The 72,089-nt window shown below is 34.4% G+C and overlaps 5 protein-coding genes, 1 long non-coding RNA gene and 1 other non-coding gene across 8 annotated transcripts; 3 read left to right on the top strand and 4 right to left on the bottom strand.

Annotated features, from left to right (window-relative positions):
* Positions 1-19,284: 19,284 nt before the first annotated feature.
* TRNAA-CGC lies at positions 19,285-19,357 on the bottom strand. Its single transcript has one exon. It is a non-coding gene; the product is annotated as a tRNA-Ala (tRNA).
* A 1,299-nt stretch (positions 19,358-20,656) lies between these two features.
* Positions 20,657-25,277, top strand: LOC121263461 (putative U-box domain-containing protein 50). The gene is given in 9 exon segments (XM_041166362.1): positions 20,657-21,014; positions 21,104-21,216; positions 21,327-21,454; positions 21,593-22,025; positions 22,492-22,632; positions 22,730-23,269; positions 24,081-24,447; positions 24,450-24,793; positions 25,014-25,277. Coding segments are annotated over 9 exon segments (2,436 nt in total). The 5' UTR covers positions 20,657-20,851; the 3' UTR covers positions 25,221-25,277.
* Positions 25,278-25,500: 223 nt separating this feature from the next.
* On the bottom strand, positions 25,501-32,825 carry LOC121263453 (nucleobase-ascorbate transporter 11-like). Its single transcript, XM_041166353.1, has 10 exons — positions 31,826-32,825; positions 31,426-31,523; positions 31,174-31,344; positions 30,684-30,784; positions 30,225-30,360; positions 29,978-30,028; positions 28,578-28,865; positions 27,986-28,220; positions 27,380-27,660; positions 25,501-26,082 (listed from the first exon to the last, which is right to left on the bottom strand). Exons 1-10 carry the CDS (start codon positions 32,487-32,489, stop codon positions 25,861-25,863), a joined length of 2,247 nt encoding a protein of 748 aa, XP_041022287.1. The 5' UTR covers positions 32,490-32,825; the 3' UTR covers positions 25,501-25,860.
* A 2,201-nt stretch (positions 32,826-35,026) lies between these two features.
* On the top strand, positions 35,027-40,727 carry LOC121263442. The gene is made up of 3 exons (XR_005940260.1): positions 35,027-35,187; positions 39,404-39,414; positions 40,717-40,727. It is a non-coding gene; the product is annotated as an uncharacterized LOC121263442 (long non-coding RNA).
* A 9,713-nt stretch (positions 40,728-50,440) lies between these two features.
* On the top strand, positions 50,441-53,927 carry LOC121262715 (nicotinamidase 1-like). Of its 2 annotated transcripts, XM_041165307.1 has the most exons (6): positions 50,441-50,581; positions 50,700-50,869; positions 51,397-51,580; positions 52,548-52,681; positions 52,836-53,021; positions 53,677-53,927. In XM_041165307.1, exons 2-6 carry the CDS (start codon positions 50,729-50,731, stop codon positions 53,767-53,769), a joined length of 738 nt encoding a protein of 245 aa, XP_041021241.1. In that variant the 5' UTR covers positions 50,441-50,581; positions 50,700-50,728; the 3' UTR covers positions 53,770-53,927. The 2 variants fall into 2 exon arrangements, with proteins under 2 accessions (XP_041021241.1, XP_041021240.1); XM_041165306.1 differs by lacking the exon at positions 50,441-50,581 and having other exon boundaries at positions 50,588-50,869.
* Positions 53,928-55,126: 1,199 nt separating this feature from the next.
* Positions 55,127-60,046, bottom strand: LOC121262714 (kinase-interacting protein 1-like). Its single transcript, XM_041165304.1, has 2 exons — positions 59,638-60,046; positions 55,127-58,553 (listed from the first exon to the last, which is right to left on the bottom strand). The coding sequence occupies exons 1-2, from the start codon at positions 59,729-59,731 to the stop codon at positions 55,333-55,335; spliced, it is 3,315 nt and encodes a 1,104-aa protein (XP_041021238.1). The 5' UTR covers positions 59,732-60,046; the 3' UTR covers positions 55,127-55,332.
* A 2,891-nt stretch (positions 60,047-62,937) lies between these two features.
* Positions 62,938-65,912, bottom strand: LOC121263494. The gene is made up of 2 exons (XM_041166409.1): positions 64,164-65,912; positions 62,938-63,361 (listed from the first exon to the last, which is right to left on the bottom strand). Exons 1-2 carry the CDS (start codon positions 64,615-64,617, stop codon positions 63,321-63,323), a joined length of 495 nt encoding a protein of 164 aa, XP_041022343.1. The 5' UTR covers positions 64,618-65,912; the 3' UTR covers positions 62,938-63,320.
* Positions 65,913-72,089: the final 6,177 nt, after the last annotated feature.

Raw genomic sequence — 72,089 nt, 5'->3', positions numbered from 1 at the left:
ATCACACCGCCATACTACACAGTCATTCCCCTAATACTAACAACACAGTCCACAACCTAGTCCACTAATCAATATCTAACATAATTAAAAGGAATAGAGAGTTATACCATCAACGGGATAACCTGTGCGTTGCTCACTGATCGTCACAGCCGATGACGTCGGAGAGGTCGTACGTGACAGCTAACCCACGTACGTTGACTATTTGGGCGTTTGGATAGCTAAGTGTGGTCTTCGAATGGCTCGTGAAGGCCCTGTGTTGGTGGCTATGAAGGGTGGTACACAGCGTACCTAACCGTGTACAGTGGTAGTCAGTCACATGCAGTGACTGTCCATCACGTGTAGTGATTACCCACCACGTAAAGTGGTGGTTGGACCTAGGGCTTGGCTAAGGGAAATGCGGTAGATCTCGTGGTGGCGTCGAGATGGCGCCACGGTGGCTCACGGCGGCGAATCTGGCCGCACAGTGGAGGAAAGGCCGTGGGAGAGTGAGAGAGAGTGTGCGTGCATGGGTGGCAGATCGGGGCCGTGGAAGGTTGGGTTGCCTTGGTGGTGGCCTGAGGATGCCGAAAAGGGTGGTTACCAGCCGTGGATGGCTGCGCATGGCGGTGGGGGACGCACAACCCTTGCGTTCGTGAGGAGGAGACCCATGCATGGAGGAGAGGCCATGGGCCTCAGGTCCAAGGGAGGAGGAAGGGGGAGGTAAGGGGAGGTCCACGGTGGTGCCTGGTGGTCGTGGGAGCTGCGCACGGTGGCGCACGGTGAGGAAATGGGTTAGAGACCCATTTCGGGTTCTTGCCTTGGAAGGAGAGGGAGGGCTGCGCATCAGGGGCTGGCTTCGATGGAGGATGATGGCCGGCAGGAGGAGAAGTTGCCGTGGGAGTGGTGGCGCCGTTGGGCGGCGCACGGCGGCGCTACGTGCATCAAGCCCATTCAGGCTTTGCACTTCCAGCGGAGAGGAGGAGAGAGCGTGAGAGGGAGGGGTTGCCGTGGATGGACTCGCCAGAGGGAGAAGAGTGCGACGGTGCTGGCTGTGAGAGTGGACGGCTCACGGAGGCGCCGAGCTGGAGGAAGGAAGCTTTGGGCGGAAGGGGAGAAGCCGCGTATCACGTACACTGGGGAGAGGGAAGAGAGAGAGAGAGGGCTGGGGAAAAGTGGGGGAAAAGAGAGAGGGGTCTGGGTATTTAACCTAGTCCGTTCGTCTTGGGGTCCTCAAAACGATCTAACGTTGAGATATTAAAATACTGATTTGAAAATGCGTAAACGTTAACTTAATTAAAAGCACTTAGAGGAATTAAGGTAAATATTATTTTAAACTAATTTTAGTTTATAAAATAATATTTCTTCATCATTAATAAATGATGAAGTCTTATTTAATATATTTAAAAGGATGAACCATTTAATTTAATTATAGTTTTCAACATAATTTAAATCTCATAATATTTTAAGTAACTGGAATCATTTTAATAATTAATATTAAAATGATCTCCGACAATTATAATATTTTGGAGCTCTTCAAAATATTAGAATTGTCTCATTTAAAAACAAGTTTAACTCAACGATACTGGAAATACCTCATATAAATATTTCCAGTACATTTTAAACACTAGACGTACTTTAGAAGTCACCTAATATCTCGAGAGGCACGTCGTCATGGTTCAGCACACATGACGATGCTCGCAGTCGCAAGAAAGAATGGCAGACTGTTGCATAACTCCGTCATCGGAATTTGCTTACGTCAGAAAGGAGGAGCCTTACGTAAGAAAGAGAGAAACTTACGTAAGAAGAAAGGAGCGGGGGTTACACTTTCTTCTTTCTTTTTTAATGCTTTTGTTTTCTGTCTATCTCGTTAAACATGTACGTAACTAATAACTTATCATGTAAAAGCCTCATGCAGCACCACACAAGCAAACCAGTAGTAGTTGTGATACCCTATATGATAATGATAAAGGTAAGTGGTGCATGGGATCCCATATTGCTTAGGAAGGAGAAGTTATTATTCTTTGTAATGTTTCAATGATGCTCCAATTGTATTATTGACTAATACTTTTAGAATATAAGTTATGTAATTTGGGCTTTCCATTGAGACGTTACAGTTGGTATTAGAGTCAAGTTTTATAGGTTTTGTGAACTCTAGGAGCTTATTAAGTTTTTGAATTGGGTAGGAATAGGTAGAGTAAGAGACTAATTGATTTTTGATGATTGTGTTGTAAACTTTGTTTGCTTAGTTAATTTAGTTATGAATGGTTACTTTGATTTATAGGATGGCTTTTCATCATAACTCCTTCAATTTGAACAAGCCAATCAATAGGGATACTTCATCCGGACCAAGTTCCAAGACTTTCGTGGTAATATGAAAAGTAATGCAACAAGTTATGGAAGAAATTGCACGTAACTCTACTATTCAGGATGGACATGTAGCGAGTGAAGGATGCACTACAGAGCATTTTAATCTTTTGCAACCTGCAACTTTTGAGGGAAAGACTAATCCAATTGCTGCTGAAAATTGGATTCAGGACACTGAAGAAATTCTTAGAGTTTTGCGATGCATCGATGAACAAAAAGTTGTGTTCTCAACATCTAAGTTGACTGGAGAAGCAAAATGCTGGTGGATATAAAAAAGGACTCTCTTGGAACAAGGATAGGAGCAAACCCTAACCAAATGGAATCGTTTTAAGGAAATTTTCTATGAGTGTATCTTTCCAAAGTACGTCAAAGAGGCTAAAGTGAGGGAGTTCACCAATTTGAAGCAAGAGTCGATGAACATGGTGAACCGGTAAACCAAACCAAATTGAACCAAACTAGTGAGTTCGGTCCGGTTCTAAATCGGTCTGGTTTGGTACCGGTTCATTTTTTTTAAAATCAGTTGAAATTGATCTGGTTCCAGTTTTCATTTTTTTAACGCGGGACCGGACCGGTTCATATAAATATATATTTTTAATTTTTTATATTATATAAAATATTTTTTATATGATTTGTTATATTATATATAATTTTGATATCTAATATATATAATTATATATAAAATAATCTTGTATTTTATGCTAAATTACTAATTAAAATAACATTAAAATTTAAAATCCTATATAAATACCTATATATTATCATTGTAGTCTATAGTGATAATAGTTATACTAATACGATATCACTATATATTATAATATGTTATAATATATCACTATATTATTTATTATAATATATCACTATAATTTACAATACAATTATAATATACTACAATATATTATTACTATATTAATATATACTATAATATCTATATATATAGCATATTATATATATATATAATACACCGAAAAAATCGGATCGAACTGGACCGAAGTGGGTAAAACCGGAAGTACTAGTTTAGAGATATAACCAATGCGATATCGGTCCTTCAAATCTCAAAACTGGTGTATACCGGTTCAGTTCTAAAATATATCTAAAACATGACTGAACCGGACCGGTTACACCCCAATCAAGACCAATGGAAGAAGAATAAGTTGACTGAGGATACAAAGACGAAGATGCTACATGAGACAATTTTTCCAAGTAGTCAAGATAGAAGGTGTCAGAAGTTGGAAAAGTCATAGTGGTGAGTGCAGAGATGGGACAAGTTTATGTTTCAAATGTGGCAAAAGAGGGCATTTTGCTCGAGAATGTCGCTCAGGTTAAGGAAATACTTCTGTCCCAGTGAGCGATCAAAGGAAGATGGCTCATGCACGGGTGTACACACTCACTGCTGAAGAAGCTAATGTGCAGGAAAAGTGATTAGTAGAAGAGCGCATGAGATTTCATTAGGAACTATTAAAAAAAATTGTCTTGTTGAATATGATCTTGTTGCATTTTGGGGTGATAGAAAATTTTATTTCTTGTTAATTATTTTAGAATGATATATTTTAGTCATACTTTTCTCAATTCAGATGACACATCCACAATTTGAGAAAGAAAATGGAGAATGAGACTCTGAAGCTTATATCAAGTATAGGTTGGTGTGTGCTCGTGCCTTGTGGTATGAGATAATCAAAGAACAACATCTAATGATCGAGATGCGTGTTCCCTCATTCAATAGGTAAAAGTTTGACAATCTGTCTAAACCAAAGACCAAACTCACTACTTGCAAATTGAAGAGAACCCCAAAGATGCTAGCATTTCTGAAAGGATCAGGAAAGAATGCGAAGAGGAGGATAACCAAGGTAAATATTTTTTTGTCTTTTAATTAGTGGCAAGATTTTTTTTTTTTAAAAGTTGAAATTTTGGGTTGAGAACTTCCCCATGGTTGAACTTTCAGAATAAGATTTTATTGAATATGTCAAACCCCATTTGGATGGTCTGTCAAGATAGGAAACGAGGTTCACATCATGGTATGCTCGGAATATAGTTATAATTTCAGACTTTGTTTGGCTAGTTTAAGAATATTTTGGTTGAAGAGGAATTATTAGAGGTGAATCTATTATTTATTGGGTTCTGATAATCAATGTAGTTACAACTAAGGATCTAAGAATTACAAAATGTTATTTGGGATTTAGATCTTTCAGCTATAGGCTTGAATTTGTTTGAAGGGAATAATTTTTGTGCAGGATCAGTTGGATGACTACGAGAGATACCAATCAAGAAAGTGACTTGAATGGAAGTGATTGAATTAGAACACGATAGGGAGGTTCTAACACCTCGCTCCCAGGTTTAAGAATAAAATCATTTTTAAAAATTTTTGAGGAAGTTAGGGTTCTATTATTAAATTTGACTTAAAAATATTTTTTTTATTCTAAAAGAAGCTCCAAGTACAAAAATTCCTTATAATACAATCTTTATTAAATAATTAAAATAAAATAAAAAGAGTCTATGAATCACTTATTTAAAATCATTAAAGTCTCATGTACTTATAAAAATAACTTATTAAATTTAAATCATAAAACTGAGCATGACATAAATTTTCTAGGCCTCTGCCTCACCTCCCTGGGTCAAGTTCTGTATTGCAGTTCTATCCTCATAAAAATCATCACTTACGTTGGTTAAACATAAAAAATACAAAAAGAATCGAATACTCAATAAGCAACACATCATATAATAAACATAATAAACATAAGGTTTCTTAAAAAAATATGCATACTCATAATAAATACATGCGTAAATAACATAAACATAAACTTGTCTTTCACTTGTTATAGGTTGGTACCCACTGTTGACTCCCGTGAGTTAGGGTTAGCGAATCTAAATAGATTCTGATTCCATCCTTGATCATGGGTTGTGGAATCCATACATAAGAAAGACACACTGAGTGCACTATCAGCATGTACAACTTGGTAATGTAATATGCTCATAGCATACGGTACATTCTTTATATCATAACATAAGCCGTTATGTATCTTATAATTCATACTTTATCATAACCATACCTGTATACTTGTCATATCTTGTCATATCATAGATTTCAAGTGAAATCGCGTATTTCATAAAATGTCGTGATACATGTTTTTTTAAATAAAATCATGATTTTTCATAAATCTTTTGATGCATAATTCTTCACGTAAAATCATGGATTTTCATAATTTTATCATGATTTTGGTACTTAAAAAGGTGGCTTCCAAAGGAGGGCGTACATGCAAATATTTTTATAAAAGGCAAGTTGTTTACCTTACATATGTGTAAGGGTATGATCAAGCTACTTACCTCACTACGTTAATTTAATATTTCCGACATAAAATTGATTACGTGAACTAGAAGGAGAGAGAAAGCGTGAGGGACATGGTGGACTAAAGGTGCTCTGCGTGATTTTGGATAAGCAAAAATTACACTGAGGCTTGAAGAGGAATGAGATACACGTAAAGTGCATGGGGCTGAGCATATATATAAAAGGAGTCGGTTTAAGAATTTTAATGTGAAGATGATTTATAGAATTGTAAGAGAGTTCTATTGGGGCATGAATCCTAGTCAAAGGTGGAGACGTGCATGTATTAGAGTCTAAGAAGTTTTTGCAAAAAGTTTTCTCTTTTATTTTGTAAAAAAATATATTTTAACAATATTTTATTCAATTATAAAAAAATTGAGATGAGTTGAGATAAAAGTTAAAAATTGAATAAATATTTTTAGAATATATTTTTTTAATATTATTATTTTTTTAAGATTTGAAAATTTTGAATTGTTTATTTTATTTTATGTGGAAATTTAAAAAAGTTATAATGATTAAATGAGATGAGATGTGTTGTAAAAACAAACGAGACTATATTTTGAACTCGATTTATGTATTTGAAATTTTAGTTCATTTTACTCTTATTAGTGTCTAACTCATTATTTTGACGTCAATAAAATAAGCTCTAATATTTAGAAAAATTAGAGCGTGACGTGATCAGGAGCTAATCACAATATGATATATGCTTGCTTCGACATTTTGTTTTGTTTTTGTTTTTTTGTTTTTTTTTTTAAAAAAACCTCGTTCATTGATAACATGATCAATTACAAGGATTGAAGATAGTTTGGAGTTTCCTCCATGTCAACTGTGCAATCAGTTACATGTAATGCAACATTTCCTAGTTCATGAGCAGCTGAATTACCATTACGATTTACGTGACAGATTTTCCACTCCTCGTATTGAGCAAGTGTTTCTTTTAGATTTGAGATTATCATTCCAAAGTAGCTCCCTTATTGTTTCATCCACTGTACATCTTTAACAACTTTTTGGGAATCTCCGTCCAAAATTATTCTGTACATACCAAGTTCCAATCCAAATTTTGCTACTCTACGTGCTGCTATGGTCTCTGCTAGTAAAGGTTCTAGAATTGAGTCTTGCATCTCTCTCAAGGTAGCGAAAAAACTGGCATGTCATCTCTAATAGTAGCTCCAATTCCTATTTTACAAACATTTTTATCAACTATCACATCCTAATAGATTTTGCAAAAACCTTGTGGTGGACATTCCCACATTATTCTTCTTGAGTTAACAGGTGAAGTTTGAGTAGCTTCTTTTGTCTGTGCTGATGAGATCTCATCTTGCAGGTGTCTAGCTCTTTTGATTACAAAGTTTGGGTCAATGTAAATACTCTTGAACATTAGTTGATTTCTTCTCCACCATAAGGTCCAGAATATTAAAGTTAGCTCCTGCATTTCATCCTTATTCAATTTCTTGAACATATACTGCATCAATTCTTTAAGACTCCTGATTGAGCTCTGACTTTTCTATATTTTCCTAGTATATAAGCTGAGAACATCATTTGTTGAGACACAGTCCCACAGTAAATGTTCTATGCTTTCTGATTCCATTAAACACATAGGACAGGTAGGATCATCCAGTACTTTCCTTTTGCATAGGTTAAGCTTGGTGGGCAGTATGTTCTTACAAGCTCTCTGCAAGAAATTTTTTGTTGCAAGAGATATGTCAATCTTTCAAATTCTGGTCCATACTTCTGTAAGATTAGAATTGTGAGATTGTTGGCCCCTTGTTCACTCCATATGCTCCCCTTGTAAATAGTAGGTACTTCTTATTATAAAATTACTATCTGTTTTGCCTCTCCAAATTATGCTTGCTTGGACATTGTCAAAGACATAAGTTTTTTTGCCCTTTTTTAATCGCGAGAACATAACGTACTGCTCTGAATAATACAGCCGAAAGGGTTATTACTTGTTGATAATACAATATATATAGCCGAAATTAGGCAAATAGGATAACTCTATTATGATACCTACCGACCGATGGACCAGCTTCCATTTCTGACTTTCTTCTACATCCCTTTGAAACGGGATTAATGCTACGTTAAGTACTGTATAATTGTTTTAAAAAAAATTGGAATTTATTATTAAAAAATTAATTTTTTATCTATCGATATATGTTATTAGGTAAATGATAGATTTTATAAAATTTTCTTTCTCTCTGCCTCTCAAAATGGTAGCTAGAATTCGACCAAAAAATAATGCCTTTAACGGCCTCTCAGATAAAGTATTTGTAATTTTCTTAAAATATATAAAAGATTAAACTTCCGTTTGATTATAAAGATAAGATGAGATAAAAAAAATCTATAAATAATAATAAATAATTTTTGAATTGTGGTGAAATAATTTGAGTTAAAATGTTTAATGAGATTTCTAGAAAGAATAAATAAATAATTGAATAAAAATATTATAATTTAAAATATTTTTAGAACATAATTTTTTAATATTATTTTTATTTTGAGATTTGAAAAAATTAAATTATTTTTTATATTTTATTTAGAAATTTAAAAAATTATAATAATTAGATAATTATTAAATAAAAAATAAATATTCAAATATGTAAAATTAAATAATATTTATATTTAAATAATATTTAAATATTAAGATAAGATAAAATAAAGATAACGAGGCGTTATTCCCGCCTAATCATCGTTGATCTTATCCTCCATCGGCTGCTTAATTCCTTTCCTTCTGTTAAAGTCTACATGCATGAGCACTCGACCTTTGACGAAAAGGCACGTGCGTTGCATCTTCTTTAGTTCGAATGCATTTCTTCGAGTATTTCGGCGACGCATTCTCCTGTCCCCCACACTTACTAGCATCATCATTATGTCCTCAAATTTCAAAGGGCGGTGGAGGCTTTAGTTAGAGAGTCCTTTCCGATAAGGATATTTGAGAATTTATTTATTTTTTTATATATATATTTTTTTATATTTTTAAATAACTTGTTTATTTATAAAATTATAATATTATTAAAAAATACTTCTTTAATTACTAAATAAAAAAAATTAGAAAAAATGTCTCGAAACCACCTCTAGCCAATCAAACTTCCTTTTATTTTTTTAATGGTATTAAACACCCTAATTAGGGGTTTTGTTTGACTAAGATTAAGGTGCCGTTTAGATTCATAAAATATTTCATCCCATCTCATCATTATAATTTTTTTAAATTTTCATACAAAATATAATAAACAATTCAATTTTTTCAAATCTCAAAATAATAGTAATATTAAAATATAATATTTTAACAATATTTTTCTTAACTTTCATCTAAAACCATCTTATTTCATCTCTAAATACAATCCAACCCTAAAATTCCATCTCTTTTGAAGTTTCAACATTTGCTTTTATTTCCAATATTATTTTTGTTTTAAACATATTAATAAATTCTTAAATTATTTTTTTTATCAATTTTTATTGTGACATCATATAATTAAGATTTTATTTAATTGTTTTTCAACTAAAAGATAATAAATTATTAACATTTCTCCTTTTATTTTAGACTTTCTTTAGGGAATTTTATCATGTACAGGTTTTCCAATCTAAATTCTCATCAATGCAAACTAATTAAGCAAAAATAAATAATATTTGTAATTTTAGAGTGTATAAGTGTGTGACTCGCATGAAAAACTTGTTTTTAATAGTGGACCTCACTGTTTCTCAAAGAAAATATATAGAACTTACACACTCGAAAATTGTATCTAATATTACTCGTAAACAAATTATATAATATAATTTTATACAGTTTTAACTATCACTTCTTTTATAATATTACCAGTGAACTATCAAAATTTTCATAAACTAATTTTAACTACCATTAAATTCAAATCCATGATTATGTGAGATTCAATTGTTAAAATCTGATGGAATTATTTATTTTTCTTCGTCAAATTAATATATAGTTGGATATGATTAACAAGATGGAAAATAGTTACTAGTGTTTTAAAATGATAAGCAAAATGACAGATCCACATACATACATACATACATACATAATTACATATATATATATATATATATATACATATATATACATTATATATATATATATATGTAGTAGTTTGGGTGCAAAGCATAATTAAAAACCTGACAGTTGAGGAGAAAAACTGTATTCGAACTAGTTTTTTTTTTTTTAAATAGAATAAAACTACTTATATCAAATAAGTTTCTGTTTTTTTGTAAACATAAGAAATTTAAAGTTTCTCTATGTTGACGCACTTTTTTTTGTTGAGTAATACTACTCATTATCTTTTCATTATTTTATGATGTGTCATTTGATAATTTAAGATTATTTATTATATTTTATTTGTGAACATATCATTTAATGTCACATTATAAAATAGTAAAAAAATTAATGATAAATAATTTATTATTATTATTATTATTTATAAACTGTGTTACTATTATTAACAAATGAGTTGAAAAGTATCTTAACGTATCTTAACGTTAACACGTTATAAGGGTAAAGTAGAACTAGGTTGGAAGAGTCCTGTTGTGTACCCGATCTCGTCTTGCCGTTTTACGTCTTTCTTCTCTTTGGATTTTGCTAGGTACAAGCGAGTTCGTGTATCATATCGCGTACCGATAATTTTTTTTAATTTAAAAAAAAATAAAAAGAAGTTTGTTTTGAGAGAAGAAGAAAATTTCCTATATCATAAAAATTATTTTTGTCTTTAATTCACATCGTTTCATTAAACATATGTATTAGATATCAATATTGGTGCACAAACTTGCGTGCAATAAGATTTTTCCTATAAAATAAGAGAATTTTTATAAAATAATATTATTTTATAAAATATTTTACAAAAATAGAATTTATTTTAAAATATTACTGGTGAAAAGTATCATTTTTATGTTATTTCATAACAATAGGGCAGGCCTCTCTTATCTCATTTTTCTTTTTTTCTCGACTTGGTCGTAGGCTTTGCTTTCATTCTTTCATCATTTCATGGGGTTGGATAAGATCTTTATACTCAACACGAACACGACACGAAATTAACGAGTTTGAGCTTGATATAAATTAACTCGAGTCAAAATAGGTTGACCCATTAAGAGACAATTAATAAACAAGGCAACCTGCTTAACTCCAAATTAATCTACAATAACTTGTTTAAATTTTATTTAAAAAGAAAAATTTCAAAATTACAATTTTGTTATTGTTGGATTCTAATATTGGTATTTCTCAATATGCTTATAATTTTTTTATTCTTGGATTGAAACTTTGGGTCTATGCTCGTATTTATTATTGTTGTATTATTGTTGGGTTTGTAATATTAGTTTTATTATAGGTTAAAATATGAAAAAAATTGATATTTTTTGTAGGTTAAAATATTGGTTTAACCAATTTAGATGAAACAAGTTAAAATGAGTTGTATTGTGCTAACTCATTCCTAATTAATTATTAAACATGTTAAAACGGATAATACGACACGACCTATTATTTATGAGTAATGATACATCCAGTCATGGAGTACACAAACGTCCCGCAATCGTTTTGAAAAAGAGTGGGGTCCACTATTAAAAAATTAATTTCTGTCAAGTGAATCCCGTATTTACTCACTTTTTCCAAATGGATTGCACGGCTTGCACACTCTACGATTACAAATATCATTTTTCATTATTTAAATGGGTCGTGTTAGAATTTGAATGTCTAACTCGTTTAGCTTAACAGATAGTGTTTAGATTAACCCATATAATCGAATAGATTCTATGACTTGACACTATACAAATATAAATATCCGCAATCACGAACTACCATCCCTAATCATCCCTAATCATTAGTCTCGTTAGATATCTTTTTACTTCCCAACTATTTTGTTTCTTTTGGTCATGTTTCTTTTGAGGGGTTTCGGCTGGGATAAAGACTAAAGACTAAAGACTGTCAATTGGTATATAGTTGCGAATAAGGCCCCAGGCTCACATTGCAGACGTCAACAATGCATGCACTGCTTGATTGGGTAATGTCTTGCTTGAATGCTTGATTGAAGAAAAGGGCCATATATAGATTTTTGCGATACCTAACCCTAAAATCATTTTCAAAACCGTCACGGGGAAATTATGAACCGTAGTGTAAGACAGTTAATTTGGATTTTAGACCGGGAATCTGGATATATCCAGCCCGAAACCCGGATTTCAAACTCCGGGCCGGGTTAGCCCATATAGACTATTTTTTAAAATAATATTATATCAATACAACAAGATAGAAATGAGATAAAAATATAGTATAGGAACATTGTAATCTAAAACAGGATAGAAGTAGAACGCCCGTTTGGATGTTGAGATGCTCATCTCATCTCAACATCTAAATACCACTCAAACATAAACACTTCTCAATTTTAAATTTTCAACTTTTTTATTTAATTATTACCTTATCATTACAACTTTTCCAAACTTCCAAACAAAACATAAAAATATAATTCAACTTTTTCAAATTCCTAAATAAAAATAATATTAAAAAATCTTATTCTAACAATATTTTAACTTTATATTATTTTTTTTCAACTTTTCCACCATTCTTTTCTAAAACCATATAAAATATCTTAACTCAAACTACTTCACTACTATTTTCAAATTTCTCATCTCATTTCATCTCAACATCCAAAGAAGGTATTAGACCCAATATCCTAATGTTGCATTTGGATGGTTTGACTTTTGAGTGAAGGGTTTGGATTTAGGTCTTTGAAATCTAAATTTTTGTTTGAATCATGATCTATTAAAATTTAGATTTAACTAGCTAGATTTTAAACTTGAATTTAAAATTGCATTAAAAAAAAAAAGAATTGACAAGGATTTGAAGCTTAAATCCAAATTTAAAGTCCAAATCCAAGTTTAAATTAATCCAAATTCTTCTATCAAACACAATCTAAAATGCAATTCTTATCCATAATCTATTGGTGAAACAACTTTTATATAGCTGATGAAAAATTATATTGCAAGCTGACGTGGATAACACATATTCCAAACTACTCATGATATGATATGGCATAATTTGATTTGTAAGAGAAATTTAAAATTTAAATATTGCAAATAAAATCGCATCATGTCAATAGTGTGGATAGTATATTCTCTGCACCGTCTTGCACATAGAATGACTCATGAGTCATAGCTGATGAAAACATTTTGTACCTAGCAATTTTAAATTAATGCATATTGACACCTTAGTCGTGATTGTTTTTCTTTTTACAAATAAATTATTTGGTAGCCAAATTGATATCATGCGATAAAATAATGCTAGTTGGTCCTAAAAGGCTAAATATTTTACTCTACTATTATGAAATATTTAATTTTTATTACTTGATTAATTCATTATTTGATGTAATCTAAACCGCTTGATTTTGCATCGAGTAAAGGTGTCTGTCCATCCATGGCTTAGAGGGGAAGAAAAAGAAGTAAAACGTAGATGTGTGCAGTGTATATATAAATAGATAGCTATTGAAATATGAACAAGAAGATCAGTATCAATCACTATAAACTAAGCTTAACAAATATGTTATCAGGTCAGGTGGGTGGGATTGGGAATATGGGAGAAAGATCTGAATAAACTAAAGATTGCCTCTTCAATCTTTGAAGTGTGTCATGACATCAGCAATCTGTGTGACCACCTGTATCTTCGCTCTTCATATAAAATTTATTTATTTATTTCTCCAACTAGCTCAGATTGCCACGTCTTATTTTTGAAAAATAATCTTTGTAGTTTTAGAGTGTGTATGTCTTATACAATCCTTTTAAAAATTAGCGATAATACTATAAAAAAGTGATTTCTTCGTAGGGTGGCCAAAAGCTCCAACCACTCCGACTCTGTCCGAGCTCCGACATCGCTCCAACTCCTACTGAGTTGGAGTTTTTGGAAATTGGAGTCAGAGCCGGAGTTACTCCAACCCTATTTAAAAAAAAAAAAAAATTAATCTACGTAAAACGACGTCGTTCTATTTAATAGAACGTCGTCATTTTATTCACAATGGGGTCCAAAACGCAGGACCCCCTTCATTTCGTTCTCACCTCTTCTCAGCACAGCAACTCTTTGTCTCTTCTCTGGTTCAGCTTCTCCAAATCTTCTATCCCCGTTGCCTGCATCGCCGCCAGCCACGGTACAACAACTCTCCCCGTTATTTCTTGTAAGACTTATATTTTGTTATAAGGATTTTTGTGTCTGTTAATTGAATGATTTAGGGTTCAAAAATTGTTGAAGTTGTTTGTGAAATTTATTGTTTTTGTGATTTTTGTTGTTGATTTATTGTTTGAATGGGGTGATTTCTATTTTTAGGATTTTGATCATGAGATTTGTGGGATTTTGTTTGGGGAAAAATCGATTTGTGCCCTTCAAGCAATGTCCGCTCGATGTTTGCTCGAGTGTGGCTCGAGCAAACATTACCAGATTGTTTGCTCAAGTCTTCACTCAAGTGTGACTCGAGTGGACATTCCGTTTTTGTATTTTATTTATTTTTAAAACTACAAACACGATTAGTTGTTAAATGACAGTTGTTTGTTAATTGTTTCAGATTATTTTCATAGCAAATTATGGATGCTACACCATCTCACCGCGATTCTCCACAAGAGGATGACGTACAGTCGTTGGCATCATCGACAGGTACTTCGGACCATAGACTCACATCTAGAGCAGTTACCTCTTATATAAGTAATCAAAGTCCCAATAGATATGGAAGATGCTGATACGCTTAATGAGGAGGATGAGTTGATTAATGTTGAGGCCGATCGACCAGTACGACGTAGTGAAAAAATGTCATAGACATGAGAATATTTCACCAAAGTTCCTAGTGATCGTGAGAATCCGCAGGCTCGATACCACTATTGTGGGCAATTATGCGATTGTCACTCGAAGAAGCAAGGCACGTTAGTATTAATAGCATATCTTACGGCCTGCCAAAGGTATAAGATACACAAATGGTTGATGGCAATTGATCAGACAAAACTGAATTACGAGACTTCTACGGTCATTGATGGCAGTGAGGGGATGTTGTAGAAGTGGATTATCACAACCCACTTTATTGACAGTGAATGGACGTTGCAGAAGCAGATTATCGGCTTCAAAAGAATGGTTGATCACAGGGGTTCATCTATTGGCAAGGAGATGAATGATTGTATAATGGATTGGGGGATTAGAAAAATGTTTTGTATCACGGTTGACAATGCTAATGCGAATGACACTGCCACTGATTGATTCAGGCAGAATACGACGGTAAAAGAGGATATCATTCGATTGTGTGCACATATCATCAACTTCATAGTTTTTGAGGGGTTCATGGAGGTTGATGATTACATTATTAAAATCCGGAACCTTGTGATATATGTGAGGGATTCCCCTCAACGGCTCTGCCAGTTTAAAGCAATAGCCGAACAACTTGAGATCCCATCTTCTAGTATGTTGCAACTGGACGTTCCGACTCGATATAACTCTACATACATGATATTGGATGTAGCGCATAAGTACCTAACAACATTCGAGCAGATAGAGGTTGAGGATGGTGGCATGAGGTATGCTTTGCTAGAGTCAGATGGGGGAAAAAAGGGCTCGGTGTGCAAGACACAATTGATTGAGCCAATGTCAGATATTTTGTTCAATTTTTGAAGTTATTTTATGACATAACTATGTGGATATTTGAGACAAGATATCCTACTATGAACATGTACTTTGAGGAGCTCTCACGGTTTTATGACCACTTGCAACAGAGTTGTGCTGACAGTGTCGGTTTGTTGAATGCAATGTATATGAGGATGAAATACAAATATAATAAATATTTGGGGGGATGTGGATAGGGCTGAGAAAAAATCTAAAAATCCGACTCTGCCTTCGACTTACCACCAACTCCGCTCCGACTCTGATAAGTCAGAATTTTTTTAACCAAAAAAGTCGGAGTCGGGTATGGCGATGTACCGACTTTGATATTGTACTTATTTTATATAACTATAACTTATATAGTTAACTGAATTCAATAATATAATAGTATGAGGAAATTATTATTACATAATATGCTTATACTATAATATAAATAGACTAAATTCACTAATAATAGTTTAGTATATGTAAATACCATACTATTAACTATTACTACCATGTAACACTAATGTATAATAACAACTAATGTATAAATACTAATGTATAATAACATGTACTACTAATTATATCATAACTAATGTATAATAACATTTAATACTAATGTATTAGGTATAAACATAAATATATAAATTTATAATATAATAACATGTAATACTAATATATAATAACTAAAGTATGATAACATGTACTGGGAATGTATAATAATCAATGTATAACAACATGTAATACTAATGTATAAACATTAACATATAATAACATGTATAATAATAATAACTTGTACAATGATTTGTTTTTCCAATTTTAGTTATGTTTTAATAAAATTGAAATTGAAAAAATACTTTAAAAAAAAAAAAAACCTGAAATATGGAATCCCAAATCTGATTAGGAAGATCCCAAAATTGTCAAATTGAAATTCTAAATGGGTTCAGAAAAAAAGTCCAAATCCGACTTCTCTCCGACAAGTCGGAGTCAGATCGGAGGCTATGCGAATCGGAGCTAGAGGTAGGGCAGTTCAACATTGTCGGTGCTCAACTCTAGATGTGGAGAAGATAAATAGGTTATTACTTGTGGTTTTAATCCTTGACCCCCGATATAAGTTGGGAATTGTAGAAGATTGAATTAGGGATATCCTCAGTAATGAGGACGCTGATCAGTTTATTAGATCACTTAAATGTGATATTGATGATTTATATAGTCATTACAACAGCAGCCGTCAGTTTTCAACCGGAAGTGGTAGCTCCTCATGCCTGACCAGATCGACATCTTCCTGGAATGACACACATGCACATAGTTCAAATTTATTGTGGCTACGACGGTATTGTCAAAACCATGCATCGAGGAATATTATGCAGTGTAAGTCTGAGCTTGAGTGTTACTTTATGGAAGATGTCGAAGCACCTAGTGAAACATTTTAGATATTAACTTGGTAGAATGTGAATTGTGGCAAGTTTCCAGTCCTTTCTCAAATAGCTAGGGATGTACTAGCTATTCCTATCACTATGGTTGCCTCTGAGTTGTCGTTTAGCACTGGAGGTAATGTCTTGGATGCTTATCGGAGTTCATTATCTCCGACCACCGTTGAGGCCCTCGTTTGCACACAGAACTGGTTAATTCAACACTTATTGTAGTAAATATTGTTGATGTTGAGAGCTATAAGCTTGAATCATGTAACTTTATGATTTTAAATGATTATTTACATAATTTTGATTTATAATTTATATGATTTTGTAAACATAGCTGTGAACTCTAAATTAATTGTGGATGACTGAGACAGAAGCACCATTGGATGGAGAACCCCTGACCTTTTTATTGGTGAGAAACTCAATACCATCATGCAAAACTTGTCAGAGTTAAAGGTGGAGATGAGTTCATAATGTAAATGTGTTCTATTTATATCATGTATCACTTGGCTGATGGTTTAAAAGTCTATATTTTAATGACTAAAGAAAAGATAGTTTATATGATCAGTAAAACTTCATGCAGGAAATTAGTGATCACTATCGAGTCATCGACTCAAATTTATGGATTGGTAGGACTAATGTGGGACTAGGCTATTTAAATCAAATCTAAATTATTATTTACATTTTGGTGCTGCAAATTTGACTTTATTGCAAATTTTTAGTTAAGAATTTAAATTTATCGTTTGCACTTTGCACACATTAAATCACATATTTTTATATTGTACGTGATTTATTCATTGTACACAGTATTTTAGAAATTTTTTATTTTTTACATTATTTTGTCTTTTTTTAAACATGGATTAATTTCAGATTGAGCTTTCGATATTAGACTGTGCGTCCAAACCCAATCTGAGTAAGGCAAAGCCCACACCAACTTCGATCAGAGCTCTGAGCTCCAATCGAAGTCAAAAGATATTTGGACCTCTGACCCCAGTCGGAGGCCAGAGGTGAGCATTCTGACTCCGTCAGAATCAGAACCCACTCCTATTTCTTCGTAACTTTTTCATAATCAAGTTTACTTTTTCTCAAATGTACTGTAGGAGATTTGCACGCCCTAAACATATAGCAATATTCTTGATTTTTTTATTAAACAAGTCTCCCACTTAATTTTTTGCAAAGAAATTATTATTATTTTTTTATTTTTCACCGTTTAAATTCTGAAAACATCGTAAAGAAATTAGATCTTTTCTATGATTTTTGAATTTTTATAAATAATTCTTCAATTTTAATGTTTCTTAATTTTGTTTTTTAAATTAAGTTTTACATTTTTTTAACTTTTTATAATTTTTTTTTTTTTTTATAATCTTTAGATTTCTTAATTTGCTTATCAAGCATGATAGTTATGTCAATTTTCTTATAAAGGGGTAATTGCAAGTTTTTTATAGTACTAGAGATGTGACTCTAGGCTACGTTTAGATGTTGAGCTGAGCTCAGATATTTATGAATAGTAGTGAGTTGAGTAGTACAGAGACTTATGTGGGGCCAATCTAAACTGAGTTTAAAGTGTGTTTGAATGTTAATATGAGTTTAGTACTTTTTATGAGAAGTTGAAAAAAATTGTGGATCACACGTATAAAGATTTGTTAAGTTAAAAAATATTATAGGTCTCACATGTATGGAGATTTTGAGTTGAGATGAGTTTAGTAATTTGAGAGTTGGGTGTTTGAGTGTTAGACTCAGGTTAAAATTCGACTGAGTTTAGCTGAGTTTTGTAACCAAACGTAGCCTAAAACATAATAGTTTAGGTTCAGTGGCAATTTAGAAAATAATTTTAAGAATATTCCGAAGTTTTATATTAAAATAATTTTGGATATAATTTTAGGATATATAAGTCTCGTACACTCTGTTTGAAAAAAGGTGGAGTCCATCATTAAAAAATGACTTTCATGTGAGTTGCATTTTTACTCATTATTTTTAAAGGGAGTGTTCGAAACTTACACACTTCATACTGCGAATATAATTTGTCTTTGGGCAATGCTACTCTGTCGCCCAGCATTTACCACTGGGCGTGCCGTGCCGTGCCGCCCAGTCTGTTTTTTTTTTTTTTTTTCTTTTCACAGTTTTTAATACATTTTTATTTTTTTAAAAAATAAAAAAATACACCAATACACTTAAAATCACTTCCTTAATCACTAAGTAAAAATAAAATTAAAAAAAAATGACCAGCAGTAAAAGAAAGTGGGCAAAGAAGCTTTTCCCTTTGTCTTTATATTAATTGGTTCGATTATCTTAGGCATCGTTTGTTTTCAGAAAACATCTTATCTCATTTCACCTAATCATTACAACTTTCCCAACTTCCAATACAAAATAAAATAAACAATTCAATTTTTTCAAATTCTAAAATAAAAATAATATTAAAATATATATTCTAACAATATTTTATTCAACTTTTTAACTTTAATCTCAACTCATCTTATCTTATCTCTGAAAACAAATGAGTCCTTAATTTTAAATTCGAAATTCTTACTGCTAATAACTCATACATAAGTTACGAGTCTTAGACTCTTATTAAGCTTGAGGTGCAGATTTGTTCGTGCGCTAAAAAAGCCAAAAAGAGTTGGAGGTGCGGGGAATCGAACCCCGTGCCTCTCGCATGCGAAGCGAGCGCTCTACCATATGAGCTACACCCCCACGCCAATGTCTCTTGTGCACTTTTTTTACTCAACCTCTTAAAGTGCGTTATTTTTTATTTTCTGAATAATATAGTAATCCAAAATAGCTAAAAAGGCATAAAAACAACCTGCTCCCGAGTTCCCCGTCATAGACCGTGGATCTTGCATCAATCTAAAATGCTCCCCACATCTTTGACAATCGAATGCTCCTAATTTTAAGACTAAATCAATTCATAATTTATTTTCTCATTATTCCATGATATAACATTAGATGAAAAGTTCACAAGTAAAATATAATAAATAATTTTTACTAATCTAATGTCATATCATGAGATGATGAGTAATATTATTCTAATTTTAATAATGGATTTAATCTTCTCTCGATTCTCTTTCACTTTGCTTTAAGTCTTAAAATATATAAGTCTCGCACAATTTATGTTAAATCTGACTCACTTGAAAAAATTATCTTTCAATAACATATTTCAATTTTTTCCAAAATGAGTAGCGAAATTTACATAATTTAAGATTATAACTAACATTGCTATATATAATGACAAAAGAGAAATGATATTTATAATCATAAAGTACGCAAGTGCCATATACTTCTTTTAAAAAAGTTAAATAAATATAAAATTTATATAAAAAAATTAAATTTTAATAATGAATCGTAACTCTACTCTTTTTAAAAAGATATACGATAGTTACACGATCTATCTAACATTTTCTCATATTATATATATAGTTGCGTAAAAGCAAAATCACATTGATCTGTTGTCAAAATTTGTTAAATATCAATTCAAGTGTGAACAGTAACTCCTTAACAGTCTTAAATAGCTGCTCCAAATATTAAGCTTATCTCCAAATATCAAACTTGTCTCTAAAATATCAAGCTTATCTCTTACAGTTTATTTAATTGTCTGTTTTTATCCTGAAGCTTTTCTTATAAAATGAGATCATTTGTAAATGAAATAGTGTATGAGAAATACATAGAAGATGATCATTTATAGAGATAGAGATAATCTTGTTAGAATTTATATATTTTATACAAATATTTTGAAATCTACTGTTTTTACTACGGTGGATGTACGTAAATTATCGAATCACTTACCTATTATTTTTATCTTGTGTTTGGATGTGATTTTGGGTGGTTTTGGTACAACAAAATTCACGGACAAAGCGCGGAATGCAAAACACATTTCGTATAAAGCAAATACAAGCGACGAGGAACCAACCTCTCTCCATGCCCGCTAAGCCGAAAAGGAAGTCCAAGCCTGGCCGTCCTTGATGGTCTTTGAAATCCTCGAAATCTCCATGGAAAAAGAACGCAGTCCAACGGCAGCCTTCTCTCGGACTTTTTGACGGAATTTTCACACGGAATCTTCCAACACCCTTCGCCTTTCAATTCGCTTACCTGTAAGCGGGACTTGGAGTCCGTTTATGTTGTTGAATTTCCCCGGAATTTATTCGACTCAATGTATAACAGAGTTGATTGAATTCTAGCTTGTGGTAGACGATGGATGCTGAAGCGGAGAAAGTCTATGTTGCAGTCGGAAATGATATCGAAGATGGATTTAGGACCTTGGAGTGGACGCTTAGAAAATGGAATTCTCAACAAATCTCCGTCGTCGTTCTCCATGTAACTGCCAACGTCTACCCAGATTTTGTTTACACACCATGTGAGATTACTCGGGATTTGTTTCAGTTTTCTTTGCGTTTGTGAATTGGTCTGAGATTAACTCTTGTTAGTTTCATGTTTCCGTTTCAGTTGGGAAACTACCTGCAAGTGTTGTATCCGAGGAGAAACTAGAAATTCTTCAGAAATATGAACGAGAAAAGATTGAGAAGTTGCTTTCCAATTATATAAATTTCTGCGGCAAGGTTTCATTCTTTTTTGCTTCTCTGATAGCTTGCTGGGATTTCGGATGTTTTTGCTATAAAAAAAAATTTACAATCTTTAACGGTTTTCAGAATTTTCCTTTCGTTCATAGGTGAAGTGTGAGATATTGAAAGTCGAGAAACATGATGAACCCATACAGAGGCTCATCCTAGATTTGATTTTTCGCCTCCAAATAACCAAATTAGTCATGGGGTTCACATTCATGAAGTCCTCGTCGTGGTATGCATTTCTGATTTCAATTTCATGTTTTTATGTTTTGGATATTGCTTGCTGAATTTGCTTTATTTTTTATATGCCATTTTTGATTGACCAATCTCTGTTTTTTTTTTTTTTTCCTTTCTGGTTTAACTTCAATAGGAAATCGAAGGGCATGATTAGTGGGTCGTTTTTCATTCATCAGCACAAGCCGGATTTTTGCGAGTTTTACATAATTTGTGGAGGAAAGCAGGTGCTCCTTAGAGGACAAAAAGATCAGGAAGAAATCATGGAGGACGAACAAGGAGGTACGGTTGCAAGAATGAGAAATAAGTCTTCTCTCAAAAGTTGGGTAGGGAGATTGATGTTCTCCGATCAAACAAATCCCCCAGAAAGAAATTCTCGCTACTCACCTACTTCATCATCAAATTTGGAACCACCCAGTTCACAAAATCAGTGGGAGATTCATGTCCAAGAAATTGAGAGTTATTTCCAGCAGCTGTTGTCTTCAGATTTGGATGCAGATGATCCTGCCCAGGAGAATGAGAGATTCCAAGCTAGCCCAGCAGAATCTGAGAACACTGATTCCACCATGGTAACTAAAATATCATAGATATTTTTTCTTTCGCAATTTGTGGCTGTATTTAATACTGTTCATTCAGCTGCAAGTACTGTTTTTGTTTCGATTCGGACTAGGGAGTAGGTTTATGAAAATGATGTTTTTGGTCACCAAGTCCATTTTCACTTTCTGGATTTACTATTCATAAATACTATTTACTCTCACATCTATAAATTTTTTACAGTGGATGCTTTTCATAAAATATGGAGATATTTTTCGAAGTGTGGAGTGATAAATAGAATTTCTCCCCTTTTAAACCGACGATTATCCTTATTTTTACTTGGGTTACTCTGCCGGCAGTGTGACAGTGATGGTATACGTGGGTGTGTTTCGAGCGGACCAAGGCCATTTTCCATGTTCTGTCTCTTTCTAGTTGTCAGTTTCGATACCATTTCATAGTTGCATTGATTCTTTACTAAATATATATTGGCATTTTTATCAGAGTCCCGAAGAAAAAATCGAATCTCTAAGGAGTAAAATTAGTCAAGTCCAGCAGGAAGTTGAGTTGAAGAGAAAAGAAGCCAAGGACAACCTTGGAAGGCATGCAAAAGCTGAACGGGTCCTTTCTTTATGCATCCCACGGGTAATACAAGCTCTTAGTTGCTATATTTTGAGTGCTTGATTTATCTTGGTTTCTCAGAAAAAACCATGAATCTGCCTGTCCTTTCATTTTGATGCAGGCTGAAGAACTTGAAGCTTGGATAAAAGAGGAGGTTAAGAATCGATCAGAGTTGGAGAAAAGATTAGACGCAGAAAAGGAACACATGAACGAAGTAATAATCGACATTGAAGAAAGCAAGAAGAGGCTAAGTTCCATGATACAGCTCCAAACCGAGCTCTCGAACAAGCTGCAGATTTCCACATTGGCAAAGTCACAAGCCGAGGCCCAGCTGGAAAAGGCAGTGGTGACGAGGGCAGAGATGGTGAAGGAAATCGAGGAATTTCGGAGACAAAGAGATGTGTTCAACAGAAGGATCGAGTTTTGCAAAGAAAAAGATGCCATTGGAATGGTTTCAAAGCTTAATGGAGTGAGCTGTGGTTACAGAGAGTACACGTCCGAGGAGATCAGATTAGCAACGGATAACTTTTCGGAGAGTAAGAGATTGAAATCTGGAGGGGACTGGACGAATGTGTATAGAGGGCGTATGAAGCATGGCACAGTTGCAATCAAGCTGCTGAGTTCGAGCTGTGAGCTATTCGATGCAGCTTTCCAAGCTAAGGTACTATTTAACGTGTCTTTATACTTTTCACATGAAAAATATAAAACATGCAAATCTAGAATTCACATGAAAAATCACATATTTCTTTTATGGTGGACCTCATTTCTTTTCAAAAAGAGATTTGCACACTCTAGTGTTTCTATGCATGAAAATACATTATAAAAAAATGAGAAATTTAAACTAATAACGTTATATATTCTTAAAATTAATTAATTTCAGCCAATGGCCCTGTGCTTGAGTGGCATTTGCCCACATCTCTCTTGAGGGATACTCGGAGAGAAATGTTTTAGTTATAAAAAGATTTTATAAAAGTATACTCACAAATTAACATGATTTATTGATTTGGTACGTCAAATTATAAAATTACTTTTATTATAAAATAAATATAACATATTATATGAAGTCACGTTAATTTCTGAACTTTCATTACTTGTAAGAATAGTTGACCCATCCATTTGGTCTGGGTTTTATCTGGTTGAGTCATATTCACAACTATCTTATGGTTGTCATAAAAGTCAGATATATAATATTCTCTGGCTGAGAGAAAGAAAATTAAAGCATTAATAGAAAAAAAACACACAAAAAAAAAATCAATGAGCATGCGATTACAAGAGATATAAGGGATGGGTCTACAATATATAATCTAAAACAGAATAAATAGATGAAAAAAAACTTATATAAATATTTTCTTATAGGGTTGACCTTAGAAGAGAGGAGGATATTGTGTTAATTTGCTGAAATATTCCAATTCCCATAGTGTTTTATTTATTTATGGGTTTGACTGAACATTAAAGACTCCCTGTTTGTGTAGGTGGATCTACTAGGCCATCTTAGACACCCGCATTTGGTAGCAATGGTTGGCCTGTGCACAGAGTTAAAATGCCTTGTGTTTGAATACATGCACAATGGCAACTTAAGGGACATCTTATCTCCCTCCGGCAGAAGCTCTAGGAGAAGAAATAATCAGGTACTTCAATGGCATGACCGGATCCGCATTGCGATCCAGGTTTGCTCGGGCCTGGGCTTCCTCCATACGGCACAGCCCAAGCCCATGATTCATGGACACCTCGCCCCCTCTAACATACTCCTTGATTACCATCATGTGGCAAAGATTAGTGGTTATGGGCTCTCACAAGCCCATAATGAATGCGAGAAGTGGTTGGACATTCGGGCTTTTGGGCCATAATGCTACATCTTCTCACTGGGAGAAATTGGGCTGAATTAGTTGAGGAAACGCCGACAACGGAAAGGGCAGCCTCGGCCCAGTTTCTGGATGAGATGGTCGTAGATTGGCCGTTGGGTGTGGCGGAGGAGTTTGCAGGCTTAGCAACGAGGTGCTTGTCCGTTAACCGTGAGCTCGAGACAGACCTAAGCATTACAAGGGTAATGGAACAGCTAAATAAGATTAAGAACAAGGCAAATGATGTAATGGAAAGAGGAGAATCTGAGGCAGTGATGAATGGAGGTGTTGATGAAGCAGATCCATACGATGCTCCCAAAGTTTTCCTCTGCCCCATTTATCAGGTTTTTGCCCTCCTAACCATTTTGGACTTTTTTTCAAATCAATTTCATCAGAAAACAGAAAAATAGGCTTAGAAGTTGAGATGAAGTTTGGGCCTATTCTCGGCCCAAGTTTGATGCATGGGACCTTCTCAAATATCTACTTCAATAGTAGAGAAAATGTTCAAATCCCCTTAATTTATAATTTTTTTTAATAAAATAAATAAATATATTTTTGGTGTAGGATATAATGAAGAACCCACACGTGGCAGCAGATGGATTTTCGTATGAGCTAGAAGCCATAGAGGAATGGCTGGCAACGGGGCACAATACTTCACCAATGACAAACTTGCGACTCAAGCACACACAGCTCACACCTAATCACACCCTACGTTCACTCATTCAGGATTGGCAAAGTAAAAGATCAACAACTGCCTTCCGACTACACTAATTTCTTTTGTATTTGTACCAAACAAAGAGTAAATCAAGTTCTCTCTCTTTTTCTTTTCTGGGTTCCCTCTTGTAATGGGATTTGTAGTCTCTCGATATGCAAGTCTTACGCACTTTTTTGAAAAAAAGTGAGTAAATCTGAAATTCACGTAAAAAAATTATTTTTTTTAACGGTGAATCGCAGAACTTGCACACCCTAAAATTGTATCTAGCATTACTAAAAGCAAAAAAAATTCAAGAATTGATGGATAATGTTACATCAATGCAGTAAGATGGAACTATAGTATATAACAATTTTATTTTAAAACAAGGATAGAACACAACATAGAGAAATCCTGATAAACTTCCCAAATATAGAACTCGCTGGCTCTTTGAAAAGAGTGTTTTGATTGTTGATACAATTTGCAGCGAATCCTGTTTGTTTGTGTCAATTACAACAGCATTTGACAAGAAGCGAAACTTCAGATTACCTGTAGGAAGAAGACAATGATATGTATATAGAGCTATCTTATATCTTGGTTTCTGCCGTACTACCATCTCCAAACATTACTGCTTCCCCAACCCCAAAGAAAAATCCAGGGAGTGTTCTCCAAGCAGAGATATTTCCTAGGTACTTGATTGATAATTCTATTGTGTGCCAATCACACCCCCAAACACTTTCCCCAGCAAAAACACTTGGCAACTTTTCTTGGAAGGGCATAGTCTGAGAGAAATGAGGGGTCGGTTGCAATTTCTTCAGCCCGTGACCATATATATACCCCCCTTTCTTGTCGGCTGCCGGGGACGGTGTTGTCCAATACTAATGCCACCAACAGTGTCACCACCATGTTCATAGACATAAGTGCGTTTAATGCAAAATCAAGCTGAAACATATCCAATGAGGAAGATGATGGATCAGCTCTTCTTTCTCATCAGGAGCGGGAAACAAAAAAATAAATGAATGCTTAGCACAAAACTCTCTCTCTCTCTCTCTCTCTCTCTCTCTCTCTCTCTCTCTCTTCCTCTCCCTCTCCCTCTGTGTGTTTCTTCCACAAAAACCATTGTTTTGTCACATATATAGAATCCTTTGCATGCATAGTAGAAGTCTTCTATTAAAACGAGGATTTGTTTTTGGTTAAAAGCAATTAGATCGTTAGGGGAAAAAAAACCTCCTTGTGGCACTTTCCCATTCTACCCGGGCAATCCAATATCAAGTTGGCATAAAAGTTTTTCCTATTTATGGGACATTATACTTGATGTTAGTACTTTGAAACTAATGAACTTATTTATTTAACATAACTCTAGGATTTCACAGATGGCTTTCATTCATATAATCATTTTAAGGGTCATAAATAAATAAGCTTACTCGATAAGCTATTCGAGATCAATACAACCAAACTCAAATCTGGCTTGGTTTGTTTATCAAATGAGTCATTCCTGAACAGAAAATTATGACAGATTATTGATTAATACAAGCTGTATAAAACTAAATCCAACTTTATAATCTCGTATAACTTGGTATTTATTTATTTTTTATAATTTAACTGTAGAATATCTTAAATACATCAAAACATAAAGGGAAAACATAGTCCTAAGACAAGACATCATGCTTAAACTCTTATGAATATAATCATTCATATCTATATATATGGACTGTCAACACAATATCCACACTTTAGACATTGCAAGATTGACTTGCGAGATAGATTTAAAACTAAATTCTCTTGCAAATCTAATCAAGCCATTTAGCTAGTGTGGAGGTGCATTCTCCATACCGGCTTGCAAGTTGGACTCATATATAAACTACATAAATTATCACAAAAAAAATAGAGTTGGTTTGTTAAAATTTGTCGATAAAGTTATAATATATAATATAATAAAACTACTTTGTCAAAATTAGTTAGCTAGTGAACAAGTTTGAACTTCAACGAACCATTTGTAACATAAAATATAAACTTGGCAATGAGATCAAATTTGACTCATGTTCAAATAAAAATTAAATGAATAGGGTTTGACCACACACTACTTGTTCGAAGATGTGTTGTTTACACCGCTAATCACACTCTGAAGATAATTTTTTCTCTTTTTCTTTTTGAAGGGTAAGCTGACTCAATTGGCTACACTCTAAATGCCGAGCATTATAGTTCCATTAGAACCAAAAAAGGAAAAAGAGCAACTTACATGTTTACTGCCAGTGTGGATTGGTCCATTTGAAGCTGCTGCATAAGGAACAAAATAACTTGGCAGTATCAAGCTGGATTCAGGTTGATACTGTTGGAAATAGGCAGGGATAGATAAACCAAGAAACAATGACACACCAACTATTGTAATGTTTCTAAAACTTGCTGTCTGGCTATATTGCAAAGTCGATAGACCCAAGGCCACAATAAGGGCCCACATGAAGCACAGTACGGAAGCAGCCAATGCCTGTGGTATAGAGGCAAGAAGTGCACCCACTTTTCCTACCAAATACAAGTGAAGAGATCAATGCAATTAATCCAAATTAAAATACAACAGAAAGTAATCACGGAGAAATGATAATAAGCAAGGTAAATTTGTTGACACAGGATAAAAAAAAAATCCAATCTGGATATGGAGACTCTTATACTTTATCTCAGCTATCAAACCTGACAGATTGGCTTGGATGTGTTCAGGTCTCTCCTGATTATGGTCTAAGCCACACATTTATATACATATCATGCCAATCTTTAGGCCTCATGAGGATGTACCTGTGGAAGGATTTCAGCCTCAATCATGGGTTTTTTTTATAAGTTTATGATGCCTTACCTACAAACGAGAAGAGGATCAAGAAAACTGCCCCAACTTCCACCACCCTTCTACTTGCCACCTTTGTTATGTCTATTGTATGAACATTTTCGGTCAAGGTCGATGACCCAGTTCCAGAGCCCCAAAGTCCAGCCAATATGCTACAGAAGCCCTCAATTGCAATTCCTCTACTTACGATTCCTGGAGTGGGAGGCTTTGAATTAACTTGCAGAGATGCAGAGTGATATGTTCCAACCTGGTTTGGTTTGTTGCACCATTTGCATCAGTGTATTAAAAATAATTCCATCTCTATGTTTATTTAGTGCCCTATAAAGAAATATTTCCTAAACATAAGAATGGAGACTTTGCATCCTCTATTTTTCTACTTTCTTCAGTAAATGAAGTCACATGAGTTTCATCACATCAGGAAGTCATGCATCATTAGACACTTCCAAATTCCCCTACAAGAGATGGATTTCAATTGTAGCACTATTATAGAATGGTAAGATACCCGTACTATAGCTGAGACTGTTATAATTGCAGAAAAAATGCCCTTTTCCCCATCAACCCCAAAGAAATAAATTTGTGTGCACTTGAATTGTAAACTACTCACCGAATCCACTGATGCGACCAGTGAAACTATAATCATGATCATGGAAGTCCTTAAATGGAAAATGGGGATACCCCACTGAAAAGGGTAGGGAATTCTGACCCACGCAGCATCTCTCCATGCATTTGAAACATCAGTTCTGCAATGCTTCATGGTGTATGCATGCTTTCTACACGCATCGATTAAGATGTTGGAACTGGGTATATCTGGGCTGCAGCCTTTGTAATTGTATGCTCCACCAGCTGTCAAAAAGAATGCATATGTCCATATAAGCATAATGCTCAGTGGAACCTGCAATGTTTGGTATAGTTCGGTAAGATTAACTGAGTAATAACCATGATCACCAAAAACACATTTGCCTCATCAACTAAAAAAATAATAGAAAAGAAGTACATGACTTTTACGAAAGGCTTCTATTGGAGGCATGAATTGTTTAGGTTTCAGCACTGCATTTAAAATCATCATCATGATGTGGACCACAATCTTTAGGTAGAATGCGTTGTGCCATAGCAGGTTACTTTCATTCGCTTGATGTAGCTAGAACCATAGTAGGCAACCATCTAAGACTAAAGCCTTATCCAGAAATTGTACTAGAGCCAGAGTCACTCAATTTTTGAAAGCAATCCCTATTTACAGGATTTACATTTCTACATTTTGTTGAGAAACAGAGAAAGTACTACTTCAGTCTACAATTCCTATTCCTTTCATGCCTAGAAAACTCAATTAATAAAACGATCTAATATAAGAGTCTCAGTCAACATTCAATGGGATGCATGGAAGGAAAGACCATGCTGTGGCAGTTTTAACCTGGTTTATTTGGACAAGAAAAAATATAACAATGTTCTTATTAAAATTGTCCCGATCTGGTTTGAGTATATCTTCTAGACCTCAATGCCCAACCCATTAAAAAAGAAAAAACTCACAAATTTACTTCTTTGTTTGTCATTATAGTTTATTACAACTGCATACACTTAATTCTACTCTTAGTTGGGGCAAGGCACACCTAATTACTAAGTCACCGATTCCTATTTCTTTCATGCTAAGGAAACTCGATTAAGATCAATCTAAAATGGGAATTTTAGTCAACCTTCAACAGGATACATGAGAAGAAAGGCCATGCTCATGGCAGTTCTAAACTCTACAACTAAAATTGTCCTGTTCGGCTGAATTGTATCTCCCAGGACCATGAATGGACGATGGAGGTCAAGACTTCATTTTTCAATACTTTCCTCCTTTGGACAGCTTCTATAGACTTCAATGAGCCTAACTTCCATGATTTTCTTGTATATTTTTCTCTTTATAGATTTTTTGCACATGGATTGCTTATTTTGCTTTTAAATGAGACTTTTATTACTTATTAAAAATATCTCCTACCTTGCCATGATAAAAGGTAAGAAGCATACCGCATAAATCCGAAATATACGGTTCCCAAATATGGATATTCCACGAAGGTACTGAAAAGAGTAAAAGTGCAACAGTAAGTCGTTTGAATACTTTGCAAATACCATTTAAATCAATTAAGAAGAAAAAAACACCTCTTCTACATTATAATCACTATCTGTAACAAATCTAAGGTAGAACTCCGTAATATATAGGCCTACTTAGAAATGAAACACCTAAATTCATAATAACTGCTTGAAAATCACTTACCAGGGCAAATACAAGAAGCAAGAGTATCTGTGGAATGCTGATTTCCACACAACTACCAGCTTGTGGAAACCCATAGCTAAAAAAGGCTAGACCTACTGCAGCAACAGTTGGTGCGACTACAATTGGGTTAATCAACCTGCAAGTATTCTTATTTATATGAATAATTTGGCAGCTTTCCTTTTCCAAATTTTCTATTTACTTCGATCACATGGAATCATTAGAACTAAGAATGTACTGAGATATTTGCCAAATTGCCCATGTGAAAAGGAAGTTGAACATGATAGAAACTACATCTTAAAAGGTGTATTACGTTCTCATTAGTGCAGTATGACAGAACTCAAGAGTGGCAGAACTGATGCAATCAAGAAAGTGGATTATTTTTCACAATACTTTTTAAAAATGTTTTTAAACAAGCATCAAATTTTGGGACAGTGACAACGAAGATGCCCTTTGATTTACCTTAAAAGAAGGGACATCAAACCACTGAACCCCAAAATGCTCTGAAATATTGAACCAACAATTATTGCCCCTTGCAGTTCCCTCATTATGTGCCTGAATTTCTGCAGTAAATGATACATTGAAACTAAAGGATGACTGTCATCCAAATGGAAAACATAGACATCCATTAATCTGATTCTTTGACTTGCAAATAAGCTTGCTATTATAAGAAAAAAAATATATATATATATATATATCATCAATGTATTTACAACATGCTTCAACAGAAAAATCATCTCGGTGATGCCTAGTTAGTTATTCAATCCAACTAGAAAGGTTTTCATCATCACAAGTGCCCTGGAAATTTTTGTCCTAAACCTCGTGGGAAGTAAAAATGTCTTATAAACGCCAAACTTCTATCTGGAATTAAAAATGATCAGGGTGTTCCTTGCAAAGCTATAAAAGCTTACAGCTGATTGAATGAAACGTTTAATGGTTCTTATGAACTTACATGTTCTGTAAGATTTCGATACTCCCGAGCATTCATGACTACTAACGCTGGGGCCAGATATACAAATGAGCTCCCTTGAACTAAAGGAAGTCGGGTTCCAAAGTAGGAGTTTAGTATTGTAGTAATACCAGAAACCAGCAGCATCGTTGAAATCACAGTAGCAGTATCCTTCTGTCATGGTTTATGCAGACATAAGTACCATCGACCTATTAAATTGAGGAATAGACATTAAAGGAACAGTAACATGCTTACATCCGTTCCGCCCATGGCCGGTACAATTATCAAGGGGATGAATATTAGTGAACCAGCCAAAGATAAATAGTGCTGCAGGCCATAATATACCGACGGTGCTGCAATTAAATAACCGGATTAGAAGCAGAAAATGGTACTCAATTCTAGCAAGTCACTCCAGAAGATTCAAGTACCCCAACTCAAGTCTTCCAAAGATGTCAAACGGAAGAGAACAGTTTTCTGGCTACATAAAGAAGAATACACACTCATGCACGCACGCGCGCACACATACACGGATATATATATATATATAGAGAGAGAGAGAGAGAGAGTCCATTAGCCTTACTCCAAAACTTCGTTGTAATCTATATACAACCATTTCATCCCAAAAGAAACACATCAAGTTAGTGAAAATACGAACCAAAACCAGGATTCTCTCTGATCCCATAATTCATTCCCGAAAGCCTTTGCCACCCTCCTTGAGAAAGTTCTTCACCATAAGGAACATCAATTTTCTCATCTCTTTCAGATACACCATCCTCTTTCTTTGGCTCAGCCGCTGGAGCAACTTCCGGGACTTCGTTTCTGTGCCCATTCTCATTCCCATTCGCAATTCCATGCGCATTCCCATTCCGACTCCCACTTGCATTCAGACCAACTTTCCTCTCATCGACTTTAGTCTCGTCCCTAGTCCTCCTCCTCTGATTCTCATTCTTCCCAGTTCCATCCCTCTCATTCTTCACCACAGGTTCGATTTCAATCCCTCGGTTGGGCCTGGTCCGGCCCAGAACCGGATCGATCTCTATTTTCGGCGACGTCCCGCCGTTTCCAGATTCAAGGCCCTTCTCCAAATCAAACAAAGCACTATCATTCTTTTCACTGGCACTAGTCTCAGTGCCCCCAGAATAACCAGAGACAAAGCCAGTCCTCTTGGCCCAAGATCTCAGTTCTTTGGGGTTGTGATCGATTCTTGGTACAAACGGCTCCACCTTTGGATTTGGAAGCACAGAGCCAAGTCTAGTCGTACCACCACCCTTCACTCTCTCGACCTTACCAAGGGAGTCTGAGCTCGACCCAGGTTCCATTTGAATTATTCCTCAAATGGGTACCAGCTTTCCAGGAAAATCAACCAGAGGAGCAAAGAATTAAACCCACTTCGTCCCTTACAAGAGAACAGAGCTAAAACATAAAAAAGAAATTAAAAAACAGGGGAAAAAAAGTTCTTTGAAAGAGTGAAAGAGACAGATCAGAGTAGAAGCAAAGCAAACACAGGGGATTGGATAGTAAAGGTGTCAATGAGAGGCATTATTACATTTTATGATTTGGCAACTGCCAATGGCAGCTGGTGGGAGGGGAACTGTGCGAGTGAATGAGAGTAACTTCTTGAGGTATCTTTTCAATATTTTCTCGTCTTTTACACCTTACTACCGTTCGCCATGCCAGAATTTTATGTTCATCCTCTTTCTCAAGGACTTTTATCCTTATCTTTTACTTTCCGTACTCCTTGGAGTCTTCTGAGTGGAAATGTATAGAATGGGCTTTCTTACATTTTAAGATGATCTCGTGGCAGATAGCATGAGTGTGTGTGCATGAAAAGTGGAAAAGACAATCTATTAGGGATTAAGTAGGGAGTGGACTTGCATGGTTAGCACACGTTATAATAATAATACCATGGAAGTTTATAAATCATGCGTCCAAGAGAATTGACAGAGGAAAAATAGATTAATGTTATAAACAGTAATGTGTTGGGTCGGTATTGTGCATTCATTTTTAAAAGAAATGAGATTTATTATTAAAATATTAATTTTTTTTATATAAATCTTATATTTATTTATGTTAAGATATAAAATAAATAATAAAATTTATATTTTTTCATCCGTTTAAACTTTTAGAACAAATAATAATTTCACATGATAGTAAAGTAAAGATCTTGAGTTTAAACCATGTCTCTATATTCTATCTCGTTTAATTAAATATTTTATGTATTGGACTTACTTATTGAGAAAGAATCTGATCTACACGTGAAGAGAATGATAAGATAGAAAATAAATAATAAAATTTACAACTATAACTATATATTAAAAAAAGTCTTAGAGTTAGTTTGACTCTGGGCTGTTTAGCTTTAAAAAAATGCAGTGAATATTTTTTAATATCATTGTTGGATCAGGGCTCCATGCAAATTATTCAGGTCAAGAATAGTTAGAAATGGATAAGATGGTTGGTGGGTAGTTTTTTATTGCATGTGTTAGTACTAGTATATATTAAGCTGAGAGAGAAGTATGTAGCTTTTAATATTTAAGAGGTTGTTCATTTGTGTACATTTAGTAGGAAAATCACATTTTCACCTCTATGTCCCTACTCTCTCTATGCAACTCCCCGTGGTTTACCGACTTGATTTACCTCCTTCGGCGAGAATTCACCTGGTGTTTCACATTTCTTACCTCAAGCAAAAACTTAGGAACCAAATCCAACTAATTCCTACACTTCTACCAGTGGACAAAAATGGGGAAATACAATTGGAACCAAAGCTCATGGTGGACAGACGCCTCATTTGTAGGGAAAACCGATCGATAACGAAAGTGCTAGTCAAGTGGTCAGGGACAACCTCGGATGACAATACTTGGGAGACTCTTTGGAAGATGAAGGAACTTTACCCACACCATATGGGCAAGATTCTTTAAGGGAAGGGGATTGTTATGTTCCTGACCAAGACAATGTCGTTTGGGAGGAAGATATTGGGGACTTAAGTGAATGCAACGTTTTGGATGCAAAATGGAGGAATAAAAGGGTAGCTTACAACACTGTCAGTTTGGATGGGACTTCTAGAAGTAGTAGATCAACAATTCGTTATACCAGAATCCATCAACGTTGGTTTGAGGACTGACTGAGTTTCCATTCTATCTTTCCTTTCGGTTATTGTGATTTCTGCTAGTTTTTTCTTTATCTTTTTTGTAATTGGAGGGAATTGTTTTGTTCCTAGAATATAAGTACTGGAAAAATAGATGAAAAAAGTTCTGAAAAATATCTAGTAGAACTTTGAACACTGGAGGTAGGATTGCCTTGAATCAATCACAATCGTATGACAGTATATTTTCTATTCTCCTCTTTTGTGATTCTCTAAAATTACGGAACCATTATTCTCATTGTCACTAGAAAGTTGCTTATACAACCAAACATCGTCGTCCTTGTCTTCATTTTCCACAAGCCATCGTCCTTTACTGTGTATCTCCGTCATTAAGTCCTGGTCTTGAAGTGGTTTGTTTTTTCTTATCCCCATCGTTGATTTGTGAAAAATCTTAAATGAGAAAACATACTTGAAAAGTGAGGCATACCAACTAGGAAGATTATCAGTAATATGTGCGCCTTTATCAGCGAACCAGACAAAGGAAAAAAAGCATCAACAAGGAACTTGACTATCTTATATATGGAGATTGTGAGGCCCATTTTGTGAGTCTGGACTAGTGCGCGAAAGGCCCAGCCTTTTCTTGGATGTATTTCGGAACGGCGCCATTTTGGGTAAGCATTTCCTTTTTCCTCAGCTCCCTGATTCCTTCTCCTTCTCCCTCTCTTTCTCTTTCGGTTTCTTTTCTTTTCTGGGTTTCCCTCATTCAAACGTCTCTCTCTCACACACGTTACCCACTTCCCTTCCCGTTTCCATCTCTTATTTTCGTTGGGTCAGTGCTTGAGTCCGAAGGTAATGCCTAGCATTTTCTCCATTTCGTTCTCCTCCCATTCGGTTTTTCCCTCATAATCAGTTTCTCTCTCTCGCGTCCCTCCATTGTTGTAGATTTTGGGCGTCTCTCTCTCTCTCTCTCTCTCTCTCTCTCGCGTACCTCTATTTCTGCAGTTGGATTTTCCTCTTCAGACGCGGCTCTTCCTCTTCCTTTCCACTTAGTGATCTTTTGCCTACAGGTATCTCTTTCTCCCTCTCTTTTATTCTTCATTTAAGACCCTGAACTTCAACCCTCTTAGCCGACCCTCTCTTTCTCATCACTTGCAGATTTGTTGTTGCTTGTGGTTTTTAGTATTGCGTTTCCGTGGGTCCTCGGATTTGTTTTCCGTGTAACCGTTGAAGCCATCACTGGAGAAGTTAGCTTTCGCGGGTAGGCCATTCTCGTTCTTGGTTTCTTACGCATGCACACACACTTTCACTTCAAGTCAGTTTTATTTCACTACAATGAAATATTTGAAATATGTAGTTCGTGAGTTATCAGACATTTTTATGTGTAAGCAAACACCTTGTGTTGGAATAGTCTTAGAGTTTTGGATTATTTTGGGTTGGACGTACAATAAACCAAATGGATACTAGGGCTTGAGTAGTGGTTGTTTTTGTACTATTCGGGTCTTTATACGACCGTTGGAGTGGAGGTTAAATTATTTGGAGTTACATTATTGTTGTTTTGGTTGAGTTGTTGGTGATTGCTTGGAGCTAGGGGCCATTGAATTGGAGTTGATATGTTGATTATTTGTGTTTGACGTTGACTTTGGTGGGGGTATAGGTCAATATCAAAATTAGTATATAGTGTTTTGGGTTAAAGTGCAGGCTGTCCAGATTATTATATGGTTGTTTTAGTGAGTTGTTTTTGCTATAATATGGTTTAAGATTATGGGTTTTAATTATTTAGATAGAAGTTGTGTCAATTATCTTTTAACACTCAGTGTATATTTATTTTCTATCAATAGGTGACGAGATTTTTAGAGGTCGAATTCAAGGCATAGATAATACGCTGTAGGAGTCAGGTAAGCGGGGTTCCTATGTTTGGTTTTATACAAGTTAATAAGACTAAGGTTGACTTTATGAAACTTGCATATTTGTGATATAATGGGAACTTGGGAAAATAAATATCAACATCGGTCACTTATTTGCAGTATTCATGACATCTGTGTGAAAAAAGAAAAATATTTTTTGACATGCATTGTGTAGACATGAGCTAATTTCTGTCATGTGGTCTCTAAAATCTGAAAAAATAGTGATATTGAGAATCTGAAAAATTGTGCATTTATTTAGAAAGATGTTCTGGCTTTTGTTTTTAGTTCGTGTAAACTATCTGATTCTGTTTTGGTACTCTATATTATTTTGATATAACATTTGAAAACCTTTGGCATGGTGTACTGATTTTTGTATATGACTCTATCTCTGTTTTGCTCTGTTATGCTATGCTCTGTTTGGGTTGGTATCAACTTCTTTGTCTCTAAGTGCACCCACTTTGAAAACAAAGTAGTTTTATTGTGGTCTTTTCTGTATACACACTAGGGGCTCCGAGAAGAATAAAGGAAAGATTCACCTCTGTCTTTGCCTGGTTTGGCCACCGGGGTTAACACAACCATACCACAGGGGTGAAACATGGTCTCTGCTCTATGTGATGCTCTGTTTTGATGTGATGATGATACTCAGTTTATGTTATGCCAAAGTATTACGGGTTTTATTTGTCTTAAAACCATCGCTCTATTACTTTGGAAAACATGTTTTGTTCTGCATGAAAACTCTGTAAAATATTTTGTTCTGCATACTACACTTTGTAAATGCTCATGTTTGTACGCTAGCATATGTCCTCTGCTTACTGAGTTGTTGATAACTCACCCCTATCTTCATAATGTTTTCAGATGATGTGGAGATTCCAACTGAGGACCTGGATTAGATTGGTGAGCATGATTAAGCTGATGAGATGATGTTAAAAGAAGGGATTATGATGTCCTTTAGTTTTAATGACTCTTAGATTTAATTATATATTGGGTTTAGTAAGATTTATGAAATTATCAGTTTGATTTGTTATGACTATCAGGAGATTGTGGACTGCTTAGTTTATTTTTGATGAGGTAATGACTTTATGGAGTTTTCAAGGTCTTTATTTAGAAGACATGAGATTGAGTTTTGTTAGTAAAGTGTTTTTTGGAGATTTACTTTTAGTTGTGTTGGGAAACATATTTATTAGTGACAGGTAGTAATTCTCTAAGCCACTCGGGTTTGGGGCATTACAGAGATGGTTTTGCCCTACTGCTTTTCCACCCAATTTGTATAAAGTTGAAAAAACTTTTGACACTATTATAGATTGATGCCATCCAACTTATGTAAAGTTGTAGCTTTTGATCTCTAATTATTATTTTCTTTAATTTTAATTTTTAAAGGCCACCCTTGAAAGAGAAGGTGAGGTTCTGGGGTGAGAGAGGGTAACGGAAGAATGGGAGAGAGGGTCAGACAAGAGAAAACCTGTGTTGTGCATCATTAGCTGAGAGGCTTCGAGAGTTACAGTGTAACAGTTCATGGGTTTTGGATTTCTGGGCCTTATTTTGTTTCAAATGGCAGGGGCAACCTCAATGAAGGGAAGCTGCACTAAAGAACAAAAGTGAGAAAGTGGGCTACAGGCTTGGGCTTCCAAGCAAGGCTATTGGATTGGAGACCTAGTATATTTTAGTTACTACAGTGGGCTTAGGTCCCAGTAGTGTAATGATGTAAAGGGCTTCTTTTTATTTCCTTATTGTGCTTATATTTTTTGTATAAGCATTGTACTGGCTATCTTAGAAAAAGCGAGCTCAGGAATTGCATGAGCTTTGTATTGGTTATCTCATATCAAGAAAGAATGAATCACTTGCTCAACAGATTATGCAAATGGGATTTCCACACAAGTTGGGGACAATGGTCCTCATAACGAATGAAGGAAAAGTATAGTAGTGAGTTAATTGGTTATTTGAAGGTGGTGAAGAAGTAGAAAAACATTTGGATTAAAACCTTGTAATAGTGGTTTGGCATTTAAATTTGGATTAATCTGAAATATGACATAATTATATAATATTGTATATGAAGAGATATTGCAAATATTAAAAGATATGAAAATATTACAAATTCATTGGTAGTTAGAATAAATATTTGAAATGAATAAAAAATATTAAAAAAAGAATATTTAAATGATATCAAAATAAAGAAATAAGTTGGTATATGACATATTGTAAAAATCAATATGTAAAATAAAATAAAAAATAGATTTTGTTAATATATTTTAAAGAATAGGATAAAAGAACCATCGGAAATACTTTTACATTTTAAAATGATCTCATGGCAGATAGCACGAGTGTGTGCACATGAAAAGTGGAAAAGACAATCGATTAGGGGTTAGGTAGGGTGAGGACTTGCATGGTTAGCACACATTATGATAATAATACCATTGAAGTTTATAAATCAGGGGTCCCAAGAGAATTGACAGAGGAAAAATAGATCAAGCAGTAATGTGTTAGGTAAGTATTATGCATTCTTTTTAAAAAGAGTGAGATTGATTATTAAAAAAATTAATTTTTTTATATGAATCTTATATTTATTCATGTTAAGATATAAAATAAATAATAAAATCTACATATTTCTATTAGTTTAAACTAAGAAATAGATAAGATGATTGGTGGGTAATTTTATTGCATGTGTAAGTACTAGTATATATTAAGCTGAGAGAGAAGTATGTTGCTTTCAATATTTAGGAGTCTATTCTTTGTGTACATTTAGTAGGAAAATCACATTTCCACCTCCATGTCCCTACTCTTTCTGTGCGACTCCTCCTGGTTTACCGACTTGATTTACCTCCCTTGGCCAGGATTCACCTAGTGTTTCACGTTTCTTGTCTCAAGCAAAAACTTAGGAACCAAATCCAGCCAATTCCTACACTTCCACCAGTAGACAAAAATGGAAAAAAACAATCGGAACCAAAGCTCATAGTGGACAAACGCCTCATTTGCTGATAAAATTGACTGGTAACGGAAGTGCTAGTCAAGTGGTTAGGGACAACCTCAGATGATAATACTTGGGAGACTCTTTGGAAGATGAAGGAACTTTACCCACACCTTGAGGGCAAGGTTATTTAAGGAAATGAGATTGTTATGTTCCTGGCCGAGACGATGTCTTTTGGGAGGAAGATAGTGGGGACTTAAGTGAACACAGTGTTTTGGATACAGAATGGAGGAATAAAAGGGAAACTTAAAACACGATCATTTTGGATGGGACTTCTAGAAGCAATAGATCAGCAGTTTGTTATACCAGAATCCCTTAACGTTGGTCTGAGGACTGACAGAATTTCCATTCTATCTTTCCTTTCGGTTATTGTGATTTCTGCTAGTTTTGTCTTTATTTTTTTTGTAATTGAAGGGACTTGTTTTGTTCCTAAAATATAAGTATTGGAAAAATAAACAAAAAGGTTATGAAAAATATCTAGTAGAACTTTGAACATTGGAGGTAGGATTGCCTCGAATCAATCTCAATCGTATGACAATATATTTTCTATTCTTCTCTTTTGTGATTCTCTAAATTTACGGAACCATTGTTCTCATTGTCACTGGAAAGTTGCTTACACAACCAAACGTCGTCGTCCCTGTGTCTCACAACCCACACGCCGTCGAGTCCCTGTCTTCATTTTCCACAAGCCATCATCCTCTACTGTGTATCTTCATTGTTGAGTCCCGGTCTTGAAGTGGTTTGTTTTTTCTTATCCCCGTCGTTGATTTGTGAAAAATCTGAAATGAGAAAAAATACTTGAAAAGTGAGGCATACCAACTAGGAAGATTACCAGTAAGATGTGTGCCTTTATCAGCGAACTAGACAAAGGGAAAAAGCATCAACAAGAAACTTTGACTATCTTATATACGGAGATGGTTTTGCCCTACTGCTTTTCCATCCAATTTGTGTAAAGCTGAAGAAACTTTTGACACTAATATAGACTGATGCCATCCAAATTATGTAAAGTTGTAGCTTTTGATCTCTATTTTTTTTTCTTTAATTTTAATTTTTAAAGACCACCCTTGGGAGAGAAGGTGAGGTTCTGGGGTGAGAGAGGGTAACAGAAGAGTGGAAGAGGGTCAAACAAGAGAAAACCTGTGTTTTGCATCATTGGCTGAAAGGGTCACAGCTTCGAGGGTAACAATTCATGGGTCTTGGACTCCTGGGCCTTATTTTGTTTCAAATGGCAGGGGCAACCTCGATGAAGGGAAGCTGCACTGAAGAATGAAAGTGAGGAAGTGGGCTACAATCTTGGGCTTCCAAGCAGGGCTATTGGATTGGAGACCTAGTATATTTTAGTTACTACAATGGGCTTAGGCCCCAATAGTGTAATGATGTAAAGGGCTTCTTTTTATTTCTTTATTGTGCTTATGTTAGTTGTTTAAACTATGGTCGGCCCACGAGGCCTAGTAGCTGGGAAGCCTTGATCCTTAAGGGAATTCCTACATATAGTTGTGGGAAACTAATAGAATTTTTATTTTCAAATTTATCCTTCTTCTTCCTCTCTCTTATTGCGGAGGTTCTCACCCTCGAAGTGAGATTATTCATTTAATCCTTAGGGGTGTATTCCATTGGCATGTTCGTCAAGGGTCTTGGGAGAAAATGTGAGGTTCTGGAGTCGCGAGTCTTGTGGGAGAGAGGGTCAAACAAGAGAAATCATGTGTTGTGCGGTTTAGTTTCAATCAAATAAGATGACTACGTGGCATCCTCCTATGGGAAGGCGTTATCTGGTATTTAATACCACATCCTATGGAAGGATTTTCTCTTAGAAAAAGTATTACCATCAGCCCACTGTTTGGGATCATCCAAAACACACCATAGTGAAATGACCAAAAACACCCCCAACAAAACCCACTTCCCTCTCATTTCAAATTTTATTTTTATTTTCTCTCCCTAAACCCGTGTCGCCCAAGGGTTCCCCCCCCCCCCCCTCACCCATCCTTGGGCAAAGATCCTTGAGGCAGAGAGAAACGGTCGGTGTGGGCAGTCGGTGTGGGCTGGGGAAGGAAGGTATGGCCGAGGGGTGGACGTTCAGCATGCTCATGGGCGGCGACACGCGGCTGTAGGTGGCGGAATGTGCGCCGTGACGTGGGTGCGTGGGGTTGGGCTATGGGCGGGCGGGCATGCGGAGGAGCTACGGGCCTCGGGGTGGGGGAGGAGGACGAGCTCGGTGGTGGTGGTGGTCGATCGGTGGCTGCGGTGGGAGAACGAATCGATGGCGACGACGGATGTGGGCTGCGACGGGGACACAGCTAAGAAGAGAGAAACGGGAAGGAGAAGGGGGGGAACGGGTGAGCTAGTTTTCAAAAAGAAAAAGAAAAAAAATGGTTAAATTGTGACACATAAGGTGTGCTACGGATCAACTGTGAATAATGACTGATCTGCAGCATTACTCTTTCTCTTAATACGTATTGAATTTCTATCTCAATTTATCATATTTTTCTTTTGTTAATTTAAATTTTTGTAATTTTAATAGTTGACACAATCAACTTGAATTTAATTATATATGTAAAGAAAAATAATTTATAGAATATTAAAATAGACAAGTTTCATGCAAGTTTTTATAAAAAAAAATAGACCCTATCTTAAAAAAATATAAAAATAAATTATTTTTTATTATTGAGATCTATTTTTTACAAAGAATTTGTACAAAACTTTTCTATTTAATACTTATACCTAGCATTACTCATATATAAAATTATAAATATGGATACCATTTTGCTTATTTATACACAATCCCAATCACTTTCGAAAAAGTGATGTCTCCTCATAATAGGATTAGAGTGAAATAATATTTTGTGCTAGTAAAGCTTCCTTCATTACTTTAGACCATCTTCTGATTCATTAACAATTCATTAAATTGAAATGGCCCCTTTTGGTTTTAATCATTACTTCTCCATTAACCCCACTTGATTTTCTCAAATATGAAGGATGAAGAAAGCAATCGTGTCCAAAAAAGAAAAAGTAATTCAATCACAATCGTCGATTTGATTTTAACTACATTATCAACATCTAGATAGATATAAAAAACAGACTTTTTAAATATTTATAATCTTGCTTTAAAATAATATTGATGGCAGAAATGTGCATCCATAGCTAGATGAAATAAATAATAAAAAAAAATTACAAAAAATGAATCATACTGAAATTTTACTTAATTACATTTTGGACCGAGAAGTCTCACTACAAATATGTATGAAGAATTTTATACATCAGTCACTATTCACTTTCACACCTTACACTTATAATTTTTTTTATAAGATGTAGAGATATTTTTCATAAAATATAAAGTGTGGAATAATAAATAGTAACTGATGTATAGAATTTTTCAAACATATATTATGTATACAACACAAGCTCTCAACCTCCCTTGTGCTCTTTACAAGGAGTAGAGGGAGGGGGAAAGAGAAGCCTTTTTATTTTTATTTTTCCCTAAGTGTCATACACCCTCGTTGCAAATCTTCTTCATTTTCGTCTTGATTATCTCTTCCCTCGTTTATTATTAGAGTAGCACTACAACTATCGAGAATTTCCACCAAAAAATCCTTTCAATAAGGCCATTTCAACTTTTTTTGTCATACATTTTTTTTTAAAATTATAATATTATTAAAAAATACTTCTTTAATTACTAATTAAAAAAAAATTGAATAAAAAAATTGTCTAACTTCTCGGTGGCCCAAGCATTTCCCTTATTATTATGCCCATCTTGCCCCCATTATACTTTTCTGTATATTTTTATTTATGCGGAGCCCGTAACAATTTCTGTCCAAAACACAACTTTTCATAAGCTAATAAACCAAACTTGATGAACAAATTAGGACCTGCTTTAATTATTATTAATTATATTTCAATATCGATTATATTTTCTTGTCATCCCTTGCAAAACTTGCTGCAATTACGAGGGTCTTTTATGGAATATTAGTATTCTTCTGTTATCATTTTGTATTTATAAAGTTTTATTCTCAATAAAAAATAATAGGTGATTTTTCATAAGTCCATATTTCATTATAGTACGTAAGTCAGTTTATACAAATTTCATATAAAATCTAGATATTTGTATCACATTAAGTATATAATATTACAATTAAAAGTTCAAATAAATTTTTTCTTGCTTTTTGAAATCTAAAAGATAAAACTTCTCAACTACTTTTTTATACAAAATGTTCACCTTAACGATTTTTCTCGTGCTTATTTCACTTCGATTTTTATATTAAGAAGCTTGATATCGTATAATGAAGAACTAATTTGAGGTCCATATTAACAAGTTTATAATTCTCATAAATTTAATTTTAGTTTTCAATTTTATTTTTTAGAATTTAACCATCAAATTGAAAGAATTTTTGCGGAAAAAAATTAAATTTGAAGGAGTCACGTCATAGAAAATACATTATATATAGAAATTAAATGAGATTTTAGGCTATATAGGAAAAAATTAGAGAGATATATTTCTATTTATATACAGATTTAAAAAAAAAAAAAATTAGAGAGCCAATTTCTTGAGGGTTATAATTTTTTTGAGAAAACAAAAAATTGGGAAAATCCCCTAGCCATAAGGTAATTTCGCCACTATTTATGATCTTAATCCACCTCCAGTTAAGCCTATCAGAGAGGGGGCCAAAGATGTAATTATCCCTCGTATTAATATTATATATATTAGAAAAATATTAAACACAAATTACTTTTTATATACAATACATTTCTCAACAGTATTTTAAAAAGAACGATATTCTTATAAATATCTTATAAAAGTAAAATCATTTTATAAAATATTTTTATTTTATAATATGTATTATAAAATATATTATTATTACTCTATATTAGTGTGCAGAAACTCAGGTAATCCATATATTAACCATGGTTATTTGGTTTATAATGGTAATCATGGAATCAGTCCAGGTTACATAAATAAAGCTGCATTTCTTTCCTACTTCCATATCATGATCATAGAAATTTTATGCATGCCATGCAATGACATGACTAGTTCCACTTAATGGTTGACAGATGAGTACTGAAAATTTCTCTGATTTAGTATGTAGTCTTAGCAGACATTTAAGCAAGCTAGTGCTGTCAAATGATGAATACTCGTTACCATTTTTGCATGCGGGGTTACTTATCGTTACATTGAACGAGTTCGAGGATGAGAGTGATATTAGCGAGGAGTCGTGTTACACATAAGTTTTATATTTTATATATTATTTAAAAATATATGATTTTATTTTTTTCTCCTCATATTTTATGTTTCATATTTTTAAGAATAAAATAATAAAATCATATATTTTTAAGTAGTATATAAAAATATAAGACTTATATTTAAAATTTTTATCACAGAAGCTTTTTAGGATAATGGGGATGGAGAATAGACTTTCTTATTTTCCTATTATGGATAAAGAGTTGGAAAGCACAACCCTTGAAGTAAGGTTTTGATTCTAGACTTTATCCCATTTCAGTCTGTCTTCTGCTAAATTGATAATTTTGGCAAGATAACGAGAGGAGATAGCTGGAATACAGGATTACTGACACAAGATAGTCCAAATGATGTTGGATATAGATTATGAATAATTCTACTCATCATCTTTATACTACACAGTACACATGGTTTTTTATCTTTTTTTTTTTTTTGCAAGTATGTGATGTAGAGATGATGAGTAGAAGAATTCAATTAGTTTAGTAGAAATAAAAAAAAAATTAAAACATTTGTAATATGTGGTGTATGGTGTAAGATGATGCGTAGCAAATTCCATAGATTACATAGGAGTGGTATTGCTGATATGGGAATGCTTGGAATATAATTATCGATAGGGGCCCATTTGGCTATGTTTGTGCCTAATGAAATTGGCACTTTAATATGATTTTAGAGTAATTTTAGATACAATTATGAGTTGTACAAGGGCCGTGCATTCTTTTAAAAAAAATAGTATGGTCTATTATTAAAAATATAATTTTTTCATATATATCTCATATTTACTCATTTTTTTAAAAAGAAGTGCGCGACATGATTTGAAAATTCTATAACTATAAATATCATTTCTCAAGTTTTTAAGGCCTCATGACTTGAAGACTTTGAGAGCCCACAAGATATCTTTGACATGGGCAAGAAATTCACTCCGATGGATGTGGACGTTGCAAGAATTTGATTTGATATTATCTTGATTTGATTTTCATAATAATTAAGATATTTAACTTATCTTATATCAATATAATTTTTCTATAAATATGATATATGCTTTGTATAAAATAACAATTGAGAATAGTATAGATGTAATCCTCAAATTTTCTCACCCTTCTTCTCTATTCTCCATCTTCTTCACTATTATATTATTATTTTTTCCATCAACAGCTTGTAAAAGAGCTTTCTTAATTCTTTTGTTCCCAACAAGGACTCCCTAGTCCTGCTTCCAATTTGATGACTCGAAGGGTGAACAATGCTCAGTGGTTCTGAAACATAGCTGATGGTGATTATGTAATATTTTGTAACGCTTTTGCTCAGCTTCCATTAGCAGTAATGTATATTTTGTTCGTGTAAATACATTTACCAAAGAATCTTTACAAATCTGTCAAGATTTTTTGAGATGTTCATCCGATTGTCATTACTACCAAATAAATGATTTAATATTGGAAAATACTTTAGACACAAAGAGATTATACAAAAGTAAATCTACAAACTGATGTAACTTGATATGGTACGTCAGATTATAAAATTACTTTTATTGTAAAGTAGATCTAACGGATCTCATGAAACCAAATCAGTTTATAAGTTTACTTTTGTATACTATATTTGTGTATGTAGCATTTCTCTTTAATATATATATATATATATATATATATATATATATATATTCCCTTTCTCGCATTACAACAGGCAATTATCCAAAATGATATAAACGTTCTTCACCAAATATAATGCCTTCTCTTGTATTATTTGTGGATCTAGAAAAGGGGCAAGTTGTAATCAATCCTATAAATTTCTCATGGTTGAGTGTCTTTATCTTGTTAGTAAAATGAAATGAGATGAAATTTTGCTCTCAAGATACGTGCGATAATACTACTTTCCTTATAACAAATTTCATTCCTACCAATTTTGATTAATTGGTATGTATTGAGTTGAGGCAAAAGAATCTTCAAAATACGATGATGTCCAAAATAATGTTGTTGTTTGATTGTATTATAAACTAGAATATAAAAAGATTTACTAAGTTGACATTAACCCTAATGACCACCAACAAAGAAGAAAGGTAAGCATTAGTAGTCGCCTAGCCAATGTCAAAATTTGGCCAAACTATAGCTTATAAGTTGCTTAAAAACTTCCTACACTCTTAACTCAACAAATGTACTGTAAATTTGACATTTTCCTTTTTCATTGGCCAAATAATTTTCGTTGCATAAAAAATTATTGATTTTGCTTATAATGATGAATCATGTCACAATAATCGGCTGATTTTGCTTCTAATAAATAGATCACTACCTTTCAAAAAGGTCTTGTATGGAACCTTGCTAGCTATCTCAAAAAGAAGACTGAGTGTTTTTCCAAGATGGGGACATTAATTAGCCTTTTAAAAAGTCATACTTGAGTTTAAGATTGCTTTGAGTAGGAAGTATATCACAACAAGCCTTCCAAATAAAAGATTTAACCATTGGTGGTGTGTTAGAAGTCCAAACTTTCTGCAACATTTTATCAAACACAATAGCTTGAGAAGAGGAGCATGAAAAGCTTGAATTTAAGTCAAGTTGAAGATAATATGCACTTTTAACATAAAATCTTCCATCATTAGTACACCTCCATACTATTTTATCTTCACTTGACAATAGACTAATACACATATTAAGGATCATTTCAGCTTCATCTTCATTAAAAACAGATTGTACCAAAGATTTATTCCAAACAATTGTACCTGGAAGAATAAGTGTTGAAACCAAATCATTTTCACCAACCACATAAATTTGGGATTGAACCTTGTAAGTAATAGGTTTTGGGAGCCATTTATCTTTTCATATTCGAATACTATTACCATTCCTAACCCTCCATAGACCTTCATTCAATAAGTTCCTAGCTAAAAAAATACTTTTCCAAGCATAGGAAGCATATTTGGGTAAGACAACCTCAAAAATGGATGAATTGGGAAAATATCTAGCCTTGAGAATCTTAGTAGATACAGATGAAGGTTGTTGTAATATTCTCTATAATTGTTTTGCTAACATAGCTGTGTTGAAAGCCTCCAAATCCCTAAACTCCAAATCTCCAAATCTTTTTGAAGTACCTATTCTTTTCCAACTCAACCAATGGATCTTATGATCATTTTCCTGATGACCCCAAAAGAATTTTTGCATCATTTGATTAATTTGAGAGTAAAGACTCTTAGGTAATCGAAATAGACCCATACAATAAGTTGGAAGAGTTTGAATGATAACATTGAGTAAGATTTCTTTTCCAGCCTAGGACAAAAACTTAGATTTCCAGCTATTAAGCTTCTCCAAAATTCTATCAACAATCCATTTGAAAGCAATAGTTTTGTTTCCACCAACCATCGAAACAACGGTATTTTTCCAAACATCCAGTTGATCGTAGCCCAGACATCTCCTTGATAGTGTGCCTCACTGCCCAAGTTATATTTTTACTAAAATGTAAAGATGTCTTATCCCTAATTAGTTTTTGTCTAGAAATTCTCTCATAACATAGAAGAATATCTTGTAATATTCCATTTTAATGAAGAAGCTTTAATAAAGAGTAAACAATCATCAACAAATAACAGATATGATACTCGAGCCAACCCTCTTGCAATCGGCACAACAATGAGAGAACCATGCATATGAGCAAGTGAGATAAGACCACTGAACACCTCATCACAAAGAATAAATATGTATGGGGGATAAGGGGTCCCTCTGTTTAAGACCTCGTGTAGGCTAGAACTTTTGTTGTGGTTCACCATTCACTAAAATTAAGTAAGAAACAGAAATAGCACATTCCATAATCAAACTTATCCATCTCGGCCCAAAGCCCATTTTTTCCATTACTAGCTTGAGAAAATCTCATTCAACCCTATCATAAGTCTTGCTCATATAACTTTCACTGCCACAAAACCCTCTTTCCCTTTTGAAGAAGAATTCATAGTATGGATTGTTTCATAGGCAACCAACACATTATCAGTAATAAAATGACCAGGAATGAAAGTACTCTCATGAGTAGAAACAATCTGTGGGAGTATAAATTTAAGTTTATTTGCTAAAACTTTGGATATAATCTTATAGACTACATTACACAAGTTGATAATGTGAAAATCTGTCAGTTTAGTTGGCTTTTTAATCTTAGGAATAAGGGTTATACAAATCTGATTAATAGAGGTTAGAGAAGTACCACAATTCAAAATTTCTTGCACCATTTTACACACCTTAGCTCCAATAGTTTCCCAATGAACTTGGAAAAAGAAGGCAGAATAACCATTCGGACTTAGTGATTTATAGGAGACATCTGAAAAAGAGCCTGCTTAACATCATTCTCTATGTAAGTCTTGAACAAAATAGAATTCATATCAGCTGTCACCATCTCTTCCAAAGTTGATAAACAAACACACGCACCCTCAGGATTTGATGAAGTAAAAATAGTAGAGAAATATTGGGTAAAAGCAGCTTTGATGTCATTTTCATCTTGCAAAAGCCTCCCAGATACTGTTTCAATTTCCTTTATAAAATTAGTCCTTCTATTATGGTTAACATATGAATGATAAAACTGTGTGTTTCTATCACCAAATCTAACCCAATTAACCTTAGCCCTCTGCTTCCACCTAATGTCATCCTTCTCCAATAACAGATTTATCTCTAACTGCAGTACCCTCGATTCATTCCAAGATTCCTTAGAACATACATTCTAAAGAGCCTCCATCCTTGCTTCTACTCGCTGCAGGTTGTTCCTTTCGTTAACCATTCCATTTTTACTCCACCCTTGCAAAGCTACTCAACAATTTTGTAATGAATTCTTAAGATCTGCCAACTTATCAGGAGATGATATACCAGTACCCCAACCATGTTTAATAACTTCCTTACAATTAGCATCCATATACCAACTACCCTCAAATCTCCATAATTTCCTTCAAAAAGGAGAAGCTTGACCATGACCTGAGAAGGAACATAAAATAGGAGCATGATTTGAACAAGAATTTGGTAGAATATGTGCAGGAAATCTTCCAAATAAGTTAAGCCACTCTTTGTTTAGCAAGGCTTCTATCCAACCTCTCCCATGTAAAATTATCATCCATTCTATTATTGCACTATGTAAATTTAGAGTCTTGATAACCCATATCACACAAACCACTATCCAATAAAGAATGCTTAAAACCCTCCATTTGTTTCATAGATCTGTTGGCTCCACATTTCTTATCAGAGAATGACAAGATTTCATTAAAATCACCCATAACAATCCAAGGGGAAGATATGTCTTGACTTAAAAATCTCAGTAAGTCTCAACCTTCCATTCTGTTATTATCAATAGGATGGCCATAAAAACCAATAAAAAACCAACTAGGGTTGGTGTTGTGATGTGCAACTTGAACATGAATATGTCGTAGATAATAATTAATCAAACTGACATCAACAATATCATCTCAAAGTAATGTTAAACCACCACCAAGTCCCACACTATCAACAGTCAACAAATTATTATAACCCAATTTCAATTTCAGTGGCTGAATACGACTATAGGCAATTTAGTTTCCATAAAAAAACAACAGGTTTGAGGTTTGACTTATAGCAAAGGCTACGAACTGTTCGAAGGTTGTTAATTCCTTGCCAGTTCCAACTTATAAAATTCATTTTTGATGACGGGAAAATGAGAGGTTAGAAGTACCAGACTTCTTAACACAAGTATTTTTAATAAATCCTTGGGAAACAACATCACTATTTGAAGAGGACTTGTTCTTCCTCTTAAGTAGGCAACACAAATTGTGGATTTGAATTAGAACCTTGACGTGGGGAGATCCAAGCCTTCCATATTTCCAATACATAAACATAGAAAAACACACATACATATATAATAATTTTTGAAAATTCTAAGAAAACTTAATGCCAAGTATTCGTGGTTTTGATGACCATTCTCTATTTATAAGCTCACATCATGCATTTTTAACTTAAATGACTATAAACTTAAATAATCTGAGGTGTTAGGTGAATAAAATATTAATCGAATTGAGATCTTAGTAGTTTTAAAATATTTCACAATAAAATTATAAACTAAAGAAAAATAAAATATAATTATAATAATTAATAATTATTTTTTCCACGAGTAGCGATGATGGATAGTATTGGTGATATGGGGTCCATAACTCTCTCATGGAATCTGAGTTGAAGCTGCCACTCAAAACCAGTCTCTATCATCGGAAGGCACTTCCTTCTATTGGGGCTGCTACCGTATTTTTCTATTCAATCCGTGTATCACATGTAATCCAGCGATTCATTCACTCGGATTTCACATTTGTTTGTGTCTTTTGTCCCTTTCTTTTGACTCTTGACTCCTTCGTCTTTCCTGCATTCTTTTATTCTTCTTTTTTCTCTTCAGATTGGATTCTGTAGAGGGTTAGAAAGAGAATGGCTTCGTTGACGCTGAATTTGTTGAAGGACGAGCTCCCCGTGGAGCAGGAATCTCTGGTTTTGTCTGGGGAGGTCAAGACCGGTCTCGTTCTAGTCGACCTCGTTAATGGCTTCTGCACCGTCGGTGCTGGCAATATGGTAATTTTCACACCCACCACCAGTCCTATTCTTAATGACCTCCATAGATCGTGTATGCCTTTTAGGCTCGTTTGCTTTTACTCGGTTGTACGATGAAGAAAACTGAAACTTGCGTTTTTGGATTTTCTCGTCTTTTCTTGATCCTCTCTTTCTTTCTTTCTTTCTTTTTTTTTTTTTGGTGCTTTTTTTTCTTTTCCCTGCTGCCTTCAAGCTTGTGTTATCGAGTCTTGCGGTTTATGTTTCGGGTGGGTTGGGTCTTTTCTATTGTCAAAACGTAATCCAGGTTTACATGGGAAACAATCTTATTTCACCAAAGAAAAAAATTGTGTTTTTATCTTGATGTAATGGTTTTATATGCTTAATGCTTGATTAGTAGAAGGGATGACTGAAAATATGCTCTTACTAATGGATCGGCAAATGTTCCTACATGGTTTTCGCATTTATCATTTTGTTGTTATTTTGGCGATTCCTATCTAGTCGCATGGCGATTCCTATTTATGGTTGTACGGCATTTTACTTTTTTATAGGCTCCAAGACAACCTGATAAGCAAATTTCTGGGATGGTTGATGAGTCGGTGAGACTTGCCAGAGGGTTCTGTGAGAATAAATGGCCTGTTTTTGCTTTCCTTGACTCGCACCACCCAGATATTCCTGAACATCCGTATCCTCTTCATTGTATAGCTGGAACAGATGAAGCAAAACTGGTCCCCGGTACTTGATTTTATTTCTTATTGTCATTTTTCTCGCATCAGCTATGACCTGTTTTTGAGCAGTTGCACTTGAACAATTTATGAATTTATTTATTTCAAATTTTCAATAGGTGATGAAGGATTTTATTAATGAAGAAATAAGAATAACAGGCATAGCCCAAGTACACTAGATGTGTACAGGATATACAACTATACTTGATGAACAACTGTAACAATAAATTCATGGACACAGAGTCTGTCAAAATATATCCCTATTGACCATTGAAACAGAGTGTTGAAAAGAAAGCTCTAATTTCCTTGCCAAGGGCCTTTGCACCCCCAAGATTAGCTGAGACTTTGTTCCTAGACACCTGGTGCCAATAAAAAAAGAAAGCTCTAATTCATCCATTGTTCGCTCACAATCTTCAAAACTCCTATAATTTGTTTACCTCCAAAGGCACCACAATAAACTAATGGGAGTCATTTTCCAAATTGCTGCGATTTGTGGATTGCCTTGAAAGCCTTTCCTACGTGTTAAAAAATGTACCACTTTTCTAAGCATCACCCATGTCCCACCTTATCAAAAAATTCATTCCATAGTGTCCTAGCTATCTTGCAATGTTGAAGTAGATGATCAACAGTTTCCCCACTCCTTTTGCACATGCAACACCAGTTCATTATAATAATCCAGCGCTTCCTTAGGTTATCAATGTTTAGAATCTACCCTAAGGATCCTGTCCATACAACAAAAACAAAGCTGCTTTTAGAGGTGCCATGTCCTCCGTATACTCGTCCGAGGAAAAGAATTTATATCTTGAGTAGTAAGAGCCAGATAATATGAGCAGATGGTGGACTTTCTTTTTCTTGTTGGGGTCTAAAAAACCTTGTCTACTTTTCAATCTGTGCTGCTCTGGAAAAACTGACGTTACATTGAGCTATTAGATTTATGAATTTACTTCTCTCATTTTGATTTTCTCTATGATTTGCAGCCCTGCAATGGTTAGAGAATGAACCATCTGCAACACTCAAGTGCAAAGACTGCATTGATGGCTTTGTTGGGTCAATTGAAAAAGATGGATCCAATTTGTTTGTAGATTGGGTAAAAAATAATCAAATAAAAAAGGTAATCATTTTCGTGCACAAAAAGCGAGTGTTCTTTTGATGTGTCATTTTAATAATTATTGAAGGAAATTTGTGGTGTATATATGAACTTCAGTATTTTCAACAAGTACTGCAGCACTCAATCTGATTTGGGAAACTTTTTCTATTTCATGGAGATTTTGGTGGTAGGGATATGCACGGATATATGTGTGCTCGATTTTGTGTGCACAACATTGTCTGCTAGAAATCGTGGTTTCCTTGCACCTTTGGAGGATGTGATCGTGTATTCCCATGGATGTGCTACTTTTGATCTTCCTGTTCATATTGCCAAAACTCTAAAAGATGCTATAGCTCATCCACAGGTAATTTGAATCATAAAATTATAGGTTGGCTCTAAATTTTTTAAAATCCTTCTTTATGTAGAAATTTGTTACTTGATCTTGAAACCAACTTTTATTCTTCTGGGCCAAAGAATGTCCATATGTTTGGTAAAACACTTCCAAAAAAGGCCAATAAAACCCATATATTTTTTTGTAAAGGAAATCAATTGTAATGTAATACCTTGGATTAAATACAGGGGAATGGTGAATGAGGTCTCACATTTTCTGGGAGGGAGAAACTCTTGCAGTTAATTATTCCAAGGGCTCTGATTTTGTCATTGGCTATTGCTTTTAGAATCCCAAATGTGGTTTGGACTTCTGTTATAATTGCTATTAGAGCCAATCTAGCCAAAAGTGGGAAACATGAGTCATGCCACCTACATTGCAATTGTCTGATGTGGACGTCAGATATTTAAAGAGGGGAGAGATTGTAATATCTCGGATATAGTATAGAAGGGTGATGAAGGGGATCTCCATATTGACTGGGAGGGAAAACTCTTGCAGTTTATAATGATTACAAAGACCATCAATTAAATCATATTGTCATTGACTAGTCCCTATTGGAGTATAATCTAGCCCATATGCTTGCCTCTTCATTTTGTTTTTATTTACATTGTGGTTTTGTTTGTCATGGCAGGAGCTAATGCATCACGTAGGCCTTTATATTGCCAAGGGAAGGGGAGCCAAGGTAGTGTCAGAGGTAACATTTGGTGCACCAAAAGAGCCATGATCTTGGTGGTTTGAGATTCAAGCTTTCTCATATGCAGAGAGTGCAAAATGTAGTGAAAATGGAGATGCTTTAGGTATATCTGTTAATTTGTAATCATGCTATAATGTCACCATCTCAGTAGTATTATTATTATAAAAAAATAAAAATATTTATCATTATAGAATAAAAATTTATATATCTAATTAAATTACTTATTTGATTCAAAATTGAAATTATTAAATGAAAAATGATATATTAAGTTACTATATTTTATTTAAAATTAGTAATCTTTTAGTTTTTCTAGCGTGTACTTGTTTATTTTTAACAGCTTATACAGTTTTAGTTTTGGAATACTATATGAATAATTTGCATCGTTCACTTTCACAAAACTTTTCATTTCATCTCATTTAATCATTACAGTTTTTCTAAATTTTCACACAAAATAAAATAAATAATTCAACTTTTTCAAATTCTAAAATAAAAATAATATTAAAAAAATATATTTTAACAATATTTTATTCAACTTTCAACTTTTATCTCAACTCATCTTATCTCATCTGCAAAAACAAACGAGGCCTAGTCTATTCCTTCACTCAGATAAAACTGTTAAGGTTTTAGGATATGCTAAGTTTTAACCTTATTTGTTTTTGTAGATGAGTTGAGAATAAAGTTAAAAGTTAAATAAAATATTGTTAGAATATTTTTTTTAATATTATTTTTATTTTGCGATTTGAAAAAAAATTAAATTGTTTATTTTATTTTGCGTGAAAATTTGAAAAAATTGTAATGATTAGATGAGTTGAGAGGAGTTGTGAAAACAAACGAGACAGATACATAAAGAATTTTTCATTTAATAAATTTAGTATTGTTATTTTGCAAAGCACAGGCTTAGGACTGAGGTTATATGATAATGCACGATAACATGTCTATGTTAATCTTATGAGATTTTGACTCCTAAAAGGATTGTGAAGACAAATCGATGCCATATGTATAAGAACTCTGAACTTGCACTTTTAAAATTAGCGGGAAAACTGTTGAACCTGAAGACTCCTAAAAACTGTTGAAACTGTTGCATCTACATCAAGTTTATGAAAGAAAACTGCGGATTTCCTTTCCCAACTTGGCGATTAAAAGAAATAAAGAAACATATTTCATGCTCTTGGAGAGTTGAAGAACTCTTAAATTTTCATGCAATCAATCCTTTATTTCATGCTCTTGAACATATTTCATGCTCTTGGAGAGTTGAAGAACTCTTAAATTTTCATGCAATCAATCCTTTATTTCATGCTCTTGAACATATTTCATGCTCTTGGAGAGTTGAAGAACTCTTAAATTTTCCTGCAATCAATCCTGCTCATCTTTCTTAAAAGCCTAACACAAACTTCAGAGGAAAATTCCATGCTGTTTTGATAGTAAGAAACTACGAACATCTGAAATACATAGTAAATGTACTTTTACAGGTTCAAACCCAAAACTAGAACAAATGAACTCCTTTATCTATTGTCAAAATAATGATAAATAAAAGAAAAGAAAAGAGTTCTGCAAGGGCATAAAAATGGATATGAGCAAATGAGTTAGAACAATTTACATGTTGTGTTCTGCCCTTTGACCATGAAACTTCCAATCCATTGCTGGGCTCATGCAGAAAAAGATTGATGGCTTTTGTTTCTTTGGTTTTCCACCAAAGATAAATGAGCGCAAAGGAACGCGGGTGTGACTCTGTGTGTGTCTCAGCTGAGGATTCTGCTGCTTCTTCGATCCGGAAAGCATGAATTCCTCGTTCAATTTTATCAGTGTCTTCTCAACTTCAATTTGGAGTGTTGTCACGTGATCTAAACCTGCTTGTAATTCATCTGCAACCTTGTTATTCTCTTGTATCATGTTCAAAACCTCACCTTGGAACTTTGCAGCCTGATAGCTTGTAAACTTGAATTCGTCTTCTTCAGCACTCTCCTTTAAAGCTGTCATTATTTCTTCTTGGATGTTGCACAAAGAGGTGAATCTGATCTGTAATTCATCTTTCAGTAATGCGCCTTGCTCTAGCCAGACAGTTAGTTCAGTCTGTATTTCTCTCAGGTGCTTGTATATTGGCCTTGCATCTGACTTCAGAGAATGTTTTGCAGTACTACTTCCCTCTAGCGTTTTAGTTTTGTCCACAAGCTTCACTATCTCACCCTGTAAATCCTTGACTCCATTTTCGAATTTCTGTATCTGATGGAATGCGGTGCTGAACTTTAACCAAAAACCCAAGTTTTCCTCAAGCAGTTCATCAATGCTCATTCGGAGTTTTTCTTCAATTGCCGACATTGTTTCAGGTTGGACAAGTAGAATTGCCTGGATGTCGTCTTTCTCTGTAGCCTGTGTTATAAAGGTCTCAGTTCCTGCTTTAGATTCAAATTTTAGATGATCCAATAAATATGAGGTCTGCTGGAGTTTTGAATCTTCAGAGTCTCTCAAATCCTTGCTTTCATCCAAGCATTTCATCAGCAGGTTTATTTTCTGACGTAATGATTTGTTCTCTTCATCCTTCATCGCATTAGCACTCTTCAGTTCTTTTAGCTGTACCGACATGTCAAAATTGCTATCCCGAGTTTCCTTCTCCATTTCAGAAAGCTTTTTCTTGACATCCTTGTAATTGCGGAGACTTGTGGTGTACTCACTCAGTAGAACTTTTTCTCTATCCTCCAATCCATTCAAGAACAATTGCTTCCAGTCTGGCTCATCTTCTTGAACTGGTTTCTGTTCCTTTGGTTCAACATTGGGAAGATGATTCACAGTCTCTAATGATTCCTGTTCCTTTGGTTCAACATTGAGAAGATGATCCAGTGTCTGTAATGAAGTGTGATTATCATCTTTGTCCAGTGATATCAGGATCTGACCTTTCTCTGATGAACTGTCAGGATCATGATTTGGCTGGGATTGACAACAATCTGCATTTACAGCAGAAGTATTGAGTTCATTGTTAGCTTTTGCAATATCCTTGCCAGGATTCGATGTATCACTTTGTTCTGTCAACTTGTTTTGTGATATGATTTCTGCTGTAGATCCCTCTTCCTTTTGAAATGGACCTGTAATGCCAAGCTCTTCATCTGCCTTCAAATCTGGCAGTTTCTTCGAACCATCATCACGATTCAATGCATCCTCTTGTGCTTCGAACTCTTCTGACAACTTGGCTTTACCGAGAGATTCCTCTTCTGTTTGTGGTTGACCTACAAGCTCAGGCGCTTCACCTGCCTTTAAATTCTGCAGTTTCATCAAACCCTCATCACGATTCAATGCATCTTCTTGTACTTTGAATTCTTCTGGCAATTTGGCTTCACCGAGAGATTCCATTTCTATTTGTGATTGAGCTGCAAGCTCAAGCTCAAGCTCCTCATCTGCCTTTAAATTCTGTAGTTTCTTCGAACCCTCACCAGGATTCAATGCATCTTCTTGTACTTTGAACTCTTCTGGTAATTTGGCTTTACCGAGAGATTCCTTTTCTCTTTGTGATTGAGCTGCAAGCTCAAGTTCCTCATCTGGATTCACGTTTTGCAGCTTCTCAGACAGGTGATCAAGATTACAACGTGCCTCAGTGAAATGTGTTTGGAGATTGTTGTTCTTGTTTTCAAAACTCTGGCTTAGATCCTGTGCTGCATGAAACTTTTCCTCCATTTCTTTTATCTTGTTGCTCAAATTGTTTGATCCATTGATCAGATTTGCCTTGTCATCTTCCAATGTTCGAATCTGAGCTTGAAGCTCATCTGTCTCTGATCTCAATCTATTTACAAGAGCAGTCTGTGATGTAACCGCAGTTTCTAAGCTAATCACTTTATTTACAATCTCATCTATCTTCTCCACCATCTCTGTCACAGTAAGAGATGCATTGGACCCAACCTCAAACTGTTCCTTGATCTTCTCACGTAACAATTCCAGATCTTGTCTCTCTTGTGTCATGCCACCGACTTGTTGGTCTATCTCCGGCATATTCTTAGATCTATCTCCAGCATGTGGTTTTTCTTGACTGACCTGATTATAATGAAACTCACTCTTGAGATGTTCAAACTTCTCCCTGGCATCCTTAATCTTGTGGGACTCAACTCTTGCTTCATCAGCCGATCTCTCCTGTTTCTCCTGCAACTGGACCAATGTGTCTTGGCATGATTTTAAAGCTGCTGCTGCCATCAATCTTCGAGCCTCATCATCTTCAATGACCATGCCCTCACTGAATTCCTCTTGCAAACTAAAAACTCTCTCTTGCATTTCCTTAATTTGCTTCTCAATTTCCCAGTATTTTCCAAGCCCATTCTCATAAGAGCTCTTTAAAAACTCTTTCTCAGTTTGCAGTGCCAGAATTTTTTTCTGAAGCTTGCCAATCTCTTCGAGCGCGTCGGGTTTGCTCAAACCAGATTTGACAACTGCAGTAGTAGCTGTAGTTTTGGCTGTCGTCTTGGGTTGGAATTTCTTCCTAGGTGATGTTATGGCATTCTTAAAATCCTTGGTTGGAACATTTGGAACCATCGGAATTTTTGATTTTAGGGCCTCCGTACGCCTTCTTGGTAATTTAGGTGTGCCTTCTTCGTCTTCTTCGTCCATTGCGAATTGGACCTGTTCTGGGAAAACAGAAGCAATGGTGGTGTTGGCATTTTGTAGCTCTGTTGAAATGTGATCATACCGTTCAGCTAAAGCTCGATAAGCTCGGTATGATTCTTCCACAAAGTGAATCAGCTCTGGCCTCTTTTTGTAGTACATTTCTGCTCTCCTGGCAAAGGAGTCTCCATCCTCTTCGATGAGTTTAAGCACGCTGTGCACCTTTTCCTCCATATCTGCAACTCCCATAAAAATTTATCATCTTATCAAACACATACATCCATCCACTGAGATTTTGTAAATGTAAGAAATTCTTCCTTGCAGGTAAAGATGTTTCTATTTCTACATCCATATCAGCCATTATTGTAACCAAAACAAGGCTCCCATACTCGGAAAAAAGGGTCCGATTGTTCTCATTTCATGATAAGAACACTAGAAAGATATACATACATACATACATACATACATACATACATATATATATATATGAGAAATACTTTGGGATTTCAGAACAAGGGTTTTACCCTTCAAGCTTCAATGGTAAAAACTCATAAATGAAAGATACCATATCCGCAAATCCTATATCACGCCAAGAATACAGAGCCATCGTTGCAAGACTTTCCGTATGAAGTTCTTCCCAGTATAGAATATTAACGTTGCTTAGCCTTAAATCTCTCTCATTCAAACGAATTTTTTACGTTGTAAATCTTTCCTTCCTTTTATTTCTTACAACTTGAAAGCCTATATCATAAGTAGAACAGATAACAGCACTCTGTTTTCAAGGGGGAGAATAAAACAAAATAACAGAGTCAATTTTTTCTGAATTATGCCGTAACATTGAGGCAGGAGTTTGAGATCCAGATTGATTTAGAGCTGAGTGAGGCAAGCAAAACTTCAATTCAAATCTTATGGTTAGAACCTCAACTTTTAGAATATGTTCCTGATTACCCAAAAACAAAAAGGGAAAGCCTTTAACTCAATCCCAGACCAACAAAATTGAAGAATGCAAAGAAACCAACGCCATATTTAAATCGTTTCTGAGATGAACCTTTGATTTCGAAACATCCCGATTGCAACTAACAGATTAAAAGGAAAAAGAAAGGAAGAAAGAAGATAACATGTTGAAATTTGAGTATGGCAGTAATATCAGATTGAAACAAAAAAAAAAAAAAAGAGGTGATACTTAAGAAGAATCATTATCACTTTGGTATCAATTGTATAAAAGAATTCAATGGCCAGCCTGCATTGCAATATGAGAACCTGACCAAAGCCCAGTATGGTTGGTTTACGAAAGAGAATGAAGGGAGAAAAAAAAAATACCTTGAAGGTTTTGCTCCAGCCATTTTGATTGCTTGGTCCTGATGTGGCTTGCCCACCACCATGAATATGCATTGCTCGCAGCTCTCTGCAGCATATTTGTTATTTCTGTTTACGTTTCCTGGATCTTCTCGATTCTATATCTCTTTAAACCAAATGGATGAAACTATCTCCTTCTGATCTCTCTCTCTCTCTCTCTCTCTCTCTCTCTCTCTGTCTTTGTGTCTCTCTCTCTATACAAGGAGAGAAGACATGGAAGCCATTAGGGGGCTTTGGAGGAAAAAACAAAGCAAGGTATCAAAGACCAAAAACAAAGAAACAGTGAGTTTTGAGAAAGAACGTGTACAACCAAAGAATATGCTAAAGACCTTTCTCTGAAGTTTGTGGGATGGGGAGTAAACTTCGCCTCGGGTTTTTTCCTTTGAATCCTTCTTCTCCAAAAAGATTCGAGAAAAGGCCCCAAGGTCAACCAATGAGTCACTCCCACGTGGCATCGCCTGGACTTGCCAGGTTGGCACTGACTGAATGAAGGGCATCTCTTCTTTTTATACTTTTGCTTTCTACCCAACTTTATTCCAGAAATCCTTTTTTTCCCCCCCACTCTTTTTGGTATTAATTTCTGTGCAAAAGTTGTTCACGTAACCCATCAGATCACCGGCCACACATCTTTAAAGTGCCTTTACAGAATACCAAGTTTAGGGTTGCGAATTTATAGGTTAATTTTGTATTGAGATGATAATATCTAAAATCGTTTTACATAAAACAGAATGGAATTTTTACCAAATATTGCGTAAAATTGTCTCATATTTTCAAAGAAATATGAGACAATTCTAGAAAACATGGACCGTAGATGAACTTATAATTCATATGCTCAGTAACTTTCTAGTTCTAAGTATAAAAGAGTTTTGTTACTTATAAGCTTAATGTATCGACGTACCATTACATATCATTTGTCGTGAGATTTGTTATAATTATAGAAAAATTAAAACGCTAATGCATTTTTATCAATCATTTCAATAGTATGTTTGATGGTTTGAGAAAAGGAAAAGTCTTCTTACAAGCGAGTTCACACACTAAACCGTATTTCGATACTGACATATAAGATATCTGTTTAATAAAACAGTGTGAATTGAGACGAAAATTATTTTCGTGAGATAGAAAACTTTTTTATTCGATCGAAATTTTTCTTCTTTTGTTTTTATTTTCAATAAAAAAAAAGTCATGTCAATGTCAGTACGCAGTTTAGTGTGCCAAATTACTTGTACCTAATAAAGTTCTATTGAAAAACAGGCTTCCAAAAGAATAAATTTTTTACCTATTCAAAACATGTACTTTAGGTTGCCAAATGCTATTTAAAGACAAATCATAAAAGGGGAGCTTGTTCAGCTGGTGCTCTCTAACCTAAACATCATTAATAGGGACCATATTCCAAAATTTTTATGGTTGGGTTGGACGATATCATTACTAGATATCATTAGTAATTTCCTCAGAGAATCATACCCCATGTCATCCAACTTCATCTCTCATACTGCACACCCTTTCCTCATCTCTTCAATATTTATGCTTTGTTTGGCTCTAGGGAATCGATTACAAGAAATAAAGAAAGTTTTTCAGTTTGATTAATCTTTCTTGAAATGGTCTTCCATGATCGTGATGGGAAGAGACAGCATCCTTAAATTAATGTTTCATCGAAATCTTCTCTATCAGATCTTACTATTTTATGTTCTTTGAGTTTTTCTTTTCTTTTCTTTCCCATCAAAATCATTGAGCAGAAAAAAAAAAATGTTAAATATATAGCAATTCTGATCTCACCCAGATATCTTGAATTCAACAAGTGAGAGATTTTGGAATCTTCTAAATATGAGATTTAAAAATTCAACACTTCTAAATATGAGATTTAAAAATTCAACAATTATTACTAAAATTATTCTATTATCAAGTTGTTGTATAGAGCAGATCATCCACATCACTTAAATGATAAGATTTAATTTGTAAAAATTAGATTTAAAATTTATTTTTCAAATCAAATTATATCATGTAAACATTTTACTAGTGTATTCTATGCACCGATTTAAAAATAATAATTTTTTTTTTTAAATTACGGTTCTTATTCTTCTTCTTGTTATTATTATTATGGAATAACATTGCAATCATCACGTTGCTACAAACGACAGAGTTTTCAACAGCGTGGAATATCGACAAAACATTTTCGTAGCAAATAGTAGAAAAGCTTAGGTTATTGTCAGGTTGACAAAGACTCATTTGGTTACTTCTTGGCAAATAGCAGAAAGCGCATGGAATAAGATTGTTGACAAAGACAACAGAGCGTGAGAGCGTGCACGCATTGTGGGGGGGGAGCCAAGGGCGGACCACCAAGCATTCTGCAACTTAGATGAGGACGAAAGGACACGAACCCCATCATGTTTCCTTTCGTGGCCTCAAAAGAACCTTTTGTTAATTAAACCAACTCTAGTTTTGGCACACAAACCGTAAAGACCGCATGCCAACGCTGGACGAAAGACGAAAGACGAAACGACCTTATCCAGTGCGCAAATTAAACATCTACCAACTGCCCATTGATGCGGTCCTATTGCAGACTCCTTAACCACAAACATTTGACAACTCTGTGTCCCCCATCCAATTTGCATAGCTTTACAATGAGAAGTTGGGGAAAATTATTCAGACTCGTCCGTCAAAAAAGCAAAGAACATGAAACTATGTCCACCAGAAACCTAAAGCACCAAACTTACTAAGAGATAAGACCTGGCCAAGCTCAAGAAGTGAGTTCTCTTGCTTTATTAAGATTCCGTTGAGTTAAATTCTTTATGAATAGTATTGAATTGAAATGATAGAATTAATTTTGTAGAGCCCACCTAAAATAAGTTTAGATGTGTTTGAATATTAAGATAAATTTAAATATATTTATAATAAATTGAAAAAGATTGTAAGTTTCTCGTGTAAAGAGGTATTGAGTTAAAAAAAAATTATAAATCCCATGTATAAGAGATGTTGAGTTGAAATAAATTTAATAATTTGAGTATTGAGTGTTTGGACTTTAAACCTAACTTAAAATTAAACTAAATTAATTTAATCTCAATTCAGTCTAAGTTCTAAACGAGGCCCAAGAGAATAAGGGATTTTTTTTTGTTTGGGGGGGGGGGGGGGGGGGGGGGGGGGGGGTGTCGTGGTGGTGTGTTGTTGTCGTTATTTTGTTTTAGGAAAAAAAAAAAAAAGAATAGAAGACATCAGTAGTAAGGTGAAAGAACAAAAAAACACCATCATACACAGAAAGAGAGTATAAAGAGACATCAACAGTCTGGCCCTAGATTGACTTGAAAGGAGCTGAATTGTTCACAGTACTAGTGAACTATAGCATAGCCGTATTCCCCATTCACAAAAGCATATCTACAGTAAAAAAAAACCCACCATGTTTCAGATTTCACCTCCCACCCTAACAAAATGAGTATGAGCAACAGAACATGACATGTGCCTGGAAGCATCCGTTGATGTCTTTCCCCAGTCCACACATGGTTCTTCTGTTTGCGGCTTAACTGGAATCGTTCAAGTCAAGTTCAATTGCCTTTAATCTGCCTTCCTACTCAACAGATCTTTTATGTTGGAATTTTTCCCCCACAGTTCATGGTACAGTAGAAGGGTCATTCTGAGAATGATCAGCCATTTCTAGATCACGAATTTCGGAAGAGAGAAAGCAACTGTGTCATGCCCTCTGCATAATCAAACGAAATTTCAGAAACAAACTTATCATGGACCATTCAAGAAAACAGGTTGGGATGAGAAAAAAGTAATTAACATCAACAAACGGGCAAAATAGATGTTTTAGCAAGTAAGATAGATGTGTACCATTCGTTAAACTGGAAGACTTGCAAGAACCACAATCAGCTTATTCAATAAGCATAAAAAAAGTGCATGAAATCTTTAAACCAATTTAACAACAATTAGACAGGAACCCTGCTTTAAAGTTTAATCAAATCCTCTCCTTACATCTGCCAATGGATAGATGCATGAATTCAGCGTCATAAAGGCTTATCCAGTAATGTGCGGCCAGAGTCCTGGACGAGATAACCACTTGCAGCAACGCTCTTTACCTATAGAGGCTAGAGCTATAAGAAGTGTTGAGAGATTGTACTTAGTGAATCATGTAATCTCTAACTTCTGATTAACAATCCAATACGTGTTGTTCTTCAATTCTCTATCCTACCGCAGGGTCCAAAGTAGCCGATGCTCTTTAATCCTCCAGTCCCCTTTGAGTGTACTACTACACCAGTTGATGGATGTCTCCAGAGGTTACAGTTATCTAGTTCCAAGACAAACATTTCTTCGCTCATTGGATGCGTACTCTTGTTTTGATGCCATATGAAATTATGGTTTAAAATGAGTCTAAGTGTGCTATTTAAAACAGGGGAAGGGTCCATTCTAATCTCTAATTGGAGTTCATGTTATTGCACCATACAAACACAACAAAGTAGAAGAAAAGCGGCAAAAAATTAAGCAAAAGTAATAGCTCTTACCAGGAGAGAACTCGTTTGAGAGGTTCTTGATGGCACTGAAAACATGGTTATTTGAGCCCTCCATCACCTTCTTGCAACCAGGTCTATAGCTAGGAACCAGCACTGCTAAACCATCATCACTCTCAAACTCAGGTCCATGAGGCTCAAACCATCCAATGGACCAGTCTGGGTCGTCGGATTCAGACCCTGACAAAGAGACACCATCGGAAGGCACCAACTCCGCATCGAACTCCCTATCAATTTTCCTCTCTTCCCTACTCTGCCATTTCCTCTTAACCTTCCTCTGCGACGAGGCTATCTTCGTTCCCTTCACAGAAGGAAACTTCACCGTCTCAGTCTCCCTCGTACCAAAACCCCACTCAAATGAAGAATTCAGGGAAGACCCATTTGAGACAGGTTCTTTCTCTTTCCCAGCCCACAACCGCCACGAAAAGCGGGTGAAAGAGACTGCCATAGTTTGAGCCCAGCAATCGTTAGAAAGCCTTTTTCTTTTATAAATTAACGAGCTCTTTGATGACAAAGGAAAATAAGGAGAAACCACAGACAATTGGGAATAATTGGAAGTGGTGCCTGCCTGTTGCAGTAGCCACTACGTTAGGCAAGGATCAAATTCCTCAGTAGGGAGAGATAAAACCCATTAATCTCGATCGTTGATATAGAAAAGCCAAGGGTTCACAAAACCAGAAGCATGATAAAATGGGTGCAGAAAAACACAATAATTTTCACCAGAATCGAACAGTCATATTGAAAAGCACGACGGGAAAAAAATCAGCTCTCTGGACTTATGTCTCTCTAGAAACTAAAAAAAAAAAAAAAAAAAAAATGATGAATTAACTGAGCTCTCTTTGATGACAAAGCTTCGTGGGAAAATGAAGACAGAGCCACAGAGACTTTGGAAGCAAAACAATTTGAAGTGGTGCCTGCGAGTTGCAGTGATCACAATATTAAGTAATGATTGAATTCCTGATAGATACAGATGAAAGAAGGAAGAACTTAATCCAATCCAAAACACCCATCAATCTCGATCGTCAATTTTAGAAGAACCAAAGAAAGCTTCACAAAATCAAAAGCATGATTAAATGGGTGCAAAAGTTTCCATCCTTTTTTACCAGAATTGAAGATTCATATGAAAAACACAAAAACAAAAAGAAACCCAGTTCAATGAATTTAGCCTAGATCATGACCCTTCCTCCAATCATCTCAGCAAAAACATTCCATAAATGGAAACCCCCATGAAAATGAAGCTCTGAGTCAGCCAATCTCCAAAAATATCAAAATGGACCAAACCAAAACTACCTTGCCTACCCCCTAAAAAAAATAAATGAAGTACTTTGATGAACGAAAGAATATGACGCCGAAGTCTTGGGATTAGTCGGACAAGGTTTTATATTTGAACTCTGGTTTTCACTGTAAAAGTGTCCGGCCCCCCACCAACAAACACAGGGTAACAGTCAGTTCTGAAGACAACCTTGAGGACAGCAAAATTACAAAACCCCTCACCGGAAATCCTGGTCCTTCGACCGGGAGAAAAGGAATTTTTTGGCTATATCAGACGATAAATTACCGTGAAAAAAGAAGAAAAAAATATCGTCCGAGAGGGTGAAAAAACTAAAGATCGCTGAGATGACAGACACAAAAAAAGGGGTTCGAAACCCTAAAACGAACACTCTCCCTCGTCTCTCTCTCTCTCCCCCCCACTCCGCCAACACTGCAAAAACCAACTGAAAAAAACACTCTCTCTCTCTCCCTCCCTCCAAATATAATTATATATATATATATATATATATATATATTTATATATTCCGTAGCTTATAAGAAGACTTCAGTTGTCGTATTTGATTTGTTTGTTTTATCCTTACGTTATTTTTAACTTCCGGCAGCCAACGGTTAAGATCGAGCAACAGTTAAAAGAGCACTAGCACTGGCTACCTAAACTCAAAATTAATCTTATAATAATATCAAATAATAAACTCTTTAAATCCATCACTTTTTTATTAAAATATTAATTTTAACATTATTATTTATTTTAATTTTAATTTTAATTATTATTCTATTAAAATAACAAACTCTCCAATTTCATTAGAATATATTTACCTTGCTCGATTCTTATTATGTTCATTTGTAAATTTTTACACCCTATAGTGAGAATACTTGTTTGTAGTTTTTTTTGTGAATTTTTCTGTAATTTTTATTTACCTCGCGATGAAAATTTACTGAGAATATATATTTTATGTCTAAAATATAATTTGACCGGTAACTTGGGTTAGTTGAATTTGGCCAATGATTTTGGTGTTAGTTAAAAATATTGTAAATTTATTAAATTTGGTATAAATAAAATTTATGCAACTTAATTATATTTTGGCCAAATTTTGATTATAACCATCTCACTATTAGTACTCTAATATTTGTATATCAGAAATGCTAAACCCACGAATGGAGACTCTCGATAGTGATTTTTTTTTATTTAATAATTAAAGAAGTATTTTTTAATATTGTTATAATTTTTATTTTTAAATATTTAAAAGTATTAAAAAAATTCATATATAAAAATCATTACGCTGTCGGTATCGCCGTCAGCATCCTCATGTGTGGCGCCAATCTCTGTGTGTATATATATATATCCGATGTCATTAGATTTAGGTCATAAGTGGGGATCGCTACCGTCCAAATCTGCTAGCGTGGCCATCTCTTGCCCAATCATTGCTTGTATGTGCGGCTCACGCGTGTGGATTAGATGTGTTATCTCCCACTTATTTCTAATTGCGTTTACGCATGCTGTATGAGCCTTTTAATAAAGTCTTTTTTTTCTTTTTTCTTTTTTAAATTAAACATCAGCCTCAGTAATAAATTTTTTATTTCTATTTTAAAAAATAAAACATCAATCCGTAATCCTATATCTCCTCATAAAAAATTCATGCTTTTGAGGATACATACAAATTGTTGATGTGTCAGGATTTAAATTATAAAAAAAAATATATACGAATTTGAATATTGTAAATTATATAGCGACTTGTGAATAGAATTTATCTTACAAATTATTAAATTTTACATAAAAAAATTAAGGAATGATCTTGAAAGAATAATAATATCCTTATTCTTACAAGAAAAATAATAATTGCAGTCATATAAGCGTCGCGCAATCATTTTAAAAGAAATGAATATATACGTGATCCACATGAAAAAAAATTAATTTTTTAATAATAAACTTACTTTTTTTTTCAAAAAAAAAAATTAATTCAAGAGTAGCATTGCTATTGGGCTACACATGAGATCATCTTATTTTGCATGATTCTTCACAAAAAAATAAAAAAAAAATAAGAAATGCCCCTTACAACCAGCAGGATATACTGTAAAATGTTACTTTGCTCTTTGATTTCCTACTATTTTTAAAATGTTACCTTGCTCTTTGAATTACTGCTGATCAATTACTGTTCATGATTTTCTTTTATGTTTTTTAACTCTTGAAGATCTTTATGAAAACATCTTCGCAAGGTGAAAAAAGTCGAAACAAAAATGAAAAAAAAAAAAAAAAACAGATATTAAGAGTTAGTTTGGATAGTAAGATGAGATGATTTTATATAAATTGAATAGAATATTATTTTTAATATTATTATTTTTTTGAGATTTGAAAAAATAGAATTGTTTATTATATTTTATGTAGAAATTTGTAAAAGTTATAATGATAAGATGAGATGAGAAAAAACTGTTTCTATATCTAAATAGGACCTAAGTAATAATTGAACGGATATAAATAAAGAAAAAAATGGTACATAACTCATTTGAATTTATAAACAAAAAGAGAAAAAAAATGGTAGATATCGTCGAGAATAACATCTTTCTTTGCAAAATCTTTGACGAGAAGAATAACAAACGTTGCTTGAAGCATAAGGAAGAAGAGAATATTAGGAGGGGTGAGAGACAGACGACGTACGTGCATGTCCAAACACCACACAGATTAATGTTGAAAAAATCCGAAGTGCAAGAGATTTTCCGCATCGATCCTTCTTTTCCTTTTATTCAAATTTTCCCTTTTGAAGATCCTTTTACGTTTGCTTTCATCTCTTTTTGCATGGAATCTATATATATATATATATATATATATATATATATATATATCTTTAATTATGCTTTTGGTGAATGCTTTTTGAGGAAATAAGCATGAACATGCAACCATGACAAATATATTTTATTATGTCCTATGACCCCACATATTAATGCAGTAACCCACGTGAGAGAATAGAAATAAAAATAATGCTTTCTCAAAATAAAAATATGTAAATAATATGTTGGAAAATGCACTATAATTATAAAAAAATATTAATAATTACTTGTAATTTTAGGTAAAAGACTCGTTTGTTTTCGCAGATGAGATGAGATGAATTGAGATTAAAGTTAAAAGTTGAATAAAGTATTTTAGAATATATTTTTTTAATATTATTTTTGTTTTGAGATTTGAAAAGTTGAATTGTTTATTTTATTTTGTGTAAAAATTTGAAAAAGTTGTAATGATTAGATGAGAAGAGAAGATATGAGTTGAGAAAAGTTGTGAAAACAAATTACAAGCCTAAAAGTAGATGATATGGAAATATGGAAAATTATTCAAAATTTGATACAATCATATATATAGTATGATAACATGATTTAAGTTCAATGTTAATACAAGTCCCAAAAGAAATCGATTATTAATTTTTTTTATTCTTTGGATTTCAAATCTTTATAAAGTATTCTTTTTCTTTATAATTTTTCAATAAGTATCCTCCATCATATTTTCATTTTACTTAATAGAAGTATGACATGGAAAGTCACTACACATTGCAAAAAGATAATATTTAGATGTTTTTATAAGTTAAAAAAAAATCATGAAGACCAATATATTAGGAAGAATGCCATAGAAGTTGATCTAATGCCATGAAAGAAGATAGAATGAATTGTTGATGTGAAAACAATATGTTGGCATAGTCCTATAACAAAAACTTAGTTCAATTGAGTTATAAAATATGTTGGGTAAAGTCTAGATTGAAGCTAGCTGGATAAAGAAATCCAAAGATTAATGCAAATACACTAGATAGATTTCATGAGATCAACCTAATGAGAATAAAACATGCCTAACAAGTAGACTCAAATCTCTACAACAACATGCTTAACAAAAATCTCCAAATTTTATGGTTATTTTTTTTTTTTTGAAATAGAAACTGCTTTTATTCATAAATGTTCAGTCATTACAAAGAATTTCATAAGAACCAAATTCAAAATAGCCTCTGGTCCTTCCTCCATTCAACAAGTCATTCCTTCCCTAGTTAGTGCCAATTGATGTGCTACACCATTTACACCATTACCTTCCCTTTTTATAAACTGGATCTGCCAATTTGGTCTTGTTTTAAAGACCCTCTTTGCATCCTCTATCACTTGGCCATATGAACTCCAGTTTTCACCACCTGTTTGTACTGCATCAATCACCACTTTTGCATCCCCTTCAAATATGACTTTATTAAAACCCCATATCTTCACATAGGTCAATTGATTTTCTCAAAGCCAAACTTTCTACTACAGCTGGTTGAGTCTTCATGCTAATCTGCTTACAATAAGAGACCATAATTTCTCCTTTTCTATTCCTGACTATGATGCCCAGCCCCACTCTTCTATTTTCTTCATCAGTTGCTGCATCAAATATGACCTTAAGAAATTCCCCCCCGACTTTTTCCATACCTGTTCTCTCTTCTGGTTTATACTCTATTCTTTTCCCCTCCTCCTTTCCTTGGACTTGCTGGTATTCTTTAAGACTTGTTAAAGCATTTCTAACCACTTGTGTTGTACAAAAATGTTATCAAAGACCACTTATTTCTTCTATGCCAAATGCTTCTCATAATAGCAGCAATTTCCTCTAGCTTCTCTACCTGCAATTCTTGACTTAATTTATTCCACAGCTCCATGAAGTCATCACCTGCCACTACCCATTTATGCACTGCACTGCCTCCTCTGCTCATACATCATTCACAGATGGATACTTCCATAGGGCATGCATTATTGATTCTTCTTCACTTTGGCATATTGGACAATTGAAGTCTTCCACAATCTTCCTTTTATAAAGTAATGCTTTTGTAGTAAAACATCAGTTCCTGCCCCTACAAAGGAAATGTTTTGTGCTCCAAAAATATCATCTGCATATTCTTCCATCTCATATCTGTTTGTACTGTTCTCGAGCTCTCCCCCTTGATCATTCTTCTTCTGTCTTGATTTAGATATAAGCACTGCATACATAGAATTTGTCATCTTGCTATAATTCCATAGTATCTTGTGTGCCGCACCTCTGTTACTATTCAGTAAACTGCATATCAGGTCAACTTCCTCTCTATTAAAGTTTTTTCTGATTAGATCTTCATTCCATATCTTCAACTCCTTTATAATTAACTCACTCACATTTGCTTCCACTCTCAGGAAGTAACTGGAGATTGAACGCAATATTTGTAGGTTAGGTAACCATTTATGTTTTCATATTTTGTCTTTTCTCCATTCCTACCTTCAAAATAGACCTTCTTGCAGCAAATCTCAAGCCATCCATACACTTCTTGATATTAATAATGGTGAGTTACCCATCTTACTTCTAATATGTTCTCACCACTGAAATATTTCCTTATAAACTCTAGCAATTAGAGAGGTAGAATCTTGTAACACCTCCAGCTGTGTTAGCTAAAAGAGTCATATTAAAAACTTTCTATATCTCTGAAATCCAGCCACCTCTACTCTTTGCATCCCCCATATAGGACTAGCTCTTCCAATGTATGCCATGCTTATCTGAGTGATTCCCCCCACCAGAAATTTGACAACATACTGATATCTCGTGACACAATTTCTTTGGAGTTTGAAAAATAGATATAGTGTAAGTAGGAATGCTTGAAGCACAACCTTGATCAATACTTTTTTTCCTGCCTTAGACAAGTAACTATTCTTCCCACTATGTATCTTCCTCCATATGCGATCTTTATGCACTTGAAGCTATATACTTGAATTTTCCAACTATTGATGGTAAACCCAAATATTTTCATAGCTCCCACTTACTACTACTCTTGCTTCTGTTTAACTTGCTCTTATATTGTTGTTCTGGTATTTGTGCTGAAAAAATGGATCTCTTGGCCTATCATTTTTGATCAAAAGCCTTTTCATACACCCCCAAAAATGGACTGCAAGTTGTTCCACTCTCTAATACTGGCTCTACAGAACATAACACAATCATCTACAAAATGTAAATGATTTATCTTGTCCTCTTCTTGCCACCTTTACCCCTCTAATTAGCCTTGTTGCATGGATGATTCATTAACGAACTCAATCCTTCAGCACATAAGATAAAAAGTTTTTTTTTTTTTTAATTAGTAAGAGATATATTTTATGATATGAATGAAATTGGCAAATCCCGTAACACAAAAAGTATACAAAAAGTATTAGGTGTATACAAGAGTAAAAGATAAGAAGACAAATGATCTCCTCGCCTTAATCCACATTTTAGGAGTATTATTCACCTGAATTCCATGACAATTACTGAGTAACTCATTGTTCTACACAGTTCATTACTAATTTAACCCATTTCTGATGAATCCTAAATTCCCCATCAAAGCCTCCAGTAATCCCACTCTACACATAATATTCTTTGACATGTCCAATTCAAAGCCATATTCCCCTAAGCCCCTTTTTGTTTGTCTTCATAGTGTGTAACACTTCATAACCACCATTATATATCTGATATTAATCTACCTTAATAAAGCACTCTTGGAGCATGATATTACATCAATCAACACTTTTTTAAAGCCTGTTTGAAATATCTTTGCAATTATCTTATGAATACATTACAAAGCTAATTGTCTAAATTCCTAACTGCTTCAGGTTATTAACCTTGGAATCAGAGAAATGTATTGAAATCTATGGTTTATTAGT

The sequence above is a fragment of the Juglans microcarpa x Juglans regia genome, chromosome 4S (assembly GCF_004785595.1).
Source record: "Juglans microcarpa x Juglans regia isolate MS1-56 chromosome 4S, Jm3101_v1.0, whole genome shotgun sequence".
In the NCBI taxonomy this organism is placed as follows: domain Eukaryota; kingdom Viridiplantae; phylum Streptophyta; class Magnoliopsida; order Fagales; family Juglandaceae; genus Juglans; species Juglans microcarpa x Juglans regia.
This window is presented reverse-complemented; position numbering and strand designations above follow the sequence as displayed.

Excerpts from the sequence above, each read along its gene's own strand:
- LOC121263453 (XM_041166353.1), bottom strand. The coding sequence starts at position 32,489 with ATGGAACCTGGGTCGAGCTCAGACTCCCTTGGTAAGGTCGAGAGAGTG. Across the intron at positions 27,661-27,985 it reads GATCCTCTTCTCGTTTGTAG|GAAAAGTGGGTGCACTTCTT; the intron begins GTAAGGCATCAT and ends TGTATTTGGTAG. Across the intron at positions 26,083-27,379 it reads TCCACACTGGCAGTAAACAT|CTTGATTTTGCATTAAACGC; the intron begins GTAAGTTGCTCT and ends GATATGTTTCAG.
- LOC121262715 (XM_041165307.1), top strand. The coding sequence starts at position 50,729 with ATGGCTTCGTTGACGCTGAATTTGTTGAAGGACGAGCTCCCCGTGGAG. Across the intron at positions 50,870-51,396 it reads CCGTCGGTGCTGGCAATATG|GCTCCAAGACAACCTGATAA; the intron begins GTAATTTTCACA and ends ACTTTTTTATAG. Across the intron at positions 53,022-53,676 it reads ATGCTATAGCTCATCCACAG|GAGCTAATGCATCACGTAGG; the intron begins GTAATTTGAATC and ends TTGTCATGGCAG.
- LOC121263494 (XM_041166409.1), bottom strand. The coding sequence starts at position 64,617 with ATGGCAGTCTCTTTCACCCGCTTTTCGTGGCGGTTGTGGGCTGGGAAA. Across the intron at positions 63,362-64,163 it reads CTCAAACGAGTTCTCTCCTG|AGGGCATGACACAGTTGCTT; the intron begins GTAAGAGCTATT and ends TTGATTATGCAG.
- LOC121262714 (XM_041165304.1), bottom strand. The coding sequence starts at position 59,731 with ATGCTGCAGAGAGCTGCGAGCAATGCATATTCATGGTGGTGGGCAAGC. Across the intron at positions 58,554-59,637 it reads GCTGGAGCAAAACCTTCAAG|ATATGGAGGAAAAGGTGCAC; the intron begins GTATTTTTTTTT and ends TGGGAGTTGCAG.